This window comes from Diceros bicornis, chromosome 9 (assembly GCF_020826845.1).
Source record: "Diceros bicornis minor isolate mBicDic1 chromosome 9, mDicBic1.mat.cur, whole genome shotgun sequence".
Lineage (NCBI taxonomy): Eukaryota > Metazoa > Chordata > Mammalia > Perissodactyla > Rhinocerotidae > Diceros > Diceros bicornis.
In genome coordinates, this window is record NC_080748.1 from 45,345,394 (window position 1) to 45,417,482 (window position 72,089).

Sequence of the window (72,089 nt, forward strand, 5' to 3'; positions counted from 1 at the left end):
AAGATCTATATTTAAATATGCCTAGACCTGTGAATTAATTATGGCCTAAATAAGTTATTAGAACAATATTGTCACTGGTACATTATTTATGGATAGTTGTTGAAAAGTTTGTAATCGCAAAAGTACTGAAGTGACATTTCCAAAGACATTAACATGAAAATGAAGAGAAAATATTATTCAATGTGCAACCTCTTACTAAGATAGTCTTCAATAATGTATACAGCAACTACATTTTTTTACTTCTAATATATACATGTAATATTCGTAGGCCTGCTCTAAAGATTTTTCAAATTAAGTTTGCATGTATAAATGAAAAAATTGACACCCAGTCACAGTAAAATTTATACGACAACAAAATTATATCCAGGCATTGTTACCATATGCACAATAAATACACTAAGAACAAAATATCCTTCAAAGTTGTTATAGACCATGCAAGTTTTAAAATAAATACTTATCCACTTTCTTACTGTGATATTAATATTTTATATTTTAGATACTCCAATATAATTATAACAAATTTTAGGTGATATGTACCTTTTGAAGATTAAATAAAACAGAAAACAAGTGAGCACATTCTATTCAGTGAAGCATGCTATTAAATTTCAATATAGCGGCAATCTCGTTTGTTTATACTGTAAAAAAGGATAACATTATGCTATTGTGTGAAAAGATCTTACTGAAATTAGCTTCTGACAAAAGATTGTATGAAAATAATCCTTGAAACAATTCAGAAAAAGCAGTAGCTACTGCTATAATCATTGAAAGAGGGCATACAGGAAGTAAAGAGGAGTTCACAAGACATTTATTATGTATTCAATTCAAATCTTAAGTGGTCAAGCCAGAAGTTTTGGATGATCCATTATGCATGTTGTATATATTAAGAAATAAAATCCAATAAAAGTTCTGCAGGGTCATGCATAATGCAAGCAGTCATGAAGGAAAACTGTAGTTTTTGTTAATATATATGGTAGTATTGCTTACTTCAAAATTTCGTGTGCTTTCCCCTAATATCAGAAAATGGGTATACTAAAGTCAAGAAATCATCAGCATTTCATTTCTTTTTCATGTTTTTAGACTCTCAGACTTCACCAGTTCATTAACATTTCCAGAAAGGCAAAGTCATGATTTTCTTTGGTTATTTTATTTCATAGCTTTTGGAAATATCCCTGGGGAATTGGGAAGGTTTCTTTATTTCTGGATTTATTTTATTTTATTTATTTATTTTATTTCTTTCTCTCTCTCTTTTTTTTTTTGTGAGGAAATCAGCCCTGTGCTAACATCTGCCAATCCTCCTCTTTTTTTGCTGAGGAACACTGGCCCTAGGATAACATCCGTGCCCATCTTCCTCCACTTTATATGGGACGCTGCCACAGCATGGCTTGCCAAGCAGTGCTTCGGTGTGCGCCCGGGATCCAAACCGGTGAACCTCGGGCCACCGCAGCAGAGCATGCACACTTAACCACTTGCACCACCAGGCTGGCCCCTGGATTTATTTTAAGATATATTCCTTAGGTTGTTCTTATCATGTGATACTGTTTTATTTCCACTAACACAGTAAATGCCTTAGCAACATTGCTGCTTTCCCATTCAATATCCACGCCACCTTTCAATTTGGCTAAGAGAAACTCAACTGTAGTCAGTTAACCTTTGCGCCTACTCAGTATTCAGAAGCAAAGCAAACTATTCTGTTGTCATATCAGAGGTAATTCCTGATTCATCTAAGCCAGTTATGAGGTTGCATTTTTGTGATCAACGATTGGTTTAGTGACTATTTTTGACCATGCAGATGTGAAGTAAGCTGTGATGGCAGAGATTTAGGAAACATTTCCTTGCCGTTAAGGTGGTGGAGGTCATGATACTGGAAGATATGATCACCTTGAAACAAAGTGAGTGCACTAAGGTGGCAGAGAGAAAAGATGGAAAGACGTTGTGTCCTTAAGGGCATCATTGTACCACGGACCCATACCTGCAACTTCTTGTAATATAAGCAATCTATTTATTATTTAAGAAAATTTGAGTCAGATCATTTAATATGGGTCTATGAACTTCTAAATTTTATAAATGTTAATGAAATAGAGCACTTCACTGGTAACTGTCATCTATTAGAAGCTAGATAACCATCTAATATGTTTGAATTATATCATTTACAAAAAAAAAATCACTTAGAAGAAAGAATGACATTTTATTTTGGAGATTTCCCATTTGCCATTCTTTTGCTTTTTAAGTAGCTAAAAATATACAGAATTACTTATCTTTTAATATTTTAGGAGATATTAACATCCTCTTGGGGTTTATGATTTCTTTTAACCACTGTAGCACTATTGCTGTTTTATCTTACCAAATATATTTGCAAGGGCAAAGACTCTGAAATGAGCTCCACCCCTGTGTTCACCATTATGAATAATTGTTAGAGAATGACAATTATTCTTAGTGAAATAATTAATCCAAGTGGAAATTTTTTAAATGATCACTTAAGAAATAGACTCATAAATCCTTGAAGATGTACCTAGATAAAAGGAAGCATAGCAAATGGAACTTTAATACACTTTATTTGAAAAGAACTAAAATAAATGTAATTTCTTTCCATTTATGAAGAGATATATAGGTGCTTTATTTGAATTTCTAATTATGGAAGAGTCTTTTCCTCCCTAAAAAATGATTTACCATTAATCTATGTCTACCTTTAGAGTGCTTAAAGAAGGTGCCATTCAATTCCTTTTCACTCAATTCACATAACTAATTTTAGCAGCAATAGTCTTAAACAGACATATCAGCAATTAACTTTTGAAGCTAAGATTTGGCCCCCAAATTTGAAAGGTCACCTTGAGGACAATACTTACATGCTGCAATTCAGTCCTGAACTGTGCAGGATTGATAATAAATTTACACTGATTTCTTCAGTAACCACCCAACAGGAGAGGATGAGATCTCTAGTCTTGCTTCCCTTCCCTCTGTTACTAGCTTCTTGATCTTAATAATAACCATTATTTTTATTCCACAAACATTTATGGAATTTCAGTTATATGTCAAACATTGGTTTCAAAACAAATGCAGAGGATGAAAAGACCCAGACTTTGCCTCCTCGAGTGGAGGACACATTCTCTTTCCATGTGACGTTACAACACTAAAAACATGGACCCGATACAAAAGCAAAAGCAAGTAACTTAAAGGAGGAGTGTCCAGAAATGGCTTCATGGAGGAGGTAACTCTCAAGCCAGATACTTAATGATAAATAAGAGATGTTAAAGTGAAGGGAGAGAAGGACCAATCCAAGTAAAGGAAGTGACATGGTCATACTTATAAAGAATGATGGTTCATGAGTCTTTGGGAGAACTATAAGCAGGAAGCAAAATAAAGCCTTTAACCATAGATTGATTCTGGTCAAATTACTATTTAAAAACATTTTGAAGGAAGTGGGTAAGTAGATTTAAAGAAATGCTTTTGATATCTTCCAGCATACCAACAAACAAGATCAATGTTTACCATTTTGAAATAGACACATGATTTAGTGGATCACAATTTTTTTCTTTGATTGTCAATACACTATTTGAGGAAAAAAGTAGATTACAGAGCAGAATCAGAACTCCCACAAACAAGGAACATATATGTATTTATATTTCCTATCTGAGCATAGCTAATAGTACACAAAGGTATATAAGACTACAAGAGAAACATTTCAAGCTTCTTTCCTCATATTAATATTGTTTTGCTTTGTTTCAGCCATTTATTCATTTTGCAGTTTGGGATAATTATTCTTAAACTGCATTGTCATGTCTACTAAACTGTGCACTTCTTGCTCAGAAGGATTACTCACGTTTAAGCCGTCTGCAAGAAGTTATCACACTACTTCACTATAATTGGTCTTCAACAAATGTTTATTCAATTGAATGTCTTGCTCTAATACATAGTCTGCTCTTTTGTCTATGCAGAAAACTATTAAATCAATATATACAGCTATTATATTTTAAAGCTCTAAAGTACAGTACAATAGCACTTTCATAAAAGATGGATTCAATAGCTTTATACTGTCTCTTGGGTGCATTAGAATGTGGTGTGTGTATATGTGTATACATATAATAGTTCTTTAAACTCAGAAAAGAGGGCCTATTTGATAGAGGTTAAAAGGGAAACATATAATATCAGCAGCATTTACATTTTTTATCAATTAAAACCTACCATAACAATTTGAGAATAGTATTTTATTGTAAAACATTTGACATGTAATTTTAATTGTATTGCACTATAGCTTTATTTTTTATTTTTGTACGTACTAATATTATTTAACTAATTATGTTTGTACTTGGTTTATGTTTCCGCTTATATAGCCCCCTTTTCCACCAGAAAGATCAAACATTGATAGGGACACTATTTTAATTGTTAACCCACCTCTACTGTATATACTAGGATAAAAATTTACTCATCTGTCTCTATTCCATTATATGTCTCAAAAGAAAGGCAAAAATTTTTAATTTACTTTAAAAATAAAAACGTTAAAAATCATCACATTAAGTCAATTCCCTTTTCCCCTAGAGAATTCAAAACCATGAGGAAGAATATTTATCTATCTTTGTCTTCAAAAATTTTTAAGTACAAACACATATTAGAATATACTTTCTCTCTTAATCTTGCATTCTAGGCTTAGACCTATGGTCAGATTCATATGCCTGTTTGGAGCTAAACCTACTTCTCTGTAGCTGAGTCCGGGTTATGCCTACCTGAGCTGGTAAAGTCCTTTCAACTCCTCCAAAGTTGTAAAAATATAAAATCCATTGACTACCCCACCTTTTCAAAGTTCCAAGGAATTATCAAAACACGCAAGACTATCGTAATATTAACACTATGCAAGCATAACTAGAAAATACAAAGATATCTCATAACTAAGTTCTTGTTTACAATTTTTATATGAAATATCATTCTCCTCCAAAATTTTTCAGTATTGACTCAGAGTGCTCTTTAAAACCCATAGACCTAACTTGAAAATTGATGTTGCCGAAAATGAGGCGTACATTAAAAAAACTAAGAAAAATAAATTTCTTGGAATTCTACTAATTCATGCCAGTTGTTAAGACTCTATCACACATGAAATTAATTAGTCAGGAGAACTATACCATCAGGTCATAGTTCATTAAGCCAACATTCCTACGTCTACAACCAATACAGTTGGCACGTTCTCAGTATATGGATTCAGAAATACTTATTTCTTCAAGTTAAATTAGAAATTTGCAGTGACTACATCTCTGGTTTGTTGGGTTTCCTAAGATATCCATAAATTTAAAACACTTGACTTATTCCTATGTTCCTGTGCCCTCTTTTATTCCTCCTTTCTTCTTACAGAAATACCATTTTGAGCCCAGGAGTATTGGAGAATGTGTGAAGTAGGAAAGCATGACTTTTCTTTAGGGATGTGTGTGTACACACACACAAATATATACAGTCATGTGTCGCTTAACGATGGGGATAGTTCTGAGAAATGCGTCATTAGGCAGTTTTGTGGAGAACATTGTAGAGTGTACTTACGCAAGGGCAAATGGTATAGCCTATTACACACCTAAGCTACATAGTACTAATCTTATGGGACCACCGTGATATATGTGGTGCATCACTGACCTAAATGTCCTTATGCAGTCTATGACTGTGTATATTCCATTAACTTTTATATTATAAAAGCCAAATTACATGCAAAATATGAGCTATTGTTCTCATGTCATTTTCTCAATTACAGTTGAAGAACTAAGTGAAAGTAGGAGAGTGAACCCCAAATTATACATCAATGCACAATACTACCATGTGCGTTGGTAGTATTGTGGAAGTTTTACATGTTTAATGTAATCAGCTTTTGAACATAGAAATAAACTCATTCTCCGGAATAAACAGTTCTTATTCATAAGATATTTTCCTTGAAAAGCATGATTTTGTCTCAGATCAATGAACGAAATGCTTTTCTCATCATTTCCAGATTATCACTACCTTCAATGATTAACTACCTCATGCTTTATTTAGGACTTTGAAAAGAAAACCTGCTCTTATAGTTTGAGGGTCCTGAAAATGTTATTATTGGTCCTTGGAATTCAGTCCTGTTTAAGCAAGTGTCTGCTACCAGATCGTCTCTCTTTGCAAGGATTGTATTTTTTTTTTTCACCAAAAGCCACATATAAAACAAGCAGTTGCTCTCATATTTTAAGATAGATGGTAAGACTGTATTCCAAAATTGACACCTACATGAGCAATTATCTGCTAAATTGCGATGATGTTATTTATGATTCATTGCAAAAATGTATAGAGATATGGTCAAATGTCATCTCCCTGGTCATCCACTCCTGGTGGGATGTGGAAGTGACCATGTCAGCTGACACCAACTTCGAGGAATATCATATTCTAAGCTGAGACGGATTTCAAGCATGTCAATGAATCTAGAGTATATAAGAATGGAAATTTTCACACAATACCATGATGCTACAAAATCCTTCTCCAAACCTACATTACCCAGGAAGGGAGATGAAGTGGAAAAATATTCAATGTGGCTGATATTAAATCTGAAATGAACCATAATTTTACTATAACGATGGGACTAACTTGGAAGCAAAACAACAGATTTTATGTCATAGTCAGAATGGAAGATCAAAGTAGAAACAAAGTTGGCTGATAGATAATTATTTCTTGAAGATATATCTTTGCTCACCTGAGTTTATAACTGAGAAACTCATATCTCTTGTATGAATGGTTCATTTATTTTTCCTTATATTTACATTTCTCTCTCTCCCACGTCCATGGTAGAAGGGACCATATAGGGCGTTAATAAATATTTGTTGAAGGACGGAAGCTAAGAAGCTACGGAGGAAGAAAAGAAGGAAGCAAGGAAGGGAGGAAGGAGGGAAGGAAGGAAGGAAGGAAGAAAGGAAGGAAGGAACATATACTGATTACACTTATAAAAAAAGTGAATGTATTTCTGAGGAAGAAAGGCAAATATTTTTGATCTCAGAAACATTCACTCCTAGTGCTTTGATATCAGATATTATCCAAAAATTTAGTGAGAATGGTTTGGATCTACGATTAGTAGAAGCTAATAGGTTCTTGCTCGTATAAAATAGTCAGCCACATAGAGGGCAAAAGGATAGCCTTTAATTCTTCAGAAATTTTTGTATAAAAATAGTACTCTAGTGAACCAAAAATATTTATTTACATTCAGAAAAACAAACAAACTTCAGTTCTCCCTAACTTCAATTCTCCCAATGTATTTTCATTCCAAATTACCACTGGAATTTGAAATGGGGATGAAACAAAGGAAAACCACACACACACACATACACACACACACACACACACACACGCACGCACACACTCCCTCCTTATATAGATATGAATTAAATTCAGAACACTCATTCTGAATATGACTGAATGTGTGGGTTGATCTATTTCTTGTCTGTGTTACTGTCTTTTATTTTCTTGTCATTTTCTGAGTTGTCTCCTGATATCTATGTTCATGTTTCTTGCTCAAAATGAAAACAATATGCCTCTGTCTTTGCTGTTATTTATTACACCTTTACTCCATTTTATATTTTTCTATCTGTATTTATTCTCTCTTCTTTCCTGAGAGATCATCTTACTAATTTACCTGCTCTGTTATATGTAAGTACATATAATATTGGGCATTATAATTGTCTTTTCCTTTTTTTCCCTCCTTTTATTCTCATTATTAAACTTCCAAATTTGGAAGAAATGAATTAAAATTCATCATTGTCACCAGGCAAACTTTGGTTTGTGGGTCCTAAGTGAGAAGTAGTTCTCTTCACATCAAAGAATCCTTAGCTACCACATGAAGCTGAGGTTAAGGAGCCACACATAAAAGATCATCAGAAAGACACCTCTAGTAATTTGAGATTTTTCAGAAGATTTATAAATGGTAAAATGGGCTCATTCTCTCTGAATTTTCCTCGGCTACAAGTTTGTGGAAGAGTTGCACTGGCATACAGACAAAGTGAATGTTTATATCAGTTTATTTGTTATTTAAGAAATTTGGGACAAAATTTTAACCCTAAGGACACTATGAAAAACAATTCTGAAAGGTTGTTTTAAACAGCAAGAAAGTGCTTTCTGCTTTCATATTTCATCCAAAGGATAATTTTAAAATGCAGCCACTTCTAGCAACAAATCATACAAATAAATAGGAGATGCTACAATATGGTACTTAAGGAATGCAACACAAGTTTGCATAGGCTTTATATTATTTTCTACTTTAAAACTGATGCATTATTTTTATAGATTCATAATAACATTCATCAGAGGCCTTTAAAACGTATTTATTCATTTTAAATTAACTCTCCAAAACAGTTATTGTACACTGCTTATACCTTAGATCCTCTGTTATAGCTTGAGAATAAAAAAAAGATAAAAATAGCCCCTGTTGTCAAAAATTTCCCATGCCCAGAAATAATAGAAAAATGCTATCTCAAAACACAAGTTTCCAAGTGTATTTGAATATCTTGTATTTAGCATATTGATTATTAGGTTATTTAATAAGTTTGTCATGAGAATGGAGGCTGGCAGGAATGAATGATACAAAACGTAAAATTTAGACCAAATGTGTAAGATTTAGAACCAGAAAGCAGGAATCATATGAATGCACTGTTTCTTGGTTCCAGACTCAGAGAAAGTATAAAGTGAGAAAATAAATGACTGGAAATTTACCCTTTATTTTCCAAGTACTATTTATTTTCACATTATGTCAAGAGTATCATCACATAAACTTTGCACAAAACTAGCTAGCAAATGCAATGGAATTTGGCATATATGATAATTTTGGATGTAAGCAAATATTATGCACGACAGAAACAGGAGTCAACATAAGTGTAAAAGAAGTGAATAGTGACTCAAGAATAATGAAATATAATAATCTCAAAGTATATTTATTGAAATGAGATGGTACAGTTTTAATTTTAATCCATCCCAAAGTCAATCATTTCATAAAAAAGAAAGTTAATAATATTTTATCTTAATTATGTTTGCACAAACTTACCTCTTCCTCAATGCAAATTCAAGTTTAATATGACAAGATTTACACCGAGTGTAACTTGTATTTTTCTCTAATATTTATATATTAATATGTGGCGAACCCAGGGAGCCAGGCTAATTCAACACTAACAGGGTTACTTAGAGAGAAAATTAAGCAAAAAATTATTTCAACATTGTTATCACAATTAGTGTCTGGTGCTACCTTGCAAAGTGCCTTATCCATTTCAGCAAAGATCAAAAACACAAGAACCATCATTTTCTTAGTGTTCTGCCAAGCAGAAAACTTGGCTCATCTATAGTAAGAACTTTCTGCTGCTTGCATTCACAAGCTTTGATAACAGGAGACATACCACAATTTAGAACAAAATGATAATGACTGTCACACTCTATCTCAACTTGTCACTGCAGCAGCTACTTGAAGATTAAACAGCTTTTGTAACTATAAAGAAATACTTCAGGGGCCGGCCCAGTGGCTTAAGTGGTTAAGTGCGTGCATTCCGCTGCGGCGGCCTAGGGTTTGCCAGTTCGGGTCCAGGGTGCGCACTGACGCACCACTTGTCAAGCCATGCTGTGGCGGCGTCCCATATAAAGTGGAGGAAGATGTGCATGGATGTTAGTCCAGGGCCAGTCTTCCTCAGCGAAAAGAGGAGGATTGGCAGATGTTAGTTCAGGGCCGATGTTCCTCACCAAAAAAAAAAGAAATACTTCAGACACTGTGAACACTTTGGTCCTTTGCAGAAAACCCACCTACCTCTTAGAAACAGAAAGGTTCAACAATTTTCTGTTTACAAATTAAATCAATAAATTCCATGATTTCTGCAATCCAGCCATGCATGCTCTTGCTGTGAGATTGCTACTGAAAAGAAAAGAGATACTAAATCCTATATTGAAATTCATTATCTAGATAATATCATTTGGCATGCTCTGCCAGCATGAACATGTACAGATGATACACAGAATGAGTTACTCCAAAAATAGTATCATGATCTGAAAATATAACCTGATTTCAGAAGGGCTAGACAATTTCAGGGATGGTTGATCCATAACTGACCACCCAAAGAAACTAGAAATGCCTTATGTGCATAGTGAGCCTCTTGAGGCTAATGTCATAGAAAATTTTAGTGCCAAAGTCAGAATCAGAGATTACTGAAGGCTGTAAACCAGTGTTCTTTCTGAGAATAACATTTGAAGTTAAATAAGCCCCAAAGTGTGAAGTCTGTGCATGTGTGGCTATTTTCTGCCTAGTACTCTGGATGCTATCTTATAAGAATGTTACAGAAACATAAAGAAACAAATATTTGCCATGATCAAGAAATCCCATCCTCAGGTATACATAGTGGTATTGGCCGACAATTGCACAGTTCAAAAGAGTGATTTATTAAACAGGAATATATGGTATCAAAAGACTGTTCCCTCTTTATTTTGATGCCTCTCTCCTCTCCTTTTTCTCTCCTCTCTTTTTTCTGTCTCAATCTCTCTTTGCGTTTAATCAGTTTCCTAGGTAGAAAAATTAAAAGTTAGTGTGACAAAGTCCAACATGACACCTCCCTATCTGTGTTCTTCTTCAGTGTGAATTTGTGACATCTTTTCAATAGACGGAGTTTATTTTTGTATTTTCTTGAATCTAAGTTGGCTATGTGTCTGCTTTGACAAATAGCGTATGGTGAAAGGGATACTAGGCCAGACCCTGACATATCTTTTCGTGAGCTGGTAGCTTCAACCTTCTGCCTTCCAGAACATTCCCTCTTGGTGTACTTCCTCTTAGAAGCCAGCAGCTGTACTGTTAGAAGCACAAATCAAATGGAGCAGCCGAATGCAGGTGCTCCAGTCAATAGCCCTAGATAAGCCCCCATCCAGCAGCCAGCATCAACTGCCAACCTTGTGAATCAGTCGTCTTGGCCGTCCAGCATGGCTGTGTTTTCAGATCATTGGAGCCTCAGCAGATATCCGCTTGTAACTACTGAGAGAGTCCAAGGAAAAACTGTTCTTCTGAGTCTAGTCAACCCCACATATGTGAGAGATAATAATAGTTATTTTAACTCATTAAATTTTGGGCTTAATGCATAGTAATAAGTAACTGAATACTGAGAAAATAGTCAGAGTGCAGATAACTGGAGGAAATCTAGAGATTAGAAAAGGGAAAACATAAATGAGGAGATGTAGACAATTGTGATGTAAACAATTAGAAGTGGAAATGATGGCAGTTTCTAAAAGTCAAGAGAGGGTCAGAAAAGAATGTTGTGAAAAAATAAAACAAAGAACACTGGAGGTGGGGGTGGGCGTGGGGTCACACTGAGTCAATTTACTTGTCAGGAAAGAGAACACAAACCAATACAACAACAAGAGCAACAACAAAAATCAGTTCACTGAATCATGAAAGGAGAAAATGCAGGGCAAAGGGTGAGCATGTTCTAGAAAGGCAGGAGAGTTCATGCTGGTTATGCTACTTGAGAATGGAAAGCTTGCACTCAGAAAGGACAGACTTAATTTATATATGTATATCATTTGTTAAAACAAGTACCATTATTTACTAGCCAGAAAAGAGTTTCCTGTGTTGGTCTAGTAAAATCTGACATTCCACGAATGCTCCAAGTTCTTAGTACTTCTTTAATTTTCACTGATCAGTTGTTCAAAGTTCGTGGTGTTTTTGTCATTGTTTTTTTTTTTTTTTTTTTTAATATCTTGAAGAGGTTAGTACCAGTTATGGAGAAACACAGTATTCGGTAATAATATCTCCAAGGGAGGGGAAAACTTTCCTTTTATAATGAACAAACATCATCAGATTTTATAATCTTTGTTTGCTATCTTGTATTTTTTTCAGATTTTCTGAGCAAAAATCTATCAAAATATTATTTTAAATTATTTCAAGAAACATAAAAATCTTTGAAAATTTTTTGAATTAAATTGAACTTACTGTACTTTAACAAAATGTGTAGTCTATGAAACACTTTCAAGGAGATTTATGAAATCCAAGAATAAGACGTGATCTCCAACATTTAGGAAACTACTAAAACAATCCTATTTCAAATCACACGACACAATCTATTAAATCAAGCACACTACCCAAATTAAGGCTGGAGTAAACACAGGGATATAAAACAGCTAAAATGGGGAGGATATTTCTATCTCTTTCAAAGCCCAAGTTTTCTATGTCATATTTTCTGTAACACCAAAAAACTTAGGCATTTGTTAGTATATTCATCATGATACTAACGCACAAACAATGTTACTCAACCAGAGGGTGAATTTATTGGAAAACATTCTTCAAAGAAAAGAACTAGGAAATTATTCCAAAAGTAATCCATGAGAATTCAGATGTTTGATGTTATTAATAATAATCCTTGGTGTTATATGTTTAACCACAAAAGTATTCCACAAAATCACATTAACCTTCTCCTCTCAATCATCATTTTGTCTCCTGGTTACTTTGTCTCTCATAAAACAGAGAGTAAGTAACTGACTGGCCATGGGCTGTCTCAGAGCCTGAGGCCATTTAAATAATTTTCTAGATTCTAGTTCTTAAAAGTTTAAATTTATGATCAAGTATGGAAAAATATTATTTTCATTTAAAAGTAAAATATACTGCTTTTTGAAGATGAAAATGAGCTGACTATGCTAGGTAAAAAAGAGAAGTTTGTAAAAAGCTGGAAGTAATCATCTTTTGAACTCCCTATTTGTTAAAATGTAAGAAATTTTATATAAGCTTTTTGAACAATATTACCTTTTTGATAGAGAAAAAAATTATTTTTAACCAAATTTCTAATGTATGTAGGTATATAGTTTATGCTGCTATGCCTTTATGGCTTGTTTTCAGAAAGTAATAAGCAAATGGAAATGGAGCAATGAAAAGACACTACAGAATTATCTACTTTCCAGAATTTTAAATCATATGGTTATTAATATAAAGGTAAGGTCCTAAAATGCCTACCATTGTCTATAATTCTGTAAAGGTTCCAGATTTATGACTTTACTAACAAACTAATAAGTAGTTGTATAAATTAGTTATGCATATGTGTCAAATATGCTTTATATCTGTAGGTATTCTATGATGGCAATAAAGAAAAACAACAAAAATGATCACTTAGATCATGTCAATAAATTTTTTAGTATTTACAATCAGAGCATAAGAGATTTTATTTATCTTTTTCACCTTTTAGTTCTTAACATAGGCACAATTTACATGTCATACAGATATTAAGTGTTCCAGTTGGATATGTTCTGACAAATGCATAAACTTTTGTAATCTATACACCTATCAAGATATAGACATTACAATCACCCATGAAAATCCCCTCATGCCCATCTCAAGTCAATCCCTACCTCTCTCCTCACTCAGCATAGATTATATAGTAACATAGATTAGATTATAATCATAGACTCATACAGATTTTTCTGTTCCAGAATTATGTAAATAAAAACGTATGGTTTCTATTGTGTCTAGCTCTTTTCTCTCAGCAAACTTGTGAGATGCACCCATGCTTTTTGCACATCAGATGTTTGTCTCATTTAGTGCTGACTAATAATATTCCATTACAAAATATAAACCATAAAGTATTATTCATAATATTTATTCATTTCATTAGTTGATGGATATTTGGTTTGGTTCCACTGTTTGGCTGTTATGAATAAAGCCACTAGAAATATTTGTGTAAAAGCGTTTGCAAGCTGGGTCAGACTTATTCACGTATCTATCACTATGATTGACTTATGTTTACTCTTGGTAATATACAGTTTAGATTTAATTACTAATTACAAGGTCTCCAAAACATTGCAAGACAACCCAATTTCTGCTGGGTTTGTAGAAAATCGGGAAAGAGAGCAGAGAAGTAAATTTTCATCAATGGAGAAATGACTGTCTTTTCATATTTTCTTGTAAAGCTATAACCAAGTACCTTACAGAACCTAAGGAAAATTGTATCATAGATAAAGGTGACAACATTTTATTCTTGAGATGGTTACAAAAAGAGGTCTATCATCCACCAAGCAATACAACTAAAGGCATGAGAAATTGCCAAATCCATCAGAGTCGAAGAAAGAAATTTCAAATCAACCAAAAAGTGGTGTTACCGCTTTGTGGATTGTACATTGAGATTGAGGCATAGTGTCATAATTTATATGAGAGCATTTTTTTCTTGCCAATGTATAGAGCCTAGTGGTGCATCCTACAATCAATGGGGTCTAAGAATCAATAAAATATGGAATGTACATCAAATAGCCAAAAAAAAGGAATAAAAGATTGATTTGAAAAATGACAACTAAAAATCCTAGAGGTGTGATAGTATGCGTTAAATTCTATATTAGCAGGTATCACCAAGACTTTAGGTCCTAGTATTCAAAATGGATGACAAATCATGAAACATTATTTGCTGTGACTCAGCCTCCTGGACATAATGAGGAAAAGAGTGTGGTTGTAATCCTGCTGGGCCAAAAGAAAAAGAAAAGATGAGAAATAATGCTGAATCACATATTCAAGAAATTTCACATGACAATTGGAAAGAACTTTAGATCACTAAAACAAAAAGAAATAGATATGTCTTTAGTAAAGGAGACTGCACAAGTTCAGAGTTTTCACATATTTATTTGCGTGGGTCTTTTTTCTTACTAAAAGGAACACTTGAGAAGAGCAGGGATTTGCTTTACCTTTCACTGCTATGGGTGCTTAGAAAAGTACGTGGCACAGACTAGACATCAAATGTAAAGAATAAACAAAGAGAGGCTCCTATTTCGTTTATTTGACAGTTACCGTTTGAAAAGAAGAGTGATGTACACGTATATATAGTATGTGGACTTTACCATGCAACCTTTCCAACTTTTGACAGGAACATCACATGTGAAATGTCAAATAAAAAAGAAAACTTTATTTCGGGGCCAGTCCTGAGGCGTAACAGTTAAGTGTGTGTGCTCCGCTGCGGGAGGCCTGGGGTTCGGATCCTGGGAGCTCACCAACACACAGCTTGTCAGGCCATGCTGTGGCGGCGTCCCATATAAAGTAGAGGAAGATGGGCATGGATGTTGGTCCAGGGCCAGTCTTCCTCAGCAAAAAGAGGAGGATTGGCAGATGTTAGCTCAGAGTTGATCTTCCTCACAAAAAAAAAAAAAAAAGAAAATAATATTTTAAACAATCCCCTATAAATAATTACTGCACTTTTAGGAACAAGTTAATAATAATAACAGTAACAATAATAATAATAGCAATTTTCATTCACAGACTTCAATCCTGCTGAATTTCCTCATGAACCCCATATAACCCAGTTGGTTCCTAAATGTAGCAGCTCAGGAATCAAGTTACTCTCAAGATTTCATTCATCAATTTGAAAAGAATTTTTGAGTGCTTGCTATCAGCCCTTGACCAGTGATTACATGCCCTTGAAATTGTAGGGTGCTGAACAAAACAGACATAGTAATGATTAGGATCATATCTGAGTGAATTTCACTTTTAGAAAAAATGCCAAAAAAGAGCGAGAGAGTGAGATCTACACTCCTGTAGTTCTACAGTATTAGAAACATAAACATTAGTTGATTCAAAATTAGTAGATTCAAAATCAGATGAACTGGTTTAACTCATAGCATTTTTTATTCTTAACTTATGAGGTATATGACATTAAATAACCCTTTGGTCTCTATTTCCTTATCTGTAAAAAAGATTTAGCAATAAGGATTTCCAGAGCTTTTGTGACAATAGAAACATAATGCATGTGAAAGCATCTTGCGATCTTTAAAGCACTGTAAAAAATGAAAGTTATTGTTTCAATTATTCAAAACAGGCACCAGAAAGGTTATTCCTGCTCGGCGTTCTGGTGTGATAGTAAATGAGTAAATCCATGCAGGCATAAGTGGGACACAAATCCACTAAGAGATTCTGCAAAAAGAATATATAGTTTCACAAGCAATGGGGACACAAACCCAGGTTTATGACATATAACCTTTAAAGAGCAAAGAATAGGAGGACGAGAAAACAATTCCATTGTCATACATTTTAAGTAATTATAACCATTGACACTAACGACCATAGACTTAGGAAGAATTTAATTTTAGTGTAATATACAAGGAACAAAATATTTTCCAAGTTTTAATTGAATCACTGAATTAAGAGCAAGTTTTAATTACGATTCATCTATTTTCTGGTTCATTTTTAAAAGTTATTAACAATGAGAAAATTAATGGTTTAATGATATCTCTCTAATCGCAGGCATGGTCTTTATTTCTCACAGAAAAATTTAGAAAGATTGTTAACAGGAAAACTTTTAAGTAATATTGAATATAATTGGTTGCCTAAATGATGAGTTTAACTAGGGAATCTATTTGAAAATAAACTATATGTTTCATGGTTAATTGATAATATTTTACAAATCTGTGGAACTAAACAATTTTCATAAATCATTACGACCTATTTGCAGATGTATTGATAATGGGCGCTTGAAAGGAAAATCAATTGTTTGATGAGGATGTGTTTTACATTAAAATTCATTTTTCATAAAATGTAAATTGTAATATAATCTACTAACATTTTTGTTTTTATTTTTGTTTCTAAATGATACAGAGATTTAGCCCTTTTGAGTTGGTGTCTTAGGAGTAAGTATAAAAATTTTGACTAAATTTCATTTGTTATAATTACATTCTTTCAATTGTTATCCTGCATCCAATTTCAATAGAACTGTTCTTATCTTTAAAAAAGATGTTGTGTTTTGTGATTGTGTTCTTTTCTGAAAGACAAATTGTGATAGCAATGGTTGACTGTAGTCCCTAGTACATCATTCACCCCACCTACTGGACATCAGGAAAACAAATCATCCTTAGAGGCAAACTGAGACTTTTTTTTAAGATAGAATTTAATGAAGAGGAACTATCTCCTTTATTTAGAGTCTGCTAAGTCTTCACTGAAAGAGACAATGAGAAAGAGGGTTTCATGACCTCAGAGTAGGGTTTAGATAAAAGGTGGGTAGTAAGATTCATTGCTAATGTGCCATCAGGTAAACAGACCTGGATAACTGGGAGCAAAATGCATTTTGAGAGGATAAAATTGGAAAGAGATGTTGATTTTCATAATAAACATAGATCATAGTAAAACATCATGAAGGTAACGTTTCCATGGAAAAAAAAGATGAAGTGTTGGAATTACAGAGTGTTGGGATGCCACAACATTAGCTCAATGAACTGAGTTATTAAAGACTAATTTTGCAGCTCTATCAGCTGGGCTTTATTTGCATACACACAATTATAGTTTACAGAGAGAGTGGATAAAAAGAAATTTATTTTGCCCAATCCCATAATGCCTTGATGAGTTCTACATTGCAACCTGAATGTAGCAAAAAATACACTGTTGAAACAATAATATGTTTTGGTCTCTTACATAGTCCTAAAAAGGAATACGTTATCTTCAAGAGCTGCACAGAAAATACAGCTAACTTCTTCTAGAAGCGTTCTCCTGTGAACAGTTTTAAGTTTGCATTGAGATAAAAACTAAGCTCTCCAATAATGCCCTTGAAATGTGGAAGCTTCTTCAGGAAGTCATGGAGTCACCAGTGCATTCATCAGTGCAGAGAATTCTTAACTAAACATTGTCAAGAATATCTCATTAAGAGAGGCAATTGTCTTTTCCACAGATTATATCTCTAGAAAGAAGTTCCGTGATGTCTGTTTCTAAACTTTTTAAAATTCTAAGTAAAATAGAATAGATATCCATAAATATTGGTAATGCCATTGTATTTAGATTCCTTCAGAAATACTGGGCATGAGCTATTATGTTAAGATCTTATATATAATACAAGTTGGTTAGGGAAGTGAATCTGTTATTCTTGCTTCTAAGAAAATAATAGGTGAAAAAGTATTTTTAAAATGTAAGAAGTTATTAAATCAGCTTTGTGTCCATTTATCCATTAGAAAAATGAATAGATTAAATAATATTTGAACACATAGGTTATTAAGGAAGAGATACTAATAAAAATTGTTGTGGAAATTTTAGTACATTAGTGAATCAGTACAATAAACTGAAAAAATGTCCTATAGATTTGTTTATCAATAAATTTTACAAGTCTGATTGCTTTGTTTTTTTCCTCTGAGGAAGATTGGCCATGAGCTAGTATCTGTTGCCAATCTTCCTCTTTTTTTTTTTTGAGAAAGATTAGCCCTGAGCTGACATCTGTGCCAGTCTTCCTCTATTTCATATGTGGGTTGCCGCCGTAGCGCGGCTGATGAGTGGTGTAGGTCCGTGCCTGGGATCAGGGCTGGTGAACCCAGCCTGCCAAAGCGGAGTGTGCTGTACTTAACCACCAGGCCATGGGGTGGCCGCCACAGATCTGATTTTGTAAGACAACAATTTGGTTTAAATGATGATATGTTGTTGCGAAAACATTTTTTCATTATATTTTACAAGTATATTTTAGTGCATATACTTGTAATTCTAAATGTAAATTATGAAAAAATACAGACACTGCACCTACTCATTCAAAGCACAGAGAACGATTTCTGTCACATAGTAAACACTCAATAGCTTAATAAATATTTTGTTGACGAATAAATGGGTAAAGAGGTCAATAAACGAAGATATTTTTTAAACTTCCAAAAGTACTATTAGTTTCATCATGATATTAAAATAAATCACCAAATGTTAGTATTTTTGAGCTAAATGAAAGAGTTAAGTGATGATTTTTAGAGAGAAGTGATTGGGTGCTTGCAGTGTGAGAGGTTCTGCATCATGTGTATAGGATACGGTCTCCAAGTTTGTAGGTTCTTTTCACTTACTAATTGATTTATTCGATCATTTAGCAAATATTTGTTAAATGCCTATAATGACACAGTAACTGTGCTAGGCATGGCCATGGAAGGGTTAACACTGTAAGCTTTGCCCCAGCCTTCAATACATCTAAATATATTGGAGAATACATAGGAATAAAGAGGAGTAAAAAGGAGCGATCGATCTCCAAGTAAGGAATTCACAAAAATTGCTCTCGTGATAGTGCTTTACAAACCAAAATGCTATGTTATGTATTTATAATTTACTGGTTGCCTGCACAAGGCACTTCCTTACAGCAGTTAGTTCTGGTGTAGAAACCACATTAGATGAGAAATTGGTAATCGTCTCATTCAAGTAAATGGAACTGGATATTCTTAACGGATACTTTTATTAGGCAATGAGTTTGGGAAATATTTCTCTTTTATACTTAAAGAATAATTTCAATCTAAAGAATGATGTTCATTAAGTAAATATCTATTAAATACCTACTATTCTTATCAAAACACTTTTTTAGATAGCAATATCAAACTAGCACTCTGTCTCCTTTAAACCACGCATGACAATAACTTACATACTCTTTATTCATTTTTCGACGTATTGATCACCCAATATGAGCCACTATGCTAGGTGAAGAGGGGTATAATAATAGAAAAGAAAGACATGGCCTGGACTTCAATAAACTCGTTCAATTACTTTAAGATAATATAGGTTTCTGCCGTTATATTTTCTGGCCTTGAACAAAGCTGGTTACAATATTCAGCTACATATTTTATCTTAACACTAGTTAGTTCTTAATAGGGAATGTTAGAAGAGATCTCTCCCTCCCCGAATCTTCCTGTTGTATTTTAATTTTAAAGTAATAACTAAAAAATTGTATATCTTACCAGAAATGTGCACGTGTTAATTAGGTATTTTTATTCTAAAAAGCTATTGCCAGATCCCATATTTTTTTCTGTAGATCTCATTACAGTAAAAAACTTTTTTTCTATTATTTGCTTTATATAATTTGAGAACAACATGCTCTATAATCACTGTGTATTAGTTGTAAGAATTCTATTTCCTAGTAAAAGGTAAAGACTTTGATACAGATATTAACAGTTTCACAAATAAAATATATGTTGAAATTACTGATATAGCAAAATAATAACTTTGTATGTTCCATTCTATTCACAAATTAAGGGTTTATACCTGGGAATTTATATAATTTTTTAATAAGTATTCTTATTATAGATAATTTCATCTTAATTCTAAAATTTTTAATAAAAGAGAATTGACTAAGTACTTGAGGCTTAGAATTCTGTTATTTGTTTTATTTTTTCAGGGTTGAACATTGTAAATAATATCAGACAATTTTATTTATTCAGTTGGTCTGCTTCTTCAGGATTCCAAAATAGACTCTTGGGTAAGGTCTTAGATAATTGACCACATCCACAACGTCAAAGAAAAATGTCTATGAAATTTACACAAAAGTGGATTATAGAAATTCAATTTATAATTGAACAGAAATTCAATTATATTTTACCTATTCTGTCATTACAAATCTTGACCTATTATTTGAATTAGAGAAAATTTAAGGGATTTCGGATTCTCCAATATAGCCACAGCTATCTTATCTACACAAGACATTATTAAAGAGTGCGCATAAATAATTTATTGACCAAGAAATATGTTTATTTGGAGGTTTGTTCTTTTATTCTGCCTCCAGTTACCAGTTGAATTTAGCATTAAAAAATACAAGAAAGAAATCACAAATCAGCTTCTGTGTAACTGAAGCCTCAGCTTGTCAAGCATTAAGTAAGGAGAAGTTCACTGTGTCTTTCAGTACACGGGCAGAAGATCACAAGGAAAAATCCGTTAAAGACACTGACATGTACAAACAGGGCAGAGCTCTTTAAATTATTTTAGCTTTTATAGGATCCTTTTGATTTCTAGTTATATTTCTTGCCTTGTCTTTTGATTTATGTTTCACTGTGAAGACTCCTCTCATTTTTTTATCACTTACAAAATATGATAATGCCTCCATTGGCTAGAAAAATGTATAATAATAATAATGTCAGAAATTTCCTAAATAAGTCACAGTAAATTGAATATTACACAATTGTATGTATAAAACAAAAATATATCCAATTGTATATCGTAAATATGTAATCAATACCTTAGAGATGGTTAGTGAGTGGAGGATCATTTATTTTGCCCAAGAAATAACTGTAGAAAATTGTTTAAACCCTGTATATAAATTCATACACTGCACATTTGCGTACTTATATGTATAGCTAAAGTATATATTTACACACACTACATGGTTTAACATGTGTGTGTATTCTAAGTATATATATAGCTTTTTATATATATATAAATTATTTGTAGTTTACATATAGATGTATAAACATATATGTATATTAACATACGTAGGTGTGTCTATGTTTGTACATACAAATTTCAAAAGTGTGGATATATTGTATAATATTTATGTAGTTTTAGCTTATGTAGACATTATTTTTTAATAAAATAACATAGAAGTAATTGGGAAGAATCATCTATTATCTTGTAAGTGGCAGTGTTGACTTTAAAGGAGAGGCCAGAGTCCTGCCAGTGACTAGTGCTATGTTCTTAAGCAGGTTTCCTAAAATTTCTGAACCTTCTGCTGAAAATCGTTTATGATAAAACAACATTTTTTTTACAGCTATTGTAAGGATTAAATAAGCTAATGAATGCAGAGAAGAAAATAGCACAGTGTCTTCTCATAGTAAACACTCAATTAATATTGAAGATCATTCTTCTTTATCCTGACTCCTAATTAACAATGTTAGTGTTTTTTTTTTTGTGTGAGGAAGATCAGCCCTGAGCTAACATCCAATACCAGTTCTCCTCTTTTTGCTGAGGAAGACTGGCCCTAGGCCAACATTCGTGCCCATCTTCCTCTATTTTATATGGGACGCTGCCACAGCATGGCTTGACAAACGTTGCTTCTGTGTGCCCGGGATCGGAACCTGAGAACCCTGGGGCCGCCGAAGCAGAGCTCGCACTTAACCACTGCACCACCGGGCTGGCCCTTAATAATATTAGTTTTATTGGGAGAAGTTATTGCGTGATTGTGCAGGGACGAGTCCAATTTAAAAGAGATTGTGAAAACATGGCTGCTTATAGAAAAAAATAAAATAATTCTGAAAAAAATTATTGCTTTACTTTTTACTTGAGTCTGCTGAAAGGATATTATCTCTGAGCACAAGCTATTATTAACATCAGTAATTGTTTTTATCTTTCTTTTAGTGTATCAAGTTATTTCATGCTATGCTTTAGGACATATTAAAGTAATTTAATCCATCGTCTGTGTTGAATATTTTTTCAGTTTATCGTACAACAATTAGTTGGATACTTTAACTATCTAAATATCCCAACTTGGCAAAGTTATGCTGTAATCAGCATCCCTTCAATGCTGGAAGTCTGATTACAATCCAGAACCTCACTGCTAGGGACACTCTACTGCTACTGACTTTGAGGAAAACTACCCAGAAGTCAATGTAAGATACAGGATTTTGTCCAACACTGATTTTTTGTGTGTTAACTTCTGTATTAAATTGAATACTAGCTGAAAATTCCACACGACTCATGGCCTTTCCTCTTAGGTGTTCTAATATTTGTGAAGACTATGTTGGGCAGCGTGGTGACTAGAATCTTGATGTCATCATATACATCTGTTTTGCTTAATGTAGCCTACAGAAAGGGTAAATGTTTCCTAATCCTAAGGTAGTGATGCAATTCTTCCTAACAATGTTGGCTTATTTATTAATTATCATTAATACCTTATTATTATTCATTTATCATGTATTAAACAAACATTTAATAAGGACTTACTGTGCTAGTATGTCCTAGTCACTGTTCTATGTGTTATTAATAAAACTGCTCACATTCCTAATGGAGAAATAAAGTAATAATGCTTAGCAATTTATTCTTAAGTACTTTTGACTATTTAATGCAACCAACAAACACCACAAAAACTTTATTCACACAACATGTCCAGGTTTTCAATGGAGCAGTTTTTCTACTGAACTGGGTGATTATCTTAATATCACCAGGCATGGAATAAAAACTGCATGACTTTTAGGAGAATCAGTTCCATCTACAATATATTTTGATATCCCTTCCTTTGTCCACGTCCAAGTATTTTTTGAAAATTAAATTTTAAAAATATATGATAAACTTAGAACATGTAACACAGAATAGAATTGATAGATTCAGTTAACTGTAGTATCAAAAGTTCTAGTCCATGAGCTCACATTTAAAGGAGTTTTTGGGACAAACAAATTGGGAAAGTGGCAGGTCTATGCCCCAGTGGAACAACAGCCCAATCTCACGTTCTTAAAACAAACCACCTCATACCTCAGTTTTATATTTTAATATTCCTCATAATGTTTCTTTAGGAAAAATAAACGTGTTTTGCTAAAAATAATTGCCAACAATTAATCTAATCTTGTTATAATTGACTTATACTAGTATCAGTTTTCTACTCTTATGGAATAGTTCTAGATTATAGGCTAAAATGACATTGAGTTTGATTCAATAATACTGTCAGGGATTTTGATGATAGGACGTGAAAGGGATAATTCGGTACATGTGTGTGGTGATGGGTTGTAATTAGTATTTTGGTGGTGAACATGATGTAATCTATGCAGAAATAGAAGTACAATGATGTACATCTGAAATTTTTACAATGTCATAAACCAATGTTACTGTAATAAACAAAAAATTAAAAAAAAAAGTGGGACACAGTATAACTATAAGCTGTTGTTATAATCAAAGTAATGTGGTGGTGTGTACCACATGTACAATTAGTCAGCAATTTTAATTATCTCATATTTTCATATCTTCTAAAACATTGCTAAATAAAAACATCTACATTTCATGTATCTCCTGTATTTGTTAATTTATTTCACGTAAATGGAGAAAAACCTCAATATATCTTTCATACAGCAATGTCAGTGTTTTGTTTTTTGCTTTATTACATCATAAGCACTTAACAGCAGCCCAGTAAGTTATTATCTTTTTATTACAAATGAAGAAATTCAGTCTTTAAGAGGTCAATTGACTTTCCCAGGGGCAACTGGCAAGAAAAATGTTTCTGGTTTCTTTCAGTGGATTTTAATCTCCTCAGTGACACTTTCTGTACACTTATCCTGGTGTTTCATAAAAGAGTATGGAGTCAATAAATCTTCTTGACTGACTAATTTCTAGGTGAAGCTGATCATAGCAACTCTAACCAAGTAAAATTAGCATACCATTTCCCTAATTTTATTTTTCCAGTCATAATAAAATAGTGGAGAAAATATGCTGACTAAATAAGTACTTCATGAATCTTCTGGAAACTAATAGAAAGAAAGGAGGAGCAAAGAGGAAAGTCCTTTTTCAGAGATACTAGAAAATACCTACTACTCTGAATCTTACCTATGAAGAAATAGTGACACAAGATCTAAATTAGATCTAGTAGAGTTAACTCATATGTACAGATCTAGGGGAACACTAAGTTGTACTTTCTGAGAGATTAAACTAATACTCTTTTTTCCCCCAAAAACTGCTAATTGATGCATTGTGTTTTTAAAAACATTGATGCACAAAGGGTAGGAAAAGTGTGAGTGTCAATCTGTTCCATTACTGTTGACTTTGTCTTTTAAAGGGAAATTAATGCTAAGTCATCACAGGACTGTAACATGTAGACCCTTTTTGCTGGTAGTCAAGAACTGAGATATACACAAATAAATATGAGGCTGAATGATCAGTATTTTTAACCAAAATACCTAAATCCATGACTTGTAGTTTTGCAAACACCAGGAACTTGTTCTCAAAATATAGTAATAAAACAAATCTTGCTGTCACAAAATAAATTTGAATTGATCCCAATCAAAATTATAAGAGTAATCAGAAAGAACTCTATATTGAAATGATGCTAAAATATGTGAACAACCACAAAAGAATATGACAAAACGATAAGGCAACTGAAATTAGTGTACATAATGGAAAATATTTTCCCATGGACTCTATGAAATAAAGAAACATAAAACAAACATAATTCAGAGAAAACATAATAAAAAAACACAGTTTTGTGAAAAATGAACTGGCAGAGCTTAGAATAGACATGAAGAGAAAAATAAACAATAATAGAAAATAGGCCATTAGCAAAGCACTTAGAAAATAGGTTCTGCTGAAAATAAAGTCAGGAACCAGAAGAATATACTTGACTTATTTAAGCAGAACAAAACATAGAAAAACAAAGCATTCAAATTGACTGGGAAAAAATGATAAATTGATGCATAATTTTTTTTTTTTACTTTTTTTTTTGTGTGTGTGAGGAAGATTAGCCCTGAGCTAACATCCGTTGCCAATCCTCCTCTTTTTTTGCTGAGGAAGATTGGCTCTGGGCTAAAATCTATGCCCATCTTCCTCTACTTTATATGGGACACTGCCACAGCATGGCTTGACAAGCAGTGTGTCAGTCCAGACCCGGGATCAGAACCTGTGAACCCCAGCACACGAACTTAATTGCTACGCCACTGGGCCAGCACTGATATGTAATTTTAGAATCAAATAAAATAAATTTCAGATGATTATTTAAAAATCAAACTATATTTTTCTAAAATAAAGGAGTACCTATATTGATAGTCTGTGTACTATACTCTATCCCAAAGTAATGATAAATATTATATGATGGCAGAAATATGGATGCATTTTTACATATATATATATATACAAAAGTTAGCAAACCAAATCCAAAATTATAAAATGAGAGAATGCTCCAAGATTAACATATTTATTCCAAAATTGAAAGACTAGATTAATATTAGAAAATATATAAATGCATCTCAGTGTATTAATTGATAAAAGAAGAAGCATTTGACCACTTCATTAGGTGTAGAAAAAGCATTTCAAAGTATCTAATATGCATTTATTTAAAAATATCTTTTTATCTTAGGGATCTTTTCTTAACCTGATGAGGAGCATCATAAAAGCCTACAGAAAAATGTCACAATAAATAGAGACTTGTTGAAAATATCTTTCTTTAAATCAAGAAGGTTATAAGGTTGCTCACTACCACCATTTCCAGTAAACACTGCTTTGACAATCATAGCCTGTGCAATAAGAAAAGAAAATATAAATTCATAAAGATTAAAACAGAAAACATTGTTATTTGCAGAAGACATGAAATATCCAAAGAACATATCAGTGATTTTGCAGAACTAATAGATGAGCTTAGAAGGTGTGTGGGTATATAAGTTAAATACAAAAGTCAGCTGCATTTCTACACAACAGACATAAATAACTAGAAAGAAAAAGTCTCAAAGAAATACTATTTTGTACTCTTTGAACAATATCTTCCCATTTCCCCCACTCTCTGCCCCTGGTAAACACCACTCTACTCTACTTCTGTGTATTCAAGATTTTTAGATTCCACACATAAGTGAGATCTTGTAGTTTTTTTCTTTCTGTCTGGCTTGTTTCACTTAGCATAATGGTACAAAGTTGCAGTTATGTAAAATGAATAAATCTAGAAATCTAATGTACAGCACTATGACTACAGTTAATAGCAACATAAGAATAATGTTTATTCATTGACTACTTTTTCAGTGTTTAAAGTTTTTATCATATATTTACTATGCAAAAGTATTAAGTAGGCTATGCTTTCAATTAATTGTATCTAATAATAACTAGAGGAATAAACATGATAAAAAGGAAACGGTAGAGAAACAAAAATAAAACAATGGTTTCCTTAAAAGTTTCTATAGTATTTCCTGGCTCTTGATCCTAGGAAAACAATTTGGTTTGAATCTAATCTGGTACTGCACGTCTTAACTAAATTCAACTTGAGTGGTACAAACTGTCATTGGTTATTTTAAAGAGTATTTTTTTTTCTTAGTTTGCTGATCTTATGCAGGGCAAGAAGAGGAAAACTATTTGGCCTCAGAAGCCCACTTCATGTGTGATTCTATTTAAACCCAGCAGTGTCCCAGAAACTAGCAACATTATTGGACTGGAATTAGACCAAACACTCCAGATTTATATAAACCTGGTTACTCAACCTCCTTGGAGTATGTTTGAAATCAAATGACCCAAGAAATACAGAAAAGTGAGAAGGAAGCAAATGTCCAACACTCTTATGCCATCAGTAATAAAGATAAAAGAGTCATGAAAATGCATATATGATGCTTAATTTGTTTTGCTCATTTTTAAAATAATTAAAAGAGATAAAAAATGGTAGAAGAGACTTTTATAATTTCTGGATTACGTTGGTATGCTGTTAGTTCATCAAATCTTCATGAGATAGAACTAATAGTTGGGATAGAAACAACAATGAAAACAAGTAGGCATGTCCAGTCTGTAATTGAAAAAAAAAAAGAACTTCTGATTTCAGCCATTTTTCTGACAATTAATGTATGAATAGATAAAAACACATTTGTGCTTTGATACAGAAATCTATTGTCAGAATCAGAGGGAAGCTGCCCATTTTATACATTTAGATATACCATAGAATATGTTTTTTTTATATTCTGCTATATTTCTTTATTGTATCTTTAGGTATTATGCATAATTTAAGAAAAAGGTAATTCTATGTACATATATTCTCCTGGAATATGATGTCATGCCTTAGTTCAGAGCTGTGGTTGGGAAAGTAGCAGGAGAGTGGTCAGAAAAGTAAAGGCATGTGAACAAGGTAGAGAAAAGGACAGAAAACACACAAAACATAATCAGTCCCCTGGTCTCATATGCATAGCAAAATGTCGAATTAAAAAATATTATAATTATTTTAAGCAAAACACGAATGCTTCAAACAACTCAAGTCCTCTCCACTCTTCACTATTTCTGTTTCACTCAGTTTACCGGTCTGGATCATGATATCATTGGAGTCTGGAATCTTTCACATAAATGAACAAAACAGTTTCTGAATATTATTTCTGTTACAACAGCAAGTACAGTGACTTGATTATGGTAAATGTTCAATAACAATTTATAAATATAAATGAAATCTGTAATAGTCTACTCTCACTGTGCCATCAGTTAAGCATTTGAGCACAAGTAATATAAGAACATAAATTAACCATAAAAAATACCACACCAACTCTTCTAAATCAATCAATAACTCCAAATACTCTTAATATTTCTCATAGTTTTCTTTGATAAAAATAAAAAATGCAATTTATCTTGAATCCGAAATGAAACAATAATAGAGGATAAGTGGAATTCAGGGAAATTCCAAAAGAGATTATTCTCTCTTAAATAATTCAGTGTGGAAATGAATTGGGTTTAGTGTGATAATCTCTTTGAGAGATCTCTAAAATGATAAAGTATGATTTCAGGCATCTGTGGCCTACTGATTAAATTATTAATGACAAGCGAAAAAGTGTTACTGCTGTCTCTGAACCTAAAAATTTGTCTGTGTGTGTAGCAGTTTGTTGGTTCTTTTCTTTTTTTTCCAAAAAAAGAATGAGCAGGACATTTGGTTCTGTTATGTGCTTTCTTCATATGTCACAAATATCACTTGATATGCACATTCATTAAGAAAGCATCAATTAAGCCGAGCGAGTTAAATGAAGTATGCTAATATGCAATGATTCTAAACTACCACAGGGTGGTAGGAGATTCACTTTCCACAACATTTATCTAATTGGCAAAACTAACTGCTTTGCTACACTTCTACCACATTCAAATCCCTTATTAGAATATCATTGTTACTACTCGATAAGTGTGAATAAAATCTCAGAGGCAAAATTATGCTTTAGGATATGTTATATTTAAACAAAAGTCCAATTCAACCGGAAAAATCAAGTGTGCATATATAAATCTGGTTCCTTTGCTTGTTTGCATGTTTTCTGTGTTTTTGTGCAAAAGACAATTTATCTTTGATGATTAATGTAGGGGAAGTACATAGGCTACTTATAACAAATGTATCTTATTATTGTTGTTATGCTGTTTGACTATTTCATCACAATAGTCCCCAATATGGAAATATACATGTATATGTTATTAATCAGAATTTTAGAGTTAGAAAAAATTCATAAATATATAGGGCCCAACTTTCTTATTTTACAGATATATAAAATAAGGCTGATATACGTTACAAAGATTACACAGATGACTTGTGGAAGAATTAACTAACAACTAGCAGCTAAACTTGTCTAATACAAGTTATTTATTGTACTGATATAGTGCACATATATGTAGTCATCTAGAGATTTTTATTATTCTACTTAAAGACGTACAGGGCAAATTGGGCTGATGATAAATAGATGTAGTGAGGATAATTTTCATTGTCACTATTTCCTATGTGTGTTTACAATGGATTGTTAAAATCATTGGCACGCTTTTACATTGTTGAAGATTTGAGTAACAAGTTTTTTTTTTTGTTTTGATAAGGTCAAAAGTCAACTTGTACATACTTCACTATCTACCTATATGACAAAAATAGATAAAAAATAGATTACTAGAACCTGTTTTTTCATCAAAAAGCACCATTTAATATTCATTGTCTTTTAAAAATAGTTCACATATTCATTATGTATACTTATTTTAGAAATATCTTAATCCCATAATGAGATTTAAAAAGCTTTTTTCTTTTCTCTTTAAGTTGTGATATAACTTAGCTATCTAAACTAGAAGCATTGTGTTACTTCTCAAATGCTTGATAGAAGTAGATTTCATGGTCCACAATGTTTAAATTTTTAAATGCCGTATTCAAGACATGTTTATTTCCTGTATTTTAGTTTACATATAAATATATATCAATACATAATTCAAACTCCAATTGACATTTGGAGACTAAATATTTGAATTATTTTAAAAGTTCCACCTTTTTTCTTTTTTTTTTTTTTTTGTGAGGAAGATCAGCCCTGAGCTAACATCCGTGCTAATCCTTCTCTTTTTTGCTGAGGAAGACCGGCTCTGAGCTAACATCTATTGCCAATCCTCCTCTTCCACCCCCCCAAAGCCCCAGTAGATAGTTGTATGTCATAGCTGCACATCCTTCTAGTGGCTGTACGTGGGACACGGCCTCAGCATGGCCAGAGAAGTGGTGCGTTGGTGCGCGCCCGGGATCCAAACCTGGGCCGCCAGTAGCGGAGCATGCACACCTAACTTCTAAACCACCGCGCCGGCCCCAAAATTTCCACCTTTTTAAAAAAAGTTTTTAATACATCTGTAAATATATTTTTATGCACTTGTCAAGACTTATGATTATCCTCAGTCTATGTAATTTATAAACAAAAAGTACTGTGTTGGGTTTTAAGAAGACGTTGTATGTAATTCATGTTTTACCTTAACTATTTTACATATTTACTGGAATATAACACCACAAATGCTAGAATTTTTCCATGATTCAAATCACTTTTCCATAATATCCACTTTAACATATACAAAAAAAAAAATGTAGGCATGCAGATTTTTAGGTAGAGAGTATCATGGTGAGGTAGTGCTTATGAAATGGTGCTAAAAAATAATAATGAAGAGAGTGTATTAAGGGAGAAAATCTAAAGATAAGAGGTCAATTAAGATGCAATGCAGTATTCCTTGATAAGTTAAAGAGCCTTCAGAAATTGGTCGGAGACATAGAAAGGAAGAGAAGAGGGCAAGAAATTTGTTGAAGGAAGTGTGACTTTTAAATGGAGGCAGCATGGTGAAGGAGCAGAGGTTGTGATACAGGACCTGAAGGTTTTCAGCATGGATCCGGTAATAAAACCATAAGAATCCAAAAGAAAACCTATTTAGTATCAGGCCATAATGAGATTAATTGTAAAGATATTGAATTTGAGAGGTTGACATTACATTCTAGTAGAATTATTAGCTGTTAACCATTGAGAACTAGATCATATGGGAGTGATTCTTTCTAGAACACAAATTTTGGAGACATGTGTAAAGAAAAGATATATGAATACATTAAAATGAGTGAGAGTAAAGTACAAAGGGTTGAAGACAGAACTTCGTGAAATGCCAGAATGTAGAAGTCAGTGAAAAAAACCAAAATTATGAGCTGCTGCAACAGAAACTAAACAAGCAAAATACTGTGGTTCACCCAATCAGATGGATAATCTCCCTCTTCTGATCCCCCAAACATGTTGCAGCTCCCTAACTAGATTGGAAATTCCTTCATCACTTTTTCCACAGACAACCCTAATGCTTTGTCTCACTGAACAGGATAACTATTGCCATGATAGATGAATCTGATATAACATTCAAAAATACCAAAAGGTATTTTTGTTTATTGTGGTATCATTAGTTTATAACATTATATAAATTTCAGGTGTACATCACTATATTTCGATTTCTGTATAGATTACATCAAGTTCACCACCCAAAGACTAATTACAATCCATCACCACACACATGTGCCTAATCAGCCCTTTCACCCCTCTCCCTCCCCTCTTCCTCTCTGGTAACCACCAATCTATTCTCTGTCTCTATATGCTTATTTGTTGTTGTTTTTATCTTCTACCTATGAGTGAGATCATATGGTGTTTGACTTTCTTCCTCTGACTTATTTCACTTAGCATAATACGCTCAATGTCCATCCATGTTGTCACAAATGGCTGGATTGCATCGTTTCTTATGGCTGAGTAGTATTCCATTGTGTATATATACCACATCTTCATCCATTCGTCCCTTGATGGGCACTTAGGTTGCTTGAAAATCTTGGTTATTGTGAATAATGCTTCAATGAACATAGGGGTGCATGTATCTTTATGCATTTGTGTTTTCATGCTCTTTGGTTAAATACTCAACAGTGGAATAGCTAGATCATATGGTAGTTCTAAGTCTTCATTTTTTCAGGAATCTCCATACTGTTTTCCATAGTGGCTGCACCAGTTTGCACTCCCACCAGCAGTCTATGAGAGTTCCCTTCTCTCCAAATCCTCTCCAACACATGTTGTTTCCTGTCTTGTTAATTATAGCCATTCTGACAGGCGTGAGGTGATATCTCATTATAGTTTTGATTTGTATTTCCCTGATAATTAATGATGCTGAACATCTTTTCATGTGCCTGTTGGTCATCTGTATATCTTCTTTGGAGAAATGTCTGTTCAGGTCTTTTGCCCATTTTTTTATTGAGTTGTTAGTTTTTTTCTTGTTGAGATGCATGAGTTCTTTATATATTTTTGAGATTAACCCATTGTCAGATGTATGGTTTGCAAATATCTTCTCCCAATTGTTAGGTTGTCTTTTTGTTTTCTTGAGAGTTTCCTTTGCTGTGCAGAAGCTTTTTAGTTTGATGTAATCTCATTTGTTTATTTTTTCTATTGTTTCTCTTGCCCTGTCAGACATGGTGCTTGAAAATATGTGGCTAAGACCAATGTTGAAAAGCGTACTGCCTATGTTTTCTTCTAGAAGTTTCATGGTTTCAGGTCTTACATTCAAGTCTTAAACCATTTTCAGTTAATATTTGTGTATGGTGTGAGATAATGGTCTGCTTTCATTCTTTTGCATGTGGCTGTCCAGTTTTCCCAACACCATTTATTGAAGAGACTTTCCTTTCTCCATTGTATGTTCTTGGCTCCCTTGTCAAAAATTAACTGTCTAGAGATGTGTGGGTTTATTTCTGGGCTCTCAATTCTGTTCCATTGATCTGTGTGTCTGTTTTTGTGCCAGTGCCATGGTGTTTTGATTACCATAACTTTGTAGTATATTTTGAAATCAGGGAGTGTGATACCTCCAGCTTTGTTCTTTTTTCTCAGAATTCCTTTGGCTATTTGGGGTTCTCTGTTGTTCCATATAAATTTTAGGATTCTTTGTTCTATTTCCGTGAAAACTGGAACTTTGTTGGAACTTTTGTTGGAACTTTGATAGGGATTGCACTGATCTATAGATTGCTTTAGGAAGTATGAACATTTTAACAATGTTAATTCTTCTAATCCAAGAGCACAGAATATGTTTCCATTTCTTTGTGTCTTCTTCAATTTCTTTCAACAATGTTTTATAGTTTTCAGTGCACAGATCTGTCACCAAGTGGTGAACATATATTTTCTTGGGGGCCACTATTCAGCCCACTCCTAGGAATAAACTAAACCAAAAGCTATTTTTAAGAAGTTGTATTCAATATTTTGGAAGTCATTAGTGATGAGTATGGATGAAGGAATGTAAATCATTTTGTCAAGTCAATAATAACAAGATAAAGACATCTAATTGTATAGAAAATATTTTTTTTTTTAGGATCATGATCTTTGTTTTACTCTTATATGGGAAAAAAATCAGTAATATTCCCAAACTTAGTTTTTGACTGTTAATATCCATTTATACCTTTCCCAATCACTAAAATAATGATATTTTAAACTCATTATTCCTACAACTAATAAAATTTTAAATTTAATTAATATCAACTCTCTTTATTATCCTAAACTTTTATGAGTAGTTACGAGTTCCTACTTTTTGATATCTTCCATGATGGCTAAAATGTATTAAAGGATTATATTTTAAAAGCTTTTTTTTAAACTTAAAAAAAAAAACAGAAAAATAAAATAAAGCATCTAAAATTTCTACCTATATGAAATTAAAATTTTGAAAAATCTGCAGACTTTTTGTTGGCACTTTATTACTCCATGACACAAAATTGACAATGGGGATACAACCAAGATGACAAATTATAATTGATATGCAGCATTCAACTATCTCATCAGCAATTTACTTTGTCTTTTGTTTGTCTGGATTCATTAGGCATAAGTAAATAGTGATAAATGCTTCCTAAAGAAATAGAAATCCATAAAAATATTTATGCAGAAACTGGAATATTAGCTTTAATGATAAAAATTTTTAATCAACTTAATGGTTTACATTATTCTACAGAAGAAGCTGGGATGTTATAAAGCCATTAATACATTAAATTAAAATGGGTAAAAAGGTAGTTATAATACTATAAACCAGAATAATGTCTATATTCATTTCCTACGGCTGCCATAACAAATTACCACAAACTAGTTGCTTAAAAGAACAGAAATTTATTCTTTCACAGTTCTGAGCCAAAAGTTTGAAATCAAGTTTTCGGCAGGACTGGTTCCTTTTGGAGTTACTGAGGGAGAATCCATTCCAAGCCACTCTCCCACCCTTCTTGGCTGCCAGAAATCACTGGCGTTCCTTGGCTTAGCTGCATAACTCCAAAGTAGATTCCATCTTCACATGGCCTCCACTGTGTTTCTCTGTCTCGAATCTCACTCTAATTTTATTTTATAAGGACATCTGTCATTGGATTTAGGGCCCTCCCTAAATCCATAATAATTACACCTGGAGATCCTTAACTTAATTACATCTCCAAATCTTTTGTCCAAATAAGGTCATATTTGCAGGTTCTGGTGGTTAGGATTTGGAGATATATTTTCTGGGGGCCACTATTCAGCCCACTACAAGGCCAGTCAAATTAGAGAAAAACTATACACCAAACATTCACGGTGTGCTATGCCATGTATTAAGTGCTTTGAGAGTTATTAATTTGTAAAATTATTAGAATGAAGCCATGTGTTACTCTGCCTCTGAAGATAAATTTCTTGGTTTCAAATGCTGCCTCCATCACTCACTTGATGTTTGATTTGGGGAAGGTAATTTGACTATATCATGCTTTAATTTTCTCATCTGGAAAGTGGGCATGAGAGTACCCATTGAATAGGATAGTTGTAAGTATTTAATAAGCTAATATTAAAAAAAGTGTGTTATAAATAAAAAATGAACTGATTGAATAAGCACACCAAAAAATTAATAGTAAAAATATACGATAATGTGACTTCTGTTTCTGACTATGATGAAGCATCTGATTAACATATATACCTACTCTCCAAAAATAACTAGAAAATTGGGTGAAATATGTGAAACAATCATTTTTAGATATTGGATAATAGGCAATGCAGAAAAATGACACATGAGAGAAGGAAATAATAAGCATAGTAAGGACTACAGTCACCCATGCATTTTGCCTGGATTCAGTTTTCTGATTACAGTACAGACAAGGACCCATAGCAGAACAAAGAGCATCCACTGAGATGTGGAGACAGCAGTTGAATTGGGGTAGGCTAAAGAGCCTGGAATTTGTGGGGCAGAGTACCAGAGATGGAGATCAGTAGACACCTCTTTGGAAAAGAAAAATACTACAAAGACCTATAAACTGAACTATTCACAGAACTCACACAATATCAGTAACTCAGCATTATTATTCATATTATTACCAATTTGATCTACAAATTCATTTTGTATTAAATCAAAATCCCACACCTTTTTTGTTGGTAGGAATTGGCAGTCTGACTCTAAAATGTATCTGAGATTGCAAAGAAGCTAAAACAAGCAAAATAATTGTGAAAGTGAGCAAAAAGGAGAAGGAAGTAACCTCCTAAATTGAAGAGAGAATGTAAAGGTACATTTTTCAAGAGAACACACTATTGGCTCGCAGATATATAGAAGATTAAGGGAGCAGGAAAGAATCTAGAAATAAACATATAACTATACAGTCAATCTTTTTTAAACAAAAGCACTGGTGTAACTCAATGTAGAAAGAAGAGTCTTTGCAACAAATGGTGCAAAAATAACTGGATATTCATATGAAAAATATAACCGAGGACCTATCTCTCACCATACGTAATATTATGTCAAAATAAATGATGCAGCCAACCATAAAAGGTAAAAATATAGAACTTTAGAAAGAAAATTTAGGAAAAAGTTTCATGACTTCGTGATAGGCAAAGACTTTTTATACACAACATAAAAAGTACTCAGCATTAAAAAGAAGATAATTGGACTTTATTAAAGTTAAAGTCTTGTACTCTTTCAATAAGAGTAAACATTACATATACACATATATAATATATAAATATATGCATAATTTATGTATTTGACAGTTTATATGCAGTATATGCAAAAATCTCATACAACTCACAAATAAGACTACTAATCCAATTTTAAAAAAGGCATAAATTTTGAGTAGACTTCAAAAAGAAGACATACAAATGGCCAATTAGCACAAAAAATACTTGAAATCATCTGTCATTGATGAAATGTGGTTATCATGTATTGGCAAGGATGTGGACCACCTGGAACTCTCATACGTTACTGGCATTGCTTTTTGCTTTTTGTTGATCTAGAAAGTAATAAATATTTTAAATGTCTTATTGTAGGACACTTGAATTACTTTTAATATGTTCTTTATATATTTGTTAATTTTCAAAGATATGTGTACATTCCTTTTCAACTGAGATGAAAAATCAGTTAACATAAACTATTAATTTGAGTCATATCTTTTTTTTTTAACTAGGATAAATATCTTAATGATATAGACAGTTGGAGCACTCTAAAACCTAGATCACATAAAGAAATATATGAGTGATTTATAAAATAAAGATTAGTGTTGTACTGCATTTTAATTCTCCAACATGTATACTAACCAATATGGGAAGAAGAAAATGCAAACTATTAATCAGGGCACGCCTGCCACCCTCTTAAGTTTTATTCAATATTTCTCAGCCCTCAGGTAAAACATTAAGGTCTGACCTGCTCTATGTCTGCACGAGCATTGATTTGTAACACCAAATAAGGCAGCACAATCAAAGAGCAAAGTCAGAAACAAACATCAGCTCCTTGCAGAAGATGAAAGCTCTGTTGTTAGTCATACTATTGATGGCATCAGTAATGTAGTTATCAACTAAACTTAGAAAAAGAGGAGATTCATTTGTCCTCATCAAATCCACCTTCATAACTGTTTCTTTGGAAACGGAGACCACTAATAATCTGGCATATTTGTGCATTAAAATTCATTCTTTTTATTTCTTTCTTCTTTCCTATCTTCCCTCCAAATCAGTGTCTTTATGAAAATAAATATTGAAGCTAAATATCATAACCATTTCCCACCATAACACACCCAATAATGCCATAACCTGCACAGAATTTTAGACAAAAATTTTTCTTACCTATTAATCAATCACATACACAAACATTTAAAAACCAGAAGAGAAAGAACATAGGACTATATTTTAGAAGCAAATTTACTACACGTGTAGCTAATTCAGTTAGTGCCCAGAAAGAGAACATGTACACATACGCCAACATCATTGTCAAAATCCTTTGAAAAGCATAAAGGGCTAAATTAACATAATAAATATTCATTAGTACTATCTATTACCAGAAGTAACACAAAGCCGTTGGTTATAAAGTTTTAGAATGTTTCCATTGTTCCTGTGTGAGGTATTATGGGGATTGAATGAAAACATGCCCTGTATGAATAAAGGGAAAATTATATTGGCTATTTTGAAAAGTCAAAATAATTAAGGGACTTTGTGAAGAAAACCTGAAATTCTCCATTTCTGTTAAAATTTGACATAGATACTGAACTGCTATTCTGGGTAAGTACCCTCTTTCAAATGATAATTTCTATTTCATGGTATTTAAAAACTATTAGTAACATTAGAGTTCATGTAGCACCTTCAAATCAGCAAAAACGCTATTAATGGGAAGAAATCAGCATGTTTAGTACGTGAATCATTCCATTGTTGAACTACTCCAACTACTCCAGTGTTGTTTTTTTTTAAGAATTTTGGGGTTTTGTTCCCCCTCGTGGAACTACAACTGTCTGTTACTCATACAAGTTCATACTACCAAGGTCAGATAAGAAGTACACTCCACCTCTACATAAACAGCCCTTTCAACTCTGAGGGTCATTACGATATTCAAACTTGTATCCTCCAGGCTGTTTAAAGTAACCAGTGGTACGCTGCAGCAAGCTTGAACTGCCTCTTGGCACTGAATGCTAAATTTTCAGACATTTTCCTAGTGTTTGACATCACGTTGGTAGCTTGAAATCGAGCATGGCACAGTATTTACACCATGATAATCAACAAATGCCACAAATCAGGACTTCCTTCCTGCTGACCTCCAGCTGGTTACTAATCATTTACAAACACACCAATGATGAGGTTCCATTTCAAGAGTAAATTTTGTTTGTTTGTTTGTTTTTCAGAAAAGGAGAGAAAAGAAAGTAAAGGAGAGGAAAAGAGAGAAAGGAAGGGAAAGAAAGAGAAGGACGGAAAAGAGGAAGGCAGAATTGAAGGAAGGAAGGAGGGGAGGGAGGGAGGAAACAAAGAAACATCCAAATCATTTAACCTGCACTCTCACAATTCCTAAAAATAATCTTTTATTTTTGTCTGACATATTTTGGAAAACCACATTAAAATATAAGACTTTTTTAAAAAAAAATCATTTGGAAAGTGAAACTAGTTTTTCAGTAACATTTTCTTCATCTCCTAAGTGATTAAAAATTTTTCTGTAATACTGTGTAAGCATTCTTGTCAGAGGAGAAAACTATATGGAAGTATATTTCAGAGAAGAAAATGAAAGATTTCCTATCAATAACTATAAATATCTTTATCCATAAGATGAGAAGGGTGACACGAACATCACATATTTTGAATAAAATCTGATTTAGAAAACTATAGTAACTTTTTCATTATCTCCATGACCACTGTGACAGTCTTCTAATTTCATTCATTTTTCAGGACTCCTCCTTCTGAATTCTAAAATGTAAATAATGTCATGTTACTACATCGTGTAATTTTCCCCCCAGTGGATTTCCATTACTGTAGATTTGAAAACAATTTTTAGACTGTAATGTATGCTCTTTAATCTTATAACCACTGTCTCCCTTTCACTTAACTGTTCTTTATTCAACCTTTAATAGAGAGTGGCCGTTGTAAGCTCGGCATTGTGCTGGTCCTAAGATAGACAATAAATTAATGGAAAAGGCACGGATCATGAACTAAAGAATTTATATTTTGGATAAGAAAACTGACAAGAAAATGGATAATCATATAGCAGAGTTTACTAATTAACTCACACTATAATTGAAATTCACAGATTAAATAAAAATCGTACTTTTGTGTTATTTTAGTACTAATTTCTCCCCAATTCTTTATCAAGTTATTAGAAAAATAAAGATAATTGACTAAATATTCCAGCAGATTAAAACATGTGGGATAACGTGAATACTCCCTGGGGATAGTACGCTTACTTAGAAAAACAGACACACACACACACACACACACACACACACAATTAGCTATGCCTCTCCTTCCTCTTTCCTTTCTATAAAATGAAGCTATTTATTTATTTATTCAGGGTGAAGGTCATGCTTATGCATCCATGTGGAAACAGGAGGAAGAGAAAAACTGATTCTGTGATGGCATTTGGAAGTTCACTGTCTTCTGTCACTTAACTGTGGGGAAAATTCCCTTTCCCATATGGGCGTGTCTTACCCTGCTGGAATTCCTTTCTACTTTTCACAACTAATACCATTATATTTGGTCCTTTTGACTTACTCAGGGAGGGTAGTCTCTTCTAGAAGACTTGCTTTCACCTGCAATCAAGCTATCCTCTGGGTCCTCAGTGTTTTTCAGAGGTCCAGTCTCCTGTAGGTCAAGCATTCTGTTCTCCCTAATTCCATGCTATACTTACACTCATTAATCTTTCTCTTTATCACAATTCCTGTGGGCTTGGAAATGAGAGACATTATTGCATTTATTCTATGCTATCTCCTATTACCGTAAAACATGCTAATGGTTATAAGTGAAAGGGATGTCTTCTCTATAATAGCAGGAAAATCTGTGATCTGAGCTCATGTTGTACTGAATTGGGGTATAAAGAAATTTGAAAAATATTTTAAGATGAAAACATGTTTTGCAAAGATTTTGTCTAGTACATAATACTGTCACTTAATATCAGTATCTACTTCTTCTTTGTAATTTTCCCCTAAACAATGAAAGTTTTGGGTTTGCTTGGGTAAAGTATTTATAATCAGAAAAGACAAAAAAATCCACCATTAATAATTTAAAACTTATTATACAATAAAATTTGGTAATTGCCAAATTTTATGGTTTCCAGTAAATAGATCTTTTAATTCCTAGGTTAAATTTATTCCTAAGTATTTTATTCTTTTTGATGCTATTGTAAATTGAATTGTTTTCTTGATCTTTTTTTGATAGATTGTTGTTTGTGTAAAGAAATGCAATGGATTTTTGTATGTTGGTTTTAACCCCTTTCAATATTAAGTGCTCTGTGAAATTACACTTTAATATTCCACATTTGACTTTCCATGTATTAGGAACACTATGTACTTAATTTCCATGATACTTCTTAATTTTATATCCTATATCACATTGTTAAACTTTAATAGTACTTTTTAATTTTAAAACCCTATATTACATTGTGCTTTTTATGTATATATTTTTCTCCTGGACTTTAGGTCTCTGGAGTGCTAACACTAGGTCATCTTGTATTTGAATTCCTAAGGACAGAATAATTCTTACCACATAATAGGTGCCTAATAAATGCATACTGAATGGTGAAAAAATCGGGCCATGAATTCTAAAAGGGAGAATCAAAGCTAAAACATATTAAGCTTCTACTAATTACCAGGTTCTTTCTATGTGTATCTCAAAAATGTCAACATTCTGAGGGATGGATCTACAATTTATTCTTTTTTACATAGAAGGACATTGAAATAGTAACTTAAAAAGCTAGCTGTTGAATTAAAGCATATCCAGTTTCAAAGTTATTTATACCTAAACACACTGCTTGTCTAAGCCAAGGCTCATTTGCACAAGTTTCTGTCTCCCAAAGGAACAATAGAGTCTATGATTTCTTAAACTGCTACCATACATCAGACATTGAAATAAATATATCACATTCATAAATTCGTTTAAATATCCTCTAACATTATAATATGGATTCTACTATTCACAGAGACGAAAAAGAAATGTGGGACCTACAAGCAGAGGACCTTGTTCACATCACATAGCAAGAGAGGAATGGAACTGAGAACTTGATCCATGTCCGCTTGACTCCAAAACCTGTGAGCTTAAATATTATTGCAAATTCAATCATTAAAATTATAAATAAATAGACACTGGGAGGGAAAAGGTAAAAAATAGTTACACAGGAGACAGGACAAGATTTGGCAAATCATAAGACCATGACCTTCCAATGTTGGTTTTTAACTTTCTCTATAGTACTCTGAATAAGGTAGGTTTCTATATCTTGAATATATAATTAAGGAGAAAATTTATAGTTTCATACAGTTTCCTGAATAATAAGGATTTAGAAGGAGTTGAAGATCATTGAAATCTCACCACCATTACATCAATCTTTAACATGACATTTTTTAAGTTAATTTTTTAGATATCTGTTTACTCACCTCACTTGATCTCAATTTGAGGATAGGGAACAAATTAGAATCATTATTTATTTATAAACATTCTTCTTAAAAATATCAGTTAAATCATGTCTTAGTCATCCTAGCTGGAAAGCTTGGATACGTCTTGATTATTTTGTTCTTCTGGCCCCTTATAGCCACAAAAGACAAAAAATAACTTAAATAGAGGAAAAGAATCCTGTCATGTTCAGTCATAACTCTCACATAAGACTCTATTGTGCATAGGATTAACCTTTAGACTCTTTAACATACCATACAAGATCTTCACAACCTATTTTTCTTCTTATCATCTGCCATTCTTCCTCTGCGCTCTTCAGAGTCTGGGTTTCTGCCATTCCCTGAACACGTGCTACTTCACCCTTCCATGCTTTTATACATTCTGTTCTCTCATCCTTGGGTGTGCATTTCCCACATCTCTGCCAGGAGAATAGACACCTCTTGCTTATGGCACAAGTTAAAGGTTGTAAAGAATACATCTTCTGACTAGGCAGAATTAACACTTCATGCTCTGTGAAATCACCACTTTGCAAACACATAATATAGTCTTTATCACACTGCATTATAAATGCAGTTGCTTACAAATCTGTGTTTACTCATTGAGTGATGTATTCTGAATTGGAAAGGACAATTTTTTGTCCATCTTTTAGTTAATATATCAAATTTAGTAATCAAAGATCTTCGAACAGAATACTCAGTGTATACTTATCGTGTTAAATTTTGTGAATTCTGTGATCTTTAACATAATTTGTAGATGAAGTAGGAACTTAATATATTTTAATTTTAATATATTAATAAAAAACCAATGAATAGCTAATTAGAAATTGTGATTGACTATTAATATAAAAATTCAAATTTGTGATTATTGAAAAGAGAGTTTAGGAAACCTAACTAGATGGAGGGATTTATAGATTCCTCAAATGAACAGATGTTGATACATTTAGCTCTAAAAACACTCCAAAATTTGGTAAGGTTTATTTATTTTTTATTATTAAAATAACTTTTCTAGTTACCTTATCCTCTGATATCAAAAACCATTGTATAAAATGTTACATGAATCAAATTTCTGGATTCATTTTTAAACAAAAGTCATGTTTCTCCAGTGATGAAATGTGAACTTCTGTATTTCACACACTGTCAGATTTTCCATATTGCTTAAGAAAAGGTCTGAATAAATACATAAACAATGTCCTAAACTCTAAAATCTGAAAATTTATTAGACATCTGAATGAGTGTGCCACTCACTGACAATATTTTGCCTTCACTCTGACATTCATAAAATAACCCAAAGAATCTTTATGTCATAAAATTCTGATATAGTAGAAAATGAACAAGGAGAAATTTGTCCAGTAAAGACATCATAGAATCATGAGTGAGAGTAAGATTATATGTTAGTTACAGTTATGTCACTAATTCATTATGGTCTATAATTTACCTCATTTTACCATTTCATAAGGATTTATGAGTGGATCTCCAGAAAATATTCCTTTAACACTGTGATCATGAATTCATTATAGCAACATTTACTGAGCACTTAACTGAGGCCATTGTTTAGAAATTTGTAACATTTCATTTTCCCTAGTGCACTGGCACATTATGACACTCCAACCTCAGCAATGACTTGACTTTATCCTTTCTTAGCAATCACACTGCCCCATATTGGTTCAAACCCTTAGACTTTTATGGCAAAATCCTCCCTGACATCTTTACTCTCTGTTTCTCTCCCCTGCTGTATCCATTTTCTGTGAGTCACATTTGCCTTCTCTAAGGACAACTCAGATCATGCATTCTACTCCTCAATAACCTTGAAATCTCAAAATTGATCAAATGATTTACATGCAGTTAATGCACTTCAACATTTGCCTAGCACACTTTTTTCTACTATTTTGATATATTTTACCTTTTTTTATGTATTTAAGCTAGGTTTTGGGTAATGGAACATTTTCTCAAAAGAAAAATTGTGCACTGAACCCCAATTAAAACTTTGGAGACGTGCTGGGTAAACAGAAATGATGCAGAGGATTTCTACTTCTGGCCAAGGTAGAGTAAAAGGAACCAAAGTACACTTCCACCTGAAACAACTGAAAAGCAGAAAAAATATATGAGACTACAATTTTCAGACACTGATTCTTGAACTATGGGAAACAAATAAATTGAACTCTGTTCTGGATTGAATAGTGGCCCCCAAAATCCATGTCCACTTGGAATCTGTGAATCTGATCTTATTTGGAAAGAGGGTCTTTGCAGGTATAATCAAGTTAAGATGTGGTCATACTGGGTCAGACGGGCCCTAACTCAATGGCTAATGTCCTCATAACAAGGGGGAAATTTGGATGTAGAGACAGAGAGATCACCATGTGATGAAGAACACAGAGATTGGAGTTATGCTACCACAAGCCAAGGAATGCCAAGTATTGCGGGCAATCAAGCATGCTCTCAGAGCCTTAGAGAGAGCATGGCCCTGCCTACATCTCGATTTTCTTGTAGCTTCCAGAACTGTGAGACACTAAATTTCTATTGTTTTAAAGCATCCACATTTGTGGTAATATGTTACAGCAGCCCTAGGAAACTAATCCAAGTCTTAAGACGGCCATATTTGATTGCCTGGAGAGATTCCATAGTGCAGTTTGGTGAAAGAGAATCCAGGTGAAACCTGATAATCTCCCCAAGTTATCAATAGAGAGCTGAAAAGATTCAGCTGGATTCAGGAGGTTCAAGTCTGATAATGTATTGGGAAAGAGAGAGCTTCACAGCAGGAGAACTCTAATAATCTTCAGAGGATCCCCTTGGGTCTTCATCTTGATACTGATCAGCACATTTGTGTGAGGAAAGTATTCAAAGTACAGTAAAGAATCATTCAAAAGGAGTAGAGATATAAATCCCTGGACCTAACACAACACCAAAACTAGTTAGTTAATGTTCTAATTCTCTAAAGCGGAAGATCGCATAATTCACAAGGTATCATACAGACTAATAAGAAGATCCTCAGGAGTGGAGCTAATCAGCCCTACACTAAACTAAATTTTTTACCTACATAACCCAGCAAGCCTTGAGTTGTCAGAAATACCACCGGACACGTAAAGAAGGAGAGTAGGGCCGATAAGAGAAAAACAAATTAATTAAAACTGAACTAGAAATGACAGAGATTAAAGAATTAGTAGAAAAGGATTTTTAAAAGAGTTATTAGACTTCCAGCTTCAGCTCTGACATGTAAAAAAGGTTGGAAGTCATCACTATCATCTTTACAAGAAAAAAGCTGAACAAACTGAAAATCTGATGAGCCCCATCAGAGACTTGAGGTCACAGTGCAAACTATGCCAAAATCCATAGAAACAGGAGAATCCAGAGCATCATAGCCAAGATCTTCTTAGCTGGAGCAGAAGCTGTTGGAGCCAGAAACTCACAGGAACAATTAAATGATAATTATGATGAATTTCTGGAAGCTGAGTGTGGATTAGCATGGAAGTACCTTGCAGTGGGGTGAGAAGGGTTCCACACTTTCCCAGATTTTCCTACTGGAAACACTCCAAAGTTATATAGGGAAGATCTGAGAAAGATAAGTTCTTGGCTCTGGCAGGGGGAGGGGAGGAATAATCAGGATGAAATACACTGAGAGTATTCTCTATAGCAAAGGCCTATTCTCCAGAAGAAAGACTTTACTAGAGTTTTATCTCACTTGGAGGAAGGGCGTTTTTCCAATTTCTGCACCCTGGAGCATTTCTGTCTCATCTAGTGAATAAAAATGTTGAGAAACACTTGCGATGGTTACATGCCAGGGACACAGGCCACTAAAAGATTGGTATTTAATCATAAGATTGTGAAATACTTCCCCCCTACATGCACCTTAACAGCACAGGAGCAGGCTTTCAATATAATAATAGTAGATTATAGTTGAAAAGGCTACAATTCTCAGAGGAGTGCTTAGGGAAGCCCAGAATCTATAAGAAAGATGAAAACTAGGTCACTAGAGAAATGTGAAGCCTCTGGCACCAACAGATACACCAAACATTAAATACAACAAAACTCCTAGGCAGATTAATATAAAACTTACCTCAGTTTTTATCACCCACTACATCATGTGTGGCTTTCGATAAATAATTACAAGACATGTTAAAAGACAAAAAAAAAAGTCTAAAACAACAAAGCCAGCATCCAAAGCTGACTCACACCTGACACAGATGTTGGAAGACAGGGAATTTAAAATCAGTATTTAAAATAGCTATGATTAATATGTTAAAGACTCTAATGGAAAAAATAATAGACGACATGCAAGAGCAGATGAGTGATTGAAGCAGAGATGAAAACTCTAAGAAAGGGTCAAAAGGAAATGTTAAACTTAAAAATACTGATTCAGAAATGAAGAATGCCTTTCATGGTCTCCACAGTAGACTACACATGGCTGAGTAAAGAATAAGTGAACTTGAAGAAAGGTAATAGAAACTCCTCAAACTAAAATGCGAAGAGAAAAAGAATGAAAAAAAAAAAAAGAACAGAATATCCAAAAACCATGGGACAATTTCAAATGCTATAACATACATATAATTGGAATACAAAAGAAGAAAAAGAAAGAAGCAAAAGAAATATTGGAAGTAATAGTGACCAAAAATTTCTCGGAATTAATGACACACACCAAACCACAGATCCAGAAATCTCAGAGAACATCAAGTGGGATAAAGAGCAAAAAATTTGTACTTAGAAATATAACAAAGTGACAAAAACCCAAAAGAAAGACAAAATCTTTGAAATAAGATAGAAAAGAAAACAAAATAAAACAAAACAAAACACACCTTACGTGTAGAAGAACATAGATTGGAATTATAGGAGACTTCTCATCAGCAACCATGGAAATATATTGCTAAGTGAAAGAAGTCAGTCCGAAAGGCTTAATATTATCATTATAATTATGTGATATTGTGGGAAAGGTGAAACTATAGCAATGGTAAAAAGATCAGTGTTTGCCAGGCACTTAGGGGTGAAGGGAAGGTTGAAGCATGAAGTAGATGGCATTTTTCAGTGGTGAAATTATTCTATTAGATATTATAATGGTGGCTACATGGCACTGTGTATTTGTCAAATCTCATAGAATTTCACAGCACAATGAGTGAACATTAATGTATGAAAGTTAAAAACATTATTTAGGAACCCCATATCCCAGGATGGAATGCAGAATGTCGACAAACCAATCTAACTTAAATGGATTAAACTACCTTAAGGAAGGAGGTGGGAAGAAAATGGGGACTAAGTCACTCTGGAAATAAGTGGAGACTTTTACACTAAAGGCAAAAGGAACTGTCAATAAATAACCAATATACTCTATTTGATAAAATTGCTTCCCATGGAGGGAATTCTGATACCACTGATACCATATAATTCTGACACCATATAATTCTGATACATGTATATTAGCATTAAGTAATTAATGACTATTGGTCAGAGACAGATTTCTCATTGTTGGAGTGAGAGTTTAGAAATAAGGTGAGGAAGCTAGAATGATTCATGTGGTAATTGTTTAGCATTGGATCTATTATATGAAATTGTCTTAGTCAGATCGGGCTGATATGACAAAATACCACAGACTGGGTAGCTCATAAACAACAGAAATTTATTCCTCACATTTCTAGAGGCAGGAAGTACAAGATCAGGGTGGCAGCATAGTTCAGTGAAGGCCCTCTTCCAGGTTGCAGACTCCTCTTTGTATCCTCACATGGTGAACTGGTTGCTCTGTGAGGTTTCTTTTATAAGAGCACTACTCCCAATCATGAAGGCTCCACTCTCATGACGGAAACACCTCCCAAAGCCCCACCTCCTAACACCATTACATTGGGCAATAAGATTTCAGCAAATGAGTTTTGGGGGGACACAAACATTCAAACCATAGCAGAACTAATTTTTAGTTCAATATAGGTACAGATGGTTACATATAGAAGCATCTATAAATATGCATATATACATAGGTTAGTATGCACACACATCTAAATATCTTCGTTCTATCACCTGAGAGAGCCTAGAAACAACTACATCCCAGTAGCACATGCACACCTAGCACCCATGATTTCTAATATCATGGTTTCTAATACAATTCTTTTTTATGTGTGTGTGTGAGGAAGATTAGCCCCGAGCTAACATCCATTGCCAGTCCTCCTCTTTTTGCTAAGGAAGATTGGTCCTGGCCTAACATCCATGCCCATCTTCCTCTACTTTATATGGGAAGCCGTCACAGCAGGGCCTGACAAGCGGTGTGTCTGTGTATGCCCGAGATCTGAACCTACGAACCCCAGGCCACCAAAGCAGAGCATACGTACTTAACCACTATGCCACTGGGCCGGCCCCTCTAATACAATTCTAAATTGAGAGAAACCATTTCTTTGAAGAAATGGCTGATTCTAGACCTGGGACAGGAAATATAATGATGAACCTAGAGCATATTGCAGTGCCAGAAATTAAGGAAATGTTCAAATAAAAACCCCACAATGATTGAGTTCTGTCAAAGTGACACAGGAGCCAACTGAAAGAGCTCCCCATGGCCAAAGCTAGAATAATTTGAGCAACAAAATAAATAAACTATAAGTTACTTATCCATGAGTCTATAATGATATAAACGTTGAATAAATACATGAGGGAGAAGAGACAAATCTCTTACACAAAGTAGTTCCAAATAACTCTCTGATCTGTAAGTGTAGGCTGCAAATAGTGACTTTCTTCCAAAGAGTACAGTATAGAAAGGGGAAATAAAAATAAATAACTGTGGAGTGCAGAAACCTGACAAAGACTTCCTCAGTCATGTTATTAAGATCAACATCCATAGTGAGTAACCACAACAAAACAAAATGTTACAGCTAATGAGGCAAAAAAAAGGAAGTAAAATGAATTCTAAGAATAGTGGATTAATCCAGTATTGGGTTAATAATAATATTAATAAGAAAAAAGAAAAAAAAAGAAAAGTGTACAGGAGATAACAAATAGCATGATGGCAAATTTAAGCTCTACCAAATCAATAATCACATTAAATGTAAATAGTCTAAACACTGTAATTAAAAAGTAGAGTAAAATTCAATTAAAAAGTAAGAAACTCTAATTTTAGTGACAGAAATAGGTTAAAAGTGAGAACAAAAAAATATGTGTCATGGTAAGACTACCAAAAAGAAAGCCACAGTGGCTATATTAATATGAGGCAAATAATATTACCAGTCATAAAGATGCCATTTCATAATGGTAAAGGAGTCAACATCAAGAGGACACAACAATCATAAACATCTATAAATCAATAAGAAAACTTGAAAACGCATGAAGCAAAATCTGATAGAACTGCAAGGAGGACTAGGCAAAGCCACAATTCTATTCGAATACTTCAACAATATTTTTTCAATAATTAATAGAACAAGCACATAGAAAATCAATAACAATATAGTAGACTTGAACGACATTCTCAACCGATTAAACCTAATTGACAATTATTGAAAACTCCATCTAAAATCAGCAGAATGCACCTTCTTTCCAAACACACATGGAACAATTACCAAGATAGAGCATATTGTGAGACATAAAGTATTTTTCAATAAATTTTCAATGATTCAAAGCATACAAAGTATATGCTATAACCAAAATTGCATCTGTATATACTCACTACAAACAACTGTATGTCAATTATATCTCAAAAAGCTTTTAAAAATTAACAGAAGTAGGGATCCAGGAAGCTGCATAATTTCGAACCCTTCCTTCTAATGAGGTAGAATTTAAGAAAAGTTCACTGCATATGATAAGCATACTTTATCTCAACACTTTATTTTATTTATTTCCTTTTACTGTCTCACCCTTGTTCTTGGCTTGTTAAATTTGCATTCTCTTTAAGCCCTACCCTCTATACCATTTCTTTTGTGTAAACTCTCTGGTCCTCCAACCATACACTTAATATCCCTCTTGGGAATCCCTTGCTGTCTCCTGATATGTCCTTATCTAACTATATACTCTATTTAGTAATGTGTGTAAATTTTTACATCTCCTTAAATAAATTTCTTATTTGCTGAGAATCAAATTTTGTCTTATTCAATTGTATCACACAGGCTCCAGTGCAGTGTTTGAACAAGTCTTCAATATATCTCTTTTCTTTAAAGCAGTATTAGCATCGGTTAATGCATACTAAATGTTTTTACACTCTGGCCATCTAGGAGTGAGTGGGACCCAGCTGGTGATATGTGATTGTTTAAATTAGGATCATATTATGACCAAAAAATATTAAGAAAAATTACATCTACATCTTTTGATGTCATAATTTTAATAATTTTATGTAAAAATATGTAGAACAAGCTATATACCATGGAATTCTGATATAATATTGAAACTTTCTAAACAATTTTCATATCTTACCACAGGTGAGACTGAAATGAGATTCTATCCTATTTCAAATTTACTCAGCCTGTGCTTATGCCCCCTTACATGGTCATATTTACATTCTCCCATTCTTTGAATTGAGATACAATGTTCTTGTATCGATTTTCTTGGTATAATTGGTACAAACAATTAAAATCTTATTTGCATATCTTGGAGATTCCCTTTAAGTTCAGTCTTTACAAACCTCGTTAGTAAGGAGATATTATTTTCCCCTGAATATACGCTACAACATGCGGACACACTTGCTTTCCTCATCAAAAAAGGAATGATATCTATGTTATTGAATGTTGCTACTCTATTTCTCAAATTTAACAGTCTATTTTTTGGAAGGACTTTCATATGTGATAGGCCCATTTTGCCCTTTCTAATCTGAAGCAGTGGGGGAGAGTTTTATCCCTCATGTTAGATGTAGCAAAAAAATTAATTTAGATCTGACTTGGAAATGACTCCTCCACTGTTTGGATAATTCTTGAGGAAAAGGGGGCATGAAGAATTATTTATCTTTTTAAACTCACAGTTGCGCACGCTATAAGTGCTACCTTGAGAAAATTGAAAGAACATTATAACATGAACTGCATTTCAAAAACAACAATTATCTTCAAATAACAAACTATCAAGTTTCTGTAAAGCCAGTCCAAACATGAGTGTTTTGCTGAGGAACAGATAATGAGTGTTTCAGGTTGGTTCATCATTTGAGAGTTTACAGGAGAGATTGGTGTTAAAGCAGAGATGAGAAGGGCTCTAGAAAGTCAATGACCAACAAGCTTTAATACAGGGAACAGGTGACTTTAGGCTTGTAGCATCATGTATACTATAATTTACTTAACTTAGATGGATAGATAGATAGATAACTTAGAATCTGTAATCTACATGACTGTCTCTTATTAAAAAGAAAAAAAAGCAGAACCTTATCTGAGGTGTAGGTCATCTAGAATATTTTGCTCTTTGCTCACTAAGCTTTTGTAAGCCCCTTGATTTGAAAGTTTGGAAAATGTTCTTTTTGTGCAACATCTGCCAAAATTCCCAATGTCAGTTACAATCTTATATCTGACTTCTTCCTGAAAATAATGTGGTACCATAAGCTAGATTAAAAAAAAATGGTTTATGTTTTCTCGAAATATGTAGTTTGTAGAGGTCTTATTTATATAAAGTGTCATAATGATTTGGTGGTAATTTATAATGCATACCATCAACAATCCAACATTTTCACTATAATTTGTAGCAATAACGGATAGGCTGAATATGTTAATAAAAGAAAGTCATTCATAAAGTTGATTATGTTTCCAAAATTGAGAAAATGATAATTAATATAAAAGATGATATATCTTGAGTTGTATCTTCATGTTAGTTAATTATCAAGAAGAAATGCTAAGAAATCGTAAAGCTTGTATAAAGCATTAAAGCTACACAAGCCAATATTGTGTATTTTCTTGTATAGCAGAAAAATGTTTTCACACACATAAAGTATTTTAAATGAAATAAAAGCCACATTTAGAAAATTATATCACGATTTATATATCTAATGAACTAATTTTAAAGGTGAAAATACTCCTTTCAAGGATGGCTAGGCCTTTGTCTGTCCTTTTGGCTTTTTATATGACTATTAACATAGCTCTTTAATGTTGCTTATATTCTTTTAGCTTACATTAAAATAAATGGCTGGGCCTAGATTATTAAGCATATTTATCCTATATCTAAGCATTTAGTGCAGTAGTCATAAATAAGTGAGACTCTAAGGCAAATAATATTTTAGGAAAAACACTGAGATATTCTTTCAACAGAAAACATATCACAGCACTTAGTGTATGTTTTTTAATATCTTGAGCTTAGGAAGATGTGGATCTGCAGTAATTTATTTTTAAAAATTATTTCTTTATTCTGATACAGCCTCCTTTGCAAAAAAAGTGTATGTTATAGTTTGAAATGTATCCCCTCCAAAGATGTGTCGAAGTCCTAACCCACAGTATCTCATAATGTGACCTTAACTGGAAACAAAGTTGTTGCAGATGTAATTAGTTAAGATGAGGTCATTCTAGAGTAGGGTGGGCCCTTAATCCAATATGACTAGTGTCCTTATAAGAAGACTATGTGAAGATAAATAGAAGAGCTCCATGTGAATGTAGAGGCAGAGATTGGAATTATGCAGCTGCGAGCCAAGGAAAGTCAAGGATTTACAGTCACCGCCAGAAGTTAGGAGAAGGCAAGGAAGGGTACTGTCTACCCAAGAGTCTCAGAGAGAGCACGGCCCTGCTGACATCTTAATTCCAGACTTCCAGCCTCCAGAACTGTGAGACGATAAACGTCTACTATTTTAAGCCACCCAGTTTGATACTTCGTTACAATATCTCTAGGAAATGAAATATAGTCATTTTCAAAAAATTTCCCAGCATTTGCAAGAAAATATAACTGTAAATGAAGAATGTTTGATATATTTGTTATGTAGGTGCTTGAAGAGGAGATATATACATATGTGTATATATGTATATGCATACACATATGTGAATATACACATATATATGTGTGTATATGTTTGTATACATAAATAAATATTATTTTTATATATTCATATGTTTGTGTATACATATGTGTTAAGTACATATGTATGTATATAAAAGTATACTTAAGTTTTATTGACTCAGAATCTGTGGTTGGAGCCCAGGAATTTGTATTTTTTATGAAGTGTCCTAGGTGATTCTAATACACAAACGTTTGAGAACAATTGTTCTGTGTCATGCTGACCTACTACAAATATTACTAATATGCCTAATATTAATATTCCTACAAAAATATTTCCCAAGATACTGCTGTGAGCTGCTTAATCAGCTATTTTGTACTAATGCATTTGGTGATCAAAAATGTGTGAACAATTTTACCTAATGTATCCCCTCCTTGGGTATTCATGATATATATTAGCAATAATATAGAAGGATAAAATTACATATAATAATTAAGATTTTCTCGTCTCTGCATTTACCATTACTGCTACAGAAAGCATTTGTCTTCTCTTAATGGGACACTGGGGAGGGTCACCAAAGGAATCCAGAGAGATTAAAGATACCAGTTTAGTTTTCATAATGAAATAGACTGAGAAACAAAGTTCTCTTGATTTTCTGGAGCTATTTTTTTTTTCCCTGAGCAGAAGAAAAAAAATATATAAATACAAAGTTTAAAACAAAGCTTAGAACACTATAGGGCACAGAGCAAAAGATCTCAGTAAATGAAGTTCATAGACGAAAAAATGGAGCTGGGGAAAATGTGTGACTATATAAGTGCCAATTTTCCCTCTGAAGGTGACCAGCTGGTGAATAAAAGAGTTGGAAGAAACTACACATATGTAAGAATGATTAAATATAAAAAAACATTGACAATAACATATGATGGAGAGGATATGGATAAACTGGATACCTTATACGTTGCAGGTGGAAATGCAAAGTGGTACAGTCTATCTGAAAATCACTTGACATTTTCAAATAAAATTAAATATATACCTGTCTTACGACCCAGTGACCACACTCCTGGGCATTGATCCTAGAAAAATTAAAAATTATGTTCTCACAAATGTTCATAATAGTTTTATTTGTGATAACAAATGTGGGGAAAAAAATAGTTGTCCTTCTACAGTGAATGGTTAAACAAAAGTGGTGTATCCAGGTCATTGAAAATTACTTATCAATAAAAGGAAGCTAAATATTGATTGATACAACTTGGATAGATTTCAAGGATTTTAGGCTGAATGAAAAAGAGCCAATCTTAAAGAATTTCGTAAGTATGATCTCATTTATATAACATTCTTAAAACTGACAAAATTAGAGAGATAGAAAACAGATTAGTGGTACCCAGTAGTTAAGGCTGGGGTGAAAGGGGTTACCACTATTAGCAGGTAGCATGAGGAAGATTCTTTGTGGTGAGGGAACAGTTCTGTGTATTAATTATTTGTAGTGGTAGTTAGAAAAATCTACACCTTAGATAAAATGTCATAGAACAATACATACACACACACAAATACATATACAAAGGAGTGTGTGCAAAAACTAGAGAAATCTGAATAAAATCTATAAATTAGTTAATAATATTGTGCCAAATCAATGTCATGGTTATGATATTTAACTGTAGTTATGTAAGATATTACCATTGGGGTAATTGGGGTGAAGGATACACAGTTTGTCTTCGTACTATTTTTGCAGCTTACAGTGAGTCCATAATTATTTAAAAATAAAAAATTAAAAAAAAATTATGATGACAGACCAGTTTGACCTGTGAGCCACTGTTTACTGACCTGTGATCCAAGAGGAAATATATTCAATAGTCATAGATTATAATAAAGAACTTAAACTTATTAGTTAACTTAAAAAAAGAGTTGTATATAAGATAAAAATTTAGATATCATATATGTCTGAAAAGGGGTGCCTCACTTTATGTCACTCTACCATATTCACATTGTGTGTGTGGAGGCATAATGAAAAAACCTGGGTAAGTTTTGGAATGATTTGAAAGCAGAGAGTGCCAAGGCCTTACTACCCAGAATGCACCCCCACATCTAAGTTGGCAAAGAAGTGATAGAGGAGCAATGTTTTACTAGGTGGTCCACGTAGACGGGTCTGAGAGCAGCCCCTCAGGGTCCAAGACATCAGAGAACTGTGCATGGGAAAAAATCTAAAATTTTCCTTTTTCCCAAGACATGTGTGGGACAGGGACAAAATAAACTTGAATCCTTGACAAGATGGACCACATATCTTCACAGCTGAGGTAGATGATTATATGTGTTATGTAGGCCAAGTTATAAAGCAGTAAAGACATATCCTCACACACAAACAAAAATTCAGTGACTAAACACGAAAATAAATTTATTTTTTGTTCATACTACTTTCCTAGTGCAGCTTGGCACAGGGTTCTTCTCATCATTGTTCCTCAGAGTCCCAGGCTAAGCAGGCTCTATTTCAAAATGTGCTTCCACAGTTGTCTTAGCAGGAAGAAGAAAATTCTGTAGGGTCTTCCACAAGCAATTAAATAATTGGGTCACAAACTGATACACTTCCTTCCATTCATTTTCATTCACTAGGACTATCAAATCCCCAAACCCAATCCAGAAATGTCAAGAATTTCATTCAAGCTTTGGTGAGTTTGGAGGTAATGGAGAAATAAATATGACTGAGAAGGCTGAAAGAACACCAAAATGCTGATCATCTAAAATTGATTGAGATGAATTAAAAATCCATGGACAGCTGAAGAATACAAAGGATAAAATGGACTTTTGTCCCCTCTCTGTTAACATGGCCAATAACCAGGCACCTCACTCCCACCATTCTATGTAGTTGGGGTGTGGGAAGAGACATGAGCTGATCAAAATTCAATTTGTTGAATATGTGCCATATTCTCTGAATGAAAGATTCAATTTTGTTAAGATTTTCATCTTCCCTAAATATATCTGTGGATTTAATGCAATGTCATCAAAATTTTATCAGGCAGCACGTGTTCTAAAACTAGATTATTGTGATTTTTGCACAACTCTGTAATTTACTAAAAAATCATCAAATTATTCACTTAAACTGGGTGACTTGTATGACTCACATAGGCTAGATAGTTAAAGTGATATCATGCTTATGAAAAACAACATAGAAACCAGGCAGAAGTCGATCAGCATTTTCAAAAATGCTTAAGAAAAACAAAGAATGAACCAAAAATATTAGTTGTCCTTCAAGTTTTATGACTGTAGGAAAACAATTTTGAATGAGGCAGCAATTAATAAATACTATAAACATTTGCCATCCCTGAGGAATCTATTAGAGTTGCACAGTCTAATAGGGTAGCCACTAGCCACATCTGGCTATTTAAATTTAAATTAATTACAATTCGATTAACTAAAATTCAGTTTCTCAGTCCTAGGTACATTTTAAATGCTCAATACTCGTGCATGGCTAGTGGCTACCCTATGGGACAAGGAAGATACAGAACACTTCCAGCATTGTCTAAAGTTCTCTTTGACTGCTTTTTACAAAAGGATCAGCTTCATCCAATGAAATGATACCTGGTAAAATTTGCAAAAGGACTCATTGCAAGCATTTCACATATGCAATTGTGGAGCTAATATTAAAACAAGGGTGGGTCATGGGATCATAAGTTGAACAATAATCTGTAAACATTTCATGTTCTGAAAACATAAAAAAAATCAACTAAAAATGGAGAAAGAAAGATAAATTAAAATAAGATTATTGCCAGTTGTGTAGGTAATAAGTGGGACAAAAAGTACACCTTTAAAACTGACAGATGGTATAAGATTAAGTAATAAAAAAGTAGATTACAGGCACCATAAAAATGTTTATAAAATGGTAACCACTAGAATAAAATGCAAATCTTCTTAAATACCAAAAGTTTTTTCTTTAAAAAGGAATAAAGATTAGGTAACATGAGTAGAGAAAGAATATAAATAAATATACCGTAAATATAACATATTAAATACACTAATTAAAACATAAGAAATGACAGAATTGAGACCAAACGTGATAATCTTTACAATAAATAATTAAATCAATAGGCTTACCTGAGCAATTAAAAGAAATGATTTTTATATCAACTCATAAAGCCCCATGCCACAGTGAAGATATAACACATGAATACCTCCACACAAAATAACACAGGGAAAGAAGCAAGAGATGAAAGGAAAGATAGAATAAAACATACTCATCTGAGACAGAGCTAGTGGAAAAAAATAAGGAAGGACTAAAAAAAACATAAACATTGTCAAAAGGCAGTTCTTTTAGATATACACCAAACACTATACACTAATAACAGAGAATATTTTCTCAAGCACAATGGAGCATTCACAAAATTGATCATATACCAAGGCACATAGAATGCATCAGTAAATTACATAAACTGTGTTACAAAGAACACTCTCTGATGCAATAGCACTAGAAATTTTAAAAGAAGCCCAGAGAAAACAAAAGAAATCAGAAAACAAAAATATATCCCCTCCCCTAACTTAAAAAAAGAAAACAACAAATTGCCAAAATCTAGAATTTCAAATAGTTTCAAGCATAAAGTATCAACATGATAATATCTGTTAATAAGTTTATAAATAAGGACTCCATTGTTTATAAATAAGGGCTTTCTTCTCAGTCTCTGCTCACAATTTGTCCTACAGCCTTTGCTTTAATGATTTCTTATAAGATGATGATTCTTAAATCTATACACTAAGCCAAACAACTCATATGATCTCCACACCCTTGTTAAAAATTGCCTCCTGATATCTCACTGAGTTTTCTTCTAGGACTTTGAACAGCATTTTCAAACTGAACTTTTTGTCTCCTGCCACTCCAACCTCCTGTAACATGCCCCACCTCCTCCCAAATTCACCATATTATTATCCATACAGATGCCCATGTTAAAATCCAGATCTCTCAGTCTGCTTTATCTCCCCCTCATTCAATGGATGATATTTTCCTTTTATCCTCACTACTTAACTTCTCCTCCAATATATCCTTTCCACTACATTCTTCCTATCATTACGCTAGGATAAGCCTAAATCATCTTTGATTATAAGAATTGTAGGATAACTGTCTCATGACCTCTTGTATTGCAATCCTGTTCCCCCGCCCTCCATATTACTGCTTCAGTTAACTTTCTAAAGAACCTATAACACTTATCCTATCACTACACTATTTGAAACATTTAAATCTCTCTCCTTTCTATGCTCTATACAAGCTAACTGGCCTACGACAAGCCAAATAGTGCCAAGGAAGGTATTTGCTGGTCAGGAATATTTTTGTTGTTGTTTCAATTGGAATTTGAATGTCCTTTGGTTTATCCAGTGTGCCAGGGGCCACCACCCCTTTTTCTCTGATATTCCAGATTCTCTCATTTTTGCTGTCTGCTTGATCCTTGTAAACACTGCATTTGTGCACCCATGGTTTGCATTATCAAGTCCAGACTTCTGTATATTTTATTAGGCCCTTCATGCACTAATCCCCGTTTATTTCTAACCTTAACTACACCATCCCCTTCTCTTCAGGTGACTCTCCTCACCACTCTCCTCTGACACTGTTCTATAAGGACACTGTATAGCCTTTGAGCTTCTGTAAATGCTGTTTATAATGTCATGTGTTTTAGCACATGCTGCCCTTTCTGGCTGGAATCGAATCCTTTCACACTTCATCTGCTCAGTGAAATTCACCTCTCTAAGCACTTCCTTTGGTAAGTGTCAATTCTCAAAAACATTTGCTTGGCTTCTAAAATATTCAAAGTGCAAAAATGTAGTCATATAATCTTTACTCATAGGATCTAATTATTGTTATAAAAATAAGACACTCTGTTTAAATGATTTTCCGTTGTAACTGATAGAGAACAAGCCAGATGTTACTTAAATATACAAACTAAGTGCTTTCTCTACTGGGACCGCATTGACCTCTCTTCAGTCATTATCTATAATATATCTATTGTCCAGACAAAATAAAACCCATCTCTACATGAATTTAAAAGGTTTATTTTACAGGATAATTGTATTAGAATTTTATAATATTCTGTCCTTCCCTCTCAGAAGCTGATCTTTTTGCCTCAAACATGATGTTAAAAAAAAGAAATAGACATCTAAATATTGACAGCTTTTATATATAATTTCATGCCATTCAACAATACTAAAATGGCTTTCCAACAATATAAAGGGTAGCACTGCCATGTTAACTAAAATAATACCTGTTTACAAATTATATCCTTGTATGAGGAAATTCATTCCTCAGAGCATGTAGGGGTATGAAAGTGACTATGGCCCAGGGTCCAGTTAGTTAATGTAAAATTCAAATCCAATAACCACTAGCCTTCAAAGCATATGCAACAACTCTGGGAATGGCTAATTTACCTTAGACCTAGGGAGTCAGAGAGAAACCATTCAAATCCAAAAACTCAGCAGCATCAAACAGGTATGGGAGATATAGAGGAAACAATTGAGGTCAGGGGTTAAAATATTTGAAAAGAAGGACATTGAATCTTTTTTTCTTTGCTATATTATGCTTTTTGATATTTAAATATAAGTATGATATTTAAAAGGAAAAATAGAGATTAGAGTCAGACTAAACTGAATTCAGATCTAAATTCTGCTTATTTTTACATGTTTTTGGCTAAATTACTTAGATCTCTATCAGTTTTCTTACCCAAAATTAATAGGTAATAGAACACCTACTTTGAAGAGTGGTTGTGAAGATAGGATGTATGAAACTTTTCTAAAATACAATTATCAGACTTATATAACCATGAAAAATGGACTTAATCTGACTTCATTAGATTAGACCAATTTATTGAGTATAATCTATGACCCAGGCACTGTTTTAGGCACTGAAGTCTTACAATGAAAAAATACTGGGACTGAGCCCACAGATTAGTTTGCAATCTAGAGAGAAAGACAAAACTGCAAATCTAAAGAAGACAGAAGAACATATAAAGTAACAAATAGCTAGAATCCGTAGATACTGTTAACTTGTTGAACTTGGAGTTAATTAGAAATAAAAACATTAAGAATGACCAGAAACTTGGAAACTCAACTAGAAGAGAAGTTCAGAGTAAAGGACTTAAAGGGCAATATATGGGAAATATTTTTTGTTTGTTTATTTGTTAACTTGGGAGGGACTGGAGGGAATGGATATGTTTATATTCTGAAATGAAAGAGCTACGCTAAAAATATATAGAGTTTCCTCTACGGTAATTTGAAAAGCAGCAAAAATCTTTACCTACCTCAAAAATCTATCTCTTATTAGCCTAATATTTTGTCTGAAATTCTCATCAAAGTTGGAGATTTTATGCCAAGAAATTTTTTCCATCATAGTTCTGCTAAAATAAACCTGTTTCTTGTGTTACCTGCGGAAGTCTGCAGGTTCATGCAAAGGATTCAGGATTTAGAATATTATCTAACTATATAATTCAAAGGGAATAAGTCCCTAAACATAAAGAGGTAAAGAACAGTTTTATTTGTCTGTTGTTTATTTCTTTTTTTGTTGGTTGTTTTATTTAAGTGGAAATAGAGTAGATATATTGAAATATTGTCAAAAGATGCATGAGGTTATTGGTGAGAATAAATGCACAATGAGCCAAAGGCACATAATAAGCCTAAAATAATTCTCTTCCTGAGCTAAAAAACTGAGATAAGCTAGGATAGGTGTTTATTGGTTTCAGAGAGAGACCCTCAGTTCAACCCAGCTCATAAAATGAAAAAATTGAGCTCTGACTTGAAATTCCTGAATAAATGATAAGAGGGAGAAATCTTTCATAACTTGAGGATGGAACACCTGTTATTATTATTTTTGTGTGTTTTTTTTTAAATTTTTTGTTTATTGCAGTAACATTGGTTTATAACATTGTATAAATTTCAAGTGTACATCATTATACTTCTATTTCTGCATGGATTGCATCATGTTCACCACCCACATACTAATTACAACCCATCACCACACACGTGTGCCGAATTACCCCTTTCGCCCTTCTTCCTCTCCCCTCCCACTCTGGTAACCACCAATCCAATCTCTGTCTCTATGTGTTTGTTTGTTGTTGTTATTATCTACTACTTAATGAAGGAGATCATATGGTATTTGACCTTCTCCCTCTGACTTATTTCGCTTTGCATAATAACCTCAATGTCCATCAATGTTGTCACAAATGGCTGGATTTCATTGTTTCTTATGGCTGAGTAGTATTCCATTGTGTATATATACCACATCTTCTTTATCCATTCGTCCCTTGATGGGCGCTTAGGTTGCTTCCAATTCTTGGCTATTGTGAAGAACGCTGCAATGAACACAGGGGTGCATGTATCTTTACGCATTGGTGTTTTCAAGTTCTATGGATAAATACCCAACAGTGGAATAGCTGGATCATATGGTAGTTTTATCCTTAATTTTTTGTTTTCCATAGTGGCTGCACCAGTTTGCAGTCCCACCAGCAGTGTATGAGAGTTCCCTTCTCTCCACATCCTCTCCAACACATGTTGTTTCCTGTCTTGTTAATTATAGCCATTCTGACAGGCGTGAGGTGATATCTCATTGTAGTTTTGATTTGCATTTCCCTGATAGTTAATGATGTTGAACATCTTTTCATGTGCCTGTTGGCCATCTGTATACCTTCTTTGGAGAAATGTCTGTTCAGGTCTTTTGCCCATTTTTTAATTGGGTTGGTAGTTTTTTTGTTGTTGAGATGCATGAGTTCTTTGTATATTTTGGAGATTAATCCCTTATCAGATGTATGGTTTGCAAATATCTTCTCCCAATTGTTAGGTTGTCTTTTCATTTTGTTGATGGTTTCCTTTGCTGTGCAGAAGCATTTTAGTTTGATGTAGTCCCATTTGTTTATTTTTTCTATTGTTTCTCTTGCCCGGTCAGACAAGGTGCTTGAAAATATGTTGCTAAGACCGATGTCGAAGAGCATACTGCCTATGTTTTCTTCTAGAAGTTTCATAGTTTCAGGTCTTACATTCAAGTCTTTAATTCATTTTGAGTTAATTTTTGTGTATGGTGTAATGTAAGGGTCTACTTTCATTTTTTTGCATGTGGCTGTCCAGTTTTCCCAACACCATTTGTTGAAGAGACTTTCTTTTCTCCATTGTATGTTCTTGGCTCCTTTGTCGAAGATTAGCTGTCCATAGATGTGTGGGTTTATTTCTGGGCTTTTGATTTTATTCCATTGATCTCTGTGTCTGTTTTTGTGCCAGTACCATGCTGTTTTGGTTACTATAGCTTTGTAGTATATTTTGAAATCAGGGAGTGTGATACCTCCAGCTTTGTTCTTTTTTCTCAGGATTCCTTTAGCTATTCGGGGTCTTTTGTTGTTGCACATAAATTTTAGGATTCTTTGCTCTATTTCTGTGAAAAATTGTTGTTGGAACATGGATAGGGATTGCATTTAATCTATTGGTGGCTTTAGGAGGTATGGACATCTTAACTATGTTAATTCTTCCAATTCAAGAGCACAGAATATCTTTCCATTTCTTTGTGTCTTGTTCGATTTCTTTCAGCAATGTTTTACAGTTTTTGGTGTACGGATCTTTCACCTCTTTGGTTAAGTTTATTCCTAAGTATTTTATTCTTTTTGTTGCAATGGTAAATGGGATTGTATTCTTAATTTCTCTTTCTGCTACTTCGTTGTTAGTGTATGGAAATGCAACTGATTTTTGTGTGTTGATTTTGTATCCTGCAACTTTACCATATTCATTTATTATTTCTAAAAGTTTTTTGGTGGATTCTTTAGGGTTTTCTATATATAAAATCATGTCATCTGCAAATTGTAAGAGTTTCACTTCTTTCTTTCCAATTTGGATCCCTTTTATTTCTTTCTCTTGCCTGATTGCTCTGGCTAGGACTTCCAGTACTATGTTAAATAGGAGTGGTGTCTGGTTCCTGTTCTTAGAGGGATAGCTTTCAGTTTTTCACCATTGAAGATGATATTAGCTGTGGGTTTCTCATATATGGCCTTTATTATGTTGAGGTACTTTCCTTCTATCCCCATTTTATTCAGAGTTTTTATCATAAATGGATGCTGTATCTTGTCAAATGCTTTCTCTGCATCTATTGAGATGATCACGTGATTTTTATTCTTCATTTTATTAATGTGGTGTATCACGTTGATTGATTTGCGAATGTTGAACCATCCCTGCATACCTGGAATAAATCCCACTTGATCATGGTGTATAATCTGTTTAATGTATTGCTGTATGCGATTTGCTAGTATTTTGTTGAGGATTTTTGAATCGATGTTCATCAGTGATATTGGCCTATAATTTTCTTTTTTTTGTGTTGTCCGTGCCTGGTTTTGGTATCAGAGTAATGTTGGCTTTGTAGAATGAGTTAGGGAGCTTCCCCCCCTCCTCAATTTTTTGGAAGAGTGTGAGAAGGATAGGTATTAAGTCTTCTTTGCATGATTGGTAGAATTCACCAGGGAAGCCGTCTGGTCCTGGACTTTTATTTTTGGGGAGGTTTTTGATTACTGTTTCGATTTCCTTACTGGTGATTGGTCTATTCAAATTCTCTATTTCTTCTTGATCCCGTTTTGGAAGGTTGTATGATTCTAGAAATTTATCCATTTCTTCCAGATTGTCGAATTTGTTGGCATATAACTTTTCATAGTATTCTCTTATAATCTTTTGTATTTCTGAGTTGTCTGTTGTAATTTCTCCTCTTTCATTTCTGATTTTACTTATTTGTGCCTTCTCTCTTTTTTTTTTGGTAAGTCTAGCTAAAGGTTTGTCAATTTTGTTTATCTTTTCAAAGAACAAGCTCTTGGTTTTATTAATTTTTTCTATTGTTTTTTTAGTCTCTATTTCATTTATTTCTGCTCTGATTTTTATTATTTTCCTTCTTCTACTGATTTGGGGCTTTGTTTGTTCTTCTTTTTCCAGTTCCTTTAGGTGCATTGTTAGATTGTTTTTTGGGATTTTTCTTATTTGTTGAGATAGGCCTGTATTGCTATAAACTTCCCTCTTAGAACTGCTTTTGCTGTATCCCATAAATTCTGGCATGTTGTATTTTCATTTTCATTTGTCTCCAGGTATTTTTTGATTTCTCCTTTGATTTCTTCATTGACCCAATCGTTGTTCAGTAGCATTTTGTTTAATCTCCACGTATTTGTGGCTTTTCTTATTCTCTTCCTATTGTTGATTTCTAGTTTCATACCGTTGTGGTCAGAAAAGATGCTTGGTATTATTTCAATCTTCTTAAATTTATGGAGACTTGTTTTGTGGCCTACTATGTGATGAATCCTGGAGAATGTTCCATGTGCATTTGAAAAGAATGTGTATTCTTCAGTTTTTGGATGGAATTCTCTGTATATATCTACTAGGTCTATCTGTTCTGGTGTATCGTTTAAGGCCAATGTTTCCTTATTGATCTTCTGTTTGGATGATCTATCTGTTGGTGTAAGTGGAGTGTTGAAGTCCCCTACTGTTATTGTGTTACTGTCTATTTCTGTTTTTATGTCTGTTAATAATTGCTTTATATATTTAGGTGCTCCTACATTGGGTGCATAGATATTTACAAGTGTTATATCCTCTTGTTGGATTGTTCCCTTGATCCTTATGTAGTGCCCTTCTTTGTCTCTTTTTACAGTTTTTGTTTTAAAGTCTATTTTGTCTGATATGAGTATTGCTATCCCAGCTTTCTTTTCATTGCCATTTGCAAGGGGTATCTTTTTCCACCCATTCACTTTCAGTTTGTGAGTGTCTTTAGGTCTGAAGTGTGTCTCTTGTATGCAGCATATATATGGGTCTTGTTTTATCCAATCAGCCACACTATGCATTTTAATTGGAGCATTTAGTCATTGACGTTTAAAGTAGCTATTGATAAGTATGTACTTACTGCCATTTTTTAACTTTTTTTTCCTCAGTGTTTTAGTCGTCCTTCTCTGTTCCTTTCTCCTTCTATACAGAATTGAAGGTCTTTTTAGTTTGACCTCTGTCTGAAAGCTGTACTCTTTAACTCCCCTCCTCCCTCATTTTATGTTTTAGATATCATATCTCACCTATTTTTTGTGCATTTGTATCCATTACCCTCTTATCATGGAAATAGATAATTTTTCCTATTTGTGGTCTTCTCTTTTCCCCTTAAATCAGTCCCTTTAACATTTCTTGTAGCACTGGTTTCTTGGTGACAAACTTCTTTAATTTTTGCTTGTCTGGGAAACTTTTGATCTCTCCTTCCGTTTTGAATGATAACCTTGCCGGGTAGAGTACTCTTGACTGTAAGTTTTTTCCTTTTAGCACTTTAAATACATCTTGCCACTCTCTTCTAGCCTGTAAGTTTTCTGCTAAGAAGTCAGCTGATATCCTTATGGGGTTTCCTTTGTATGTAACTTGTCTTCCTCTTGTGGCTTTTAGGATTCTCTCTTTATCTTTAATTCTGGACATTTTGATTATGATGTGTCTTGGTGTGGGCCTCTTTGGGTTTATCTTGTTTGGTGCTCTCTGTGCTTCCTGTACCTGGATGTCTGTTTCCTTCCTTAGGTTAGGGAAGTTTTCATCTATTATTTCTCAAAATAGAATCTCTGCCCCTTTGTCTCGCTCTTCTCCTTCCGGGACACCTATAACACGATGTTAGTGTGCTTGATGTTGTCCCAGAGGTCCCTTAGACTGTCCTCACTCTTTTTAATTCTTTTTTCTTTTACCCGTTAAGCTTGGGTAATTTCTTCTAGTCTTTCATCCAGCACGCAGATCCGTTCTTCTGTATCCTCTACTCTGCTTTTGAGCTCCTCTAGTGATTTTTTCATTTCCAGTATTGTATTCTTCATTTCTGATTTGTTCTTTTTTATATCTTCCATTTCTTTGTTGACATTCTCACTGAGTTCATCCATTCTTCTCCCCAGATCAGTGAGCATCCTTAACACTCTGTTTGAACTCTCTGTTGGGTAGGTTGCTCATTTCTGTTTCACTTAGTTCCTTTTCTGGAGTTTTGTCCTGTTCCCTTACTTGGAATGTATTCCTTTGTCTCCTCATTTTGCCTCTTTCCCTGTGCTTGTGTCTATGTATTAGGTAGGTCAGCTACATCTCCTGCTTTTGGGAAGGTGACCTTACATAAGTGATGCCTTAGGAGGCCTGCAGTGTGCTTCCCTCAGTTCTCAATGTTCCAGGGGTGACCCCTATGTGTGCTACGTGTGTCCTCCTGTTGTGGCATGTTTGCTCTCCCTGTAGGCCCTCAGGGAGGCTGAGTTATGCTCCTGGCCAGCTGTTGTAATGTTCAGCTGCTTGTAGTTATTGTGGGCCCTTCAGTCTCTTTATCAGGTGCAGGGAGCCCCAGGACAGTTGGCTGCAAGTTCTGACGCCACATTTGTGTTGCATTATTTCTTTTAAGTGAGTAGGCCCCCACTGTGGCAGGTTGTTAGGCTCAGGGCCTTGCAATTGCTGTCAGGCTCCAGCAGTTATGTCTCTTGTCAGCTCTCTGAGGATTGCAGCTGTGTGGGGCTGGCCTCAGGCACAGGAGCACCCAATTGTTTCAGGCTTTGGAAGGTGGGGCAAACCCCCATGTGTGTCTTTGAGAAGCACAAATCTTCTGTTGCAGACTAGCCCTGCCGCCCACAGGTCCACAAACATAGTCAACACAGTCCTGCCCCGTGTGCATGCCCCGACCTCCTGAAGTGGACCCAGTCTCTCCATGGCGGGAGCCCCACACACTCCACCACTGCCCCACACTCTCCACCCACTCCTTGTGCATACCCTGCCCCACTGAAGTGGGCTCAGTTGCCAGGCTGCAGAGAAGCCAGTCACCAATCTATGCAGACCCACAAGTTGCCCGAGGGCTTGTTGTTGGGTGGGGCCACTCTCTAGGGTGGGCTGCCTGCCCTGGCTGAGCTGGATTAAATCGGTGCTCTAGTGAGTGGGGCAGACCCTGGGCTAGCAGGCCCCAGGGAGAATTCCAATGGTGTCTGTGTCAGCACACCCACACCAGGCCACAACAATGGCCATCGCCAGTGTCCCAGTCCCTGGAGAGGTCTCACTTCTCACTGCAATGCACTCTGAGCCTATCAGGTAAGTCTCTTTTCACCAAAGCACTGTGCACTTTTCTTTCTGGTAATTTTAAGTTGCTTTCTGAAACGAGTGAGTTTGCGCGTGGGCCCTTTAAGAGCCGGTTTTAATTTCTTTGTGAACCAGCTTTTCTGAGGGTACTCCCCAATGTTTTAGTAGCAGCCCAAGTCGGATATTATGCCACTCGTCTCGATTGTGCTGGGTCCACAAAATGCCCACAGCGGGGGCGCTCCCTGGCTCAGGGCCCCACTCCTCCAGGGAGGGCTGTGGACCTGTGGGCTGCTCCCAGGAGGCCGTGAAGCTGGCTGCTTGTGAAGGTGGCATTTTTCTCTCCAGAAGGGAGTTCCTGCCTCTTCTACCTCAGTTAGGATTGTCCTTTGTTGCAGGAGTTCCTCTTACCCAGTTTTTGGTTCTGTCTCGGGGGTAATTTTTCCTCGAGTAGTTGTAAATTGGCTGTGTCTGCGGGAGGAGGTGAGTTCAGAGTCTCCCTACGCCACCATCTTGACTTCTCTCCCGGAACACTTGTTATTAGACTTGCCTTCCTAACAAAAGAACTAAGACTCCTCTTTTGAAATGAATATAGATGACATGAAAATATAGTTATTGGATCACAGAAAGTAATGTGCCAATCAATGATCCACTTTTCTTAGTATTTCCTCTATATGCTTGTGTCTGCAATTTCTAAATAAGCCACCTAACAGGAAATCAGAAGAGCCCTTAAGTTTGTACTATATCCCAGTATGGAGGGACATTAAGTTGCCAGCTGTTTACTTTTAATAAAACAATATAATGTTTATGAAGTCCAACAGAGTTCTAGAAAACTCTGTGTCATCGTAGTTTTCCTGTTTTGCCCCTGGCCCCCAGGGGTATGGAAGAAACTCTTCTATCATATGATGAATTCCTGTAATAATCCCGAAGTGATTTTAAAAATTTCAATAGTCTTTCCCTCTGAAACGTAACACCTCTTCCATTCTCTTGTTGCATATTTGTGCTTTCCTTTAGTAAGTTAACCCTGAAGGGGGAATTTGAGAGTTCTAATAGCTTCTGTAGCGTTCTTATAATAGTAATGTTTTTAGCATCACTAAAAGGACTTGTCAGCACTTATAAACTCCTACTTTAGTGAAATTTCACTTGCCATATAAGCTTTTACCCCAAGAGCAATTTTCATTTTAAGCTTTAAAACCATCTCTTAGGATATTTGTGATGGTGTTGTTAAAACTTAAAACAAAAGGTTACTGTTCTCAGATGATTCCAATCCCCTCCAAAATTGCTCTTTGCAGGTTTCTTCTCTCCATAAAATCAATTAGCTCATAAGAGCTAAAGAGAGTGGGAAGTTTTTAACAGTTGTAATGATGGATGTAATACAGTTTTGGACATCAAAATTACACATAATTTTAAAGTGTCAAAAACAAAAATGTTGATAAATAAGAACAGTTTGCATTTTAATATATAACAAATACGTCATGAAAAGCCAGGTTTTAGATGATACTTAAAATATGACGTGAAATATTACCAGTGGGAAAGTTAATTTTAACATTAAAATATCACATTTGATGTTTCAAACAAACATAAATTTTTATTTTTTAAATATCTAGCAAATTACTTTTAAGAACCCAAGATTACAGATTCATGTCTCATTTTCCTGGGTGTTCTTTCTTTAACTTCTTTCTTTGCTTCTCCTTTCTACTACATTTCTGAATGACAGAGTGCCTCAAGACACCTCTCTTAATGTGTGTCTCTCTCTGGGTCATCTCCTTTAATCACGTGGCTTTAATGTTATACCTCTTCTGATAAATCTCAAATTTACATTTCTGCAGCGGAAATCTTCAGAATCTTACATCTCTACTTTGGATATTTTACAGGCATACGGCAATTTAAAATGCATACGTTAGAATCTTGATTTCCTCCCTCCCATTCCCCCACAATCTCTCTTCAATCTAGTAAATTTCATAGCTCATGAAAAATAACCTAGACGTCATTGCTGATTTCTTCCCTTCCTTCTTCCCCTACATCTAATTCATCAGCGAGTACTTCCATTTCCATCTGAAAACATATCTCGAATCTATTTCTCTATCTTCACTGCTTCTAGCACCTGTAGCCTGTTCCACCTTCACCTGTAAAGAAGAGTAAAAGTGATATTCAAAAATACAAATGCTACCATGACCTTGCTCTGGTAAAATCCTCCCCATGCACCAGGAATAACATTCAAATTTCTTACTTTGATTTATAAGACTCTGCACTATCTGTTCCCATCCTAAGTCTCCAGCTTTATCGTGTGCCGCTCTCTAGTCAAGGATCTTTTGGAAACCTGAACAGAATAGAAATTTAGAAACATTGGTTTTCTTTCTCATCCTTTTTTAGGATTTTCCCTTTGCTTTTCTCATGACATTTTATACTAAGGAATTTCTCAAAGGGGAATGGGATATTGTCAAAAATATATATAACTGGAATAAAGGGGCTCCTATAGGTCAATCCAGGAAAATTTGAGCACCACAAAGAGTAATAAGATAATGAAGGTAATGGATTTTAAAATAATGAGTAAATAAAAGTCCATAAGTCCTTAGTGTTATTTAAAAAAAAATGGGAGAGAGAGAAAAGGCTAAGAATGGAACGCTCTTCTTTTAGAAGAATGACAGCTATGACAGCTTATATATGTAGAAGAAACTGTAGAGTTAGAAAATTGTCATCTGGTAACCCCTATATATTCACTCACTCAGATGAGGATCCTAAACTTATGCTAAAATTGTGAGGTGAAATTTTTTGTGGCCAAGTGAGTCAGACAACCACAAATTATAATCCTACAGTTTGCTTATTAATTACAAAGAGAAACATTTACTTTACTAAGTAGAGATCTAGAAGTCACCAACTTACATGAATGTCCAAGCATGGTATTGCCAACAGTCCTATAGCATGACAATACGTGTCTGTTGATGTGATTCACCATACCTGTGTGTTATTGGCCAGAATGGTTTGACATCAATCTAACCATGAAAAAACAGTCAGAAAACAAGCAGAACAGGATATACTCTAGGACAGTGAGCCAGAAATCTTCAACATATTCAATATTATAAATACCAAAGAGAGGAGTGTTCTAGATTGTGGAAGACCAAAAAGATATAATAGTCAAGATTAATGTCTGAAACAATTTTGGAAACAATGAATAATTTGGAAATTAAAGAAACAGTGTTTAAATAGATGAAAATAGACACCAAAAAATCCATCATAGAATAGTATATTTAAGTGAATTTAAACCAATTTCAAATTATCATGGAATTCTACTCCAGAGGTGGAAAACATATTTATTTCTTTGATCCATTCAAGATAGAAATAGCAAAGAGAAAACCTGTCAAGGGAAAATAGAAGACAATAAAGAGAGAAATTTTCTTTTTTCCTTTATTTTTTAAAAATAATCTTCCAAATAGTGCTTGTCCTACAAAATTTCCCCACATCCACCTCATGCCAGCCAGTAAACCATAAGAAATGAAAAACCATGCTTCTAGGTATTAATAAATTGAGACCAAAGAGAGCACTGTTGATACCGAGCAAGGGCTCATTCTGCTCTCCGCCAGATGAAAGTCAATCCGTCAAGAGGCAAGGTGGGGGAGAGAGAGAAACTTAATTAAGGGATGAGCTAGCTGATTAGAAGATGGCACACTATCTTCTAAAAAAAATCATCTTAAAGAGGAACTAATTTGGAAACAAATTATATAAGGCAAGTGGGGCTGGGGAGGGGGCTCAGGAGTGTCAGATGTTGGATGATCGGAGACTGTTGGGCCCCTCTCTGTAGTCAAAAGTTTCCGATCTCCTGACTGTGACATTCCTGAGGAACCTAAGAAAACAATAGTTATTATCTTATCAGGGAGTGAAGGAACAGTTTGGGCAGAGGACTTAAATCTTCTGCTAATGTATTCAATATTCTCAGCAGTCATTCTCTCTACTGGTTACTGACTGGTAACTGATTAGCTTGCCTACATGCAGTTGTAATCATTTCTCCAAAGCACACTGTGAGTAAGATGGGGTGGGGGGGCAGGTTTAGACATTGAGTCTCTCATGCTAACTTGGTCTCACTGTAACAGAAATGCCAGCAAGAAACTGAGATTGAAAGGCACTCAGAAGGTGTGCAGGAGACACCCATAGTTAGATATAATGGCAGTTTTGAAGTCAATATTTTGAGATCAGTCTGATCATAACATGGAAATTCAGCTACCTAAGTAATAAGGAAAATGTGATTACAATCCACAAAGGTGTCATTAATGACCACATTTCCTTGGTTTTCGTAAGGTCAAGGGGTAGGATACCTTGTAGAAAAATGTCTGAGTCTTGTCTTTGGATTGCAAATAGCCAAACTCTATAGTATATACCTGTAGGCTTGAGGGGAAGCAAGTGAGATGTTGAGGTCAGAATGAAGAAATGCAATGCACGGATATACGAAATCCAGAAGTTTCTGTTGTAGCAGAAAAGGCAATACAGCAGAGCACTACTTAATATAAATGTACTATAAAAATCACACAGTGAGACTCTGAGGGACCGACTTGAAACTTGCTACAGTCAACTGTGAATGCATAGGAATCAGGGCTTGATTAGAGATTACACTTCTAGACCTAGCTTTGAGTTTTCAGAGAGACACTGCCAGGTAGTGTTTAGGCATTGGCTTTGACAATAAAGTGACTTCAATTCAAATTCCAACTCTGCCATTATTGGAGTTGTAATACTGTGAAAGTCACTCTTCTTCACTTTCTTCATTTATAAAAAGAGAATAAAAATAGTGGCTACCTCATGATTGCTTTAAGTATTAAATAAGATCATGGGAGGAAATCACTGAGCTCATTCTTTGTTGTGAAATATTAAATGAAGCAATACTTGTGATACACATTTTATATTTACTCATATGCATCTGGATTGATAATCCAGTGATCCTGTGTCAAGAGTCGGTGTGGAAGTAGACAGAAATCAGTTAATCAAGTGGTGATTTTCAAAATGAAGAAGCTGAAAACCAAGGCAAAGCTACCCCTAGAAAAGAACTGCTGAAGACCAACTGAATGATATGTGCAAACTGTAGTTGTTCCCAAATTTCAGTGGTTATGTGTAGTGTGCCCAACTAATATTTGTGTTACATATTGTTTCTGGTAATTAAACAAATATAAATTTGTGGTGAGGATGCACAGCAATATTTTAGTTATTTCTAGTATTACTTTACAGGAAAACTAAGAAAGGAAAAGAATGCTCTGTCAAGCAATTTTCAAATAAAATCATATATTCTTTGAGGAAATTCAATATGACCTTATACTGGTATGTCTATTATACAACAATCCAGTTTGGTCTGATGCATGGACATAATTAAATGTATAAAATACATACTGAAAATACTAGCATACAGTAGGTACTGAATTGTTTGAAGACATTGTTAACATATAAGCTGGAATTAGAGCACAGAGAGCTTGGGTGAGGCCAAAGAGCTCAGGGTTGTATTCAATAAGCAACAGGGCTACCTAAGGTTCCTGAGCAAGAGAAGGACACAGGACAGGATACATCAAGCCCTCCACATTATGCAATGTGCTTGAATAATCACAAATATATCAGAAGCAGAAATTTGAAATGTAAATTTTGATTTTATAAGTAAATTTTCTTATATGTATGTTTATGTTCACACGTGAAAATGAATGTTTCTGGTGGGTATTTATTTAGATTCATGAAGAAAGCAATATTTTTGCAACATCTCCTGTATATAAGGTGATTGGTTTTGAAATTCTGTTTTCAGCCCATCCTGGAAGTTTTGGTCATTATGGCTAAAGTACTTCTGTCCATATAATTCATTATAGCAAATAGCAATGCACAAAAGAATGCATTTTCTTAAGTGTATTTGCAATGTTTTTGATAAGTAACATTTATTAAAATGGATTTTTCTAAAATAAAATTTTAAAGCTACAAAGTGATGCTTTGTGTCATTAAATGGGGATCAACTATTATGGTTTCATAGTAAGATCATATTTGAAGCATAAAGTGCCTATAAATGCAAAGTTTTCTAGTATTATACAAATAGATATATTCTCCTTCTCTGAAGCATTCCAAAATTGTTCTATTATAGTAGATAGTTTGAAAATTACATTTATGTTTTGATTATAATAGAATGAGATTCATAATAAAGGAAAAGTAGATATTGACATTGTCGTATGACTTTTGTTGTTAGTTGCTGTACAATTTAAATGCTTTAGTTTAGTAAGTAGAACAGCTCTCCCTTTCTCTTTGTCAAAGCAATTACATTAATATACAAT